This window comes from Lithobates pipiens, unplaced genomic scaffold (assembly GCF_037356315.1).
Source record: "Lithobates pipiens isolate NorthernLeopardFrog02 unplaced genomic scaffold, aLitPip1_a1.2 Scaffold_18, whole genome shotgun sequence".
NCBI lineage: Eukaryota > Metazoa > Chordata > Amphibia > Anura > Ranidae > Lithobates > Lithobates pipiens.
The window spans coordinates 488,320,134-488,392,222 of NW_027507758.1; the positions used below are offsets into that span (position 1 = coordinate 488,320,134).

General features: G+C 46.2%; 1 protein-coding gene and 1 pseudogene across 5 annotated transcripts; one reads left to right on the plus strand and one right to left on the minus strand.

The window, feature by feature from the left end:
* Nucleotides 1–464: 464 nt before the first annotated feature.
* MFF (mitochondrial fission factor) lies at nucleotides 465–46,248 on the minus strand. 5 transcript variants are annotated; one of them, XM_077488529.1, is made up of 9 exons: nucleotides 45,983–46,248; nucleotides 31,745–31,804; nucleotides 22,839–23,053; nucleotides 21,454–21,626; nucleotides 19,149–19,237; nucleotides 5,955–6,113; nucleotides 5,702–5,761; nucleotides 4,840–4,924; nucleotides 465–4,060 (listed from the first exon to the last, which is right to left on the minus strand). In XM_077488529.1, exons 3-9 carry the CDS (start codon nucleotides 23,050–23,052, stop codon nucleotides 3,929–3,931), a joined length of 912 nt encoding a protein of 303 aa, XP_077344655.1. In that variant the 5' UTR covers nucleotide 23,053; nucleotides 31,745–31,804; nucleotides 45,983–46,248; the 3' UTR covers nucleotides 465–3,928. The 5 variants fall into 5 exon arrangements, with proteins under 5 accessions (XP_077344655.1, XP_077344654.1, XP_077344656.1 ...); XM_077488528.1 differs by lacking the exon at nucleotides 31,745–31,804 and having other exon boundaries at nucleotides 45,983–46,247; XM_077488530.1 differs by lacking the exons at nucleotides 5,702–5,761; nucleotides 31,745–31,804 and having other exon boundaries at nucleotides 45,983–46,247.
* A 12,552-nt stretch (nucleotides 46,249–58,800) lies between these two features.
* LOC143990561 (U2 spliceosomal RNA) lies at nucleotides 58,801–58,910 on the plus strand (annotated as a pseudogene).
* Nucleotides 58,911–72,089: the final 13,179 nt, after the last annotated feature.

Sequence of the window (72,089 nt, forward strand, 5' to 3'; positions counted from 1 at the left end):
GCCAAGCTGCTGTGAGCAAAGCAAACAGAATATTGGCATGCATTAAAAAGGGATTAACTCCAGAGATAAAGCGATAATTCTCCCGCTCTACAAGACTCTGGTCCGGCCTCACCTGGAGTATGCTGTCCAGTTCTGGGCACCGGTCCTCAGGAAGGATGTATACAACGCTCCTGTACCGCCCCAAAGATGCTGCTTGCAGGACTTTTCCTGTCCTGCAAGTGCACCGCCCCCGTTTGTGAAAGCACTCTGGCTTTCACATTGGGGCTGCAGAAAAGGCAGTTTACAGGTGCCATTTTTAGCGCAAAAATGCCTGTAAAGCGCCTCAGTGTGAAAGGGGTCCTAAAGTCATAGATTCTAAAACAGCATTCTTAACAGCCCTCGAGACATGCTAACCATTTACCATTATAACAAGTGAAACTACAGTATATATGCACACTGCTCACAGTGAAGTAAGAACGCAAATAAACAGTGTTTTTTACATTTTATTTGACTAGTGTATAGTTACATCAACTTTTGTTGAAGTATATGTACTTTTGACAAGCAGGACATAAAAAAAATGTATTAAAACATATAGAGCACACAATCAAAACAAGAAGATAAATAAGTTATAAAAGTATTGTACACAAAATGCTTCAGGAACTTAAGTACTTCACACCGAAACTAAGACCCAGCGTGCATTGCATTTAATGTGTTGCCTGGTGCATAAACAAAAAAAAAAAAAGGAGACCTCTGAATGTATGTATGGGCATGTCGACATTTTATTCTGGGTTTTGCCATGTTTTCATTTTCATCAAACAGCCTGCAAGACACATTAATATACTATATAATATAATCTACTATCGCTATTTTAAACCTCTAAAAAAAAAAAAAAATCTTCATACTTACAAACCTTCGCTAATCCGTTGTACAGCATTTTTACATGCCTCTAGTGTGTAGTGACCTGAATGAGGCCAAATCTCATGTGATAGGGCTAGTTTGTCACTTACACTATGCGATGTCCAAGGGCGCCTGATAAAATGGGGGACATGATGTGACACCATTTCATAACATGAGTAAACTATCTATGGGACCTCTTCTGACACAGAAAATCATGTGATATAGCTAAATTGGCCTAAATTATGTAGTGTGTTTGGTTACTTGGAGCAAACAAAACACTGAAGATAGATATTATATCTAAACCTATAGGCATTATTATGCCAGTATGTGCGCCCAATTTTTTTTTTTTTTTTTTTTTTTTTCACAATGTTGTCACAAGCACTATCTTGTTTGCTAATTTATTTGCTGGAAAATAAGGGACTTCCTTAAAACCTGTACCGATGCTGAGGACCAAGAGAAGATATTGTTTGTTGCGTTTTTTCCCCCCTAGAATTCAAGTCTCTCACTTCATTCTTAAGCGTAATGGATGCCTGTGCTGAAATTGTAGGCTGCCAATGGTGCCTTCCTCCTCTAAATGCTGTAGGACTGGCTGTCTGAGTTACTAAAACAGAGCAAGCATATACAGTGAGTGAAATTTAATTAAAGTAAGAACTCCGAATCCATATACTTGTTCTAAGTCGGTGCCTAAAAGTATTAAAGCTTATGTCAAAAATTATTTAAAAAAAAAATGCAGAAGTGACAGCTTATGTATTGTCACAGTAGAGGTTTCCTTTCATTAAACCTAGCTTTCAATAAAACACAGTATGGGCAGAAGAACTGAATTAAATTGAGTTTTACTCCTCAGTGTTCACATTTGGTAGCTCGAGCCTTGCGTCTTCTTTGCGTCTTTCGTTGGAATATACACTTTAATTATATTTTTGAAACATAAGTTACAGCACACCACACAGACCATCTAGTGAATGCACAAAAAGGCATTAGGCACAAACATCACTAGTGTACAGTGGTACAAATGTACAAATATAAACACTTTTCCAGTAGATTCTTGCAATGAGTGGTACATATCTCCACAGCTAAGCGGGAAAACTACTGTTCCCTTTCCAGTGTCCGTTCAAACATGTCTATGGAACCAGCTTGTTGTGGCATAAACATTTTCTCTCATTTTATAGTGGCAATATAATTCATGTGAATTTTGAAATCTGAACTAATAAAAGCGGCAAAAGCTAGAAATATTTACATTACAGAGTCCTTTATAAAGATAATTACATTGTACCCAAGCAATTTTTTTTTAAATCAATCCAACCTAAAGTGGTTTGTTTTGTTTTGAATTTGACTGGTTGGAACATATATAAAGTCTTGAAAGGAAATTTTTCAGAAAAAGAAACAAAAAAACGCACCTGCAAGATGCCATTCCATTACTCCCATGCCATGCCATGCCATATATGTCCCATATATTCCAGCCACGTCACTGACCTTAAAACTAGTATTCAAACTAGTGGCCAGGGGCAGCTTCCAGCTGAGCCTCAAGTGTATGTAAAGCCAAAACATTTGGGCATGGTCAGACACCAAGTCAGTTTTTTTGCTGCATGTGTCCTCTTGCAGAGGTCTCCCTTCACTTTTTGTTCCAAAGGCACAGCAGGAAGGAAAAAGGTATCTAGAAACCTACAGGATATCTCATCTAAGACAAAATTCACTGAATATGGTTTCCCCATTCGAATATTATCCCCCGTGGCCTGTTCCAGTTACAACTAAAATATTTTGTACTTTCTATACCTGAGGCAATGGTTTTCAGGACCAATAGGAACACAGATAGCAATACAAAAAAGAAAAAAGAAAAAAAAAGAAGGATAGGGGTACTAACCTTTTTTTTTATACTCTATCCAAAAAAATACTACTTTGAAGATGAACTCCAGGCAACTCACTAAATACCAGCTATAATACACATATGGGAGATGTTTCACTTTCCAAAGGATTTACAATTTTGTCTATGCAGTCCCGAGATTTATGTAGTCCTCCCAGATTGCATTACATTTTTTTACTGCTGTTCAGCAAAACAGCAAGGTTACTTCCCTGCTCCAAGCCTGTATTTGGTCAGTAAAGGAACAAACTGGTGAGCTCTCTATTCTCTCGCACAGTATTTGTGTTCCTTGTCAGAAAAAGTGCATGCAGCAATTCCTGATTAGCTAAGAGTACTGAGTTTGTACCTCTCACAGTCAGAATGTTGCTATACCAATGTTTAAAAAGCCAATATCAAGAAGTTTAAGATGCTTACATTAGTTGCATTTAATAAACATGTGCATTTTAAACAGTGTATATACCTGGAGTTCATATTAAAATATAGATGTTTTAGCTTTGCAACAGATTCCCTATAGTTTTTTAAAGGACTGTGCCAGGGAGATGCTCACTTGGCAGCCATTCTGTCACATGCAGCTTGCTAGGTTCCATAAAGGAACATATGGAGATTCAAGCAGGCAAAAGTAACAGTGCTATTCATTGTAAAGCAAAATTCGAACAGTGCCAGGACTCTGCTAGGGAGAGAGCTCACTTTGCTGGAGTCCTAGAAAACCTCAACAGTCCAAAAGGGTATTGGACCATACCCCAGTAGACCCAAACTGCAGCATTACACTTTAGGTTGAGTTGCTCTACAACGCTAAATGCCCATTTCACTTTTTTTCTTCAGCTTATCACAAAAATCCACAAGACAAGGCCTTTATACTCTTACAGGTCAGGAATGATTGTAGCATGCCATATATAAAAATTAAGTCTTGTTCTCAGTGATGAAACAGACCCTTCTTGAGAATGAATATATGTAGTTTACTTGAATTCTATCACAGTCGGAGTTGCATGCACACTATGCAAGCCAGCTGGGTTTCAGGGAGTTAAACCAGGAGCAAGAATGCAGTGTTTTTAGCTAGATTCCTGCTGCTGGCAAAAAAAATAATTGTGCCACGAACCTGGATCTGCATTATCCAAGACAGTTTTTTTTCAGGTTTGGTAGTTCTCTTTGTGTTTCTCTGTATGGCCAGCTCCTCACAGGTGACAACTAGGGATGTTTTTAACGTCTAAACCAGAACCAACTGTTCAGTAGCCAAAAGGCCACTGTGATGGAGTACATGACCATCTCTCTCCTAACTCGTTCCTTGTTCTCCTCTTCCAAAAGTAGAAGCCGTCTGTTCAGCTTGATAATCTATAGATCAGGAAATTAAATAAAACCTAATTTAAATGTTATGTACAAAAATACAATGCACACATCCCTTGCAAATCAAACATTTCCAATTTTTATTTTAGGTTACCCCGCAAAAAACAAGGAAACTACAACACAAGCCATAATGACATCATTCATCCAGCCAGCCATATGTTTGAACCTCAATATTGGTAGCCTGGTGCTCTCATGCACCTTTTATTCACTGAGTGGAAGCAAATTATAGCACTTGGAAAGTTATTTTTTGTCTTTTCACTTCCCAATTCAAGTGCGAGTCCACATCTAGCAGTTACACAGGACTGTGGTTTTACATAAAGATTCTTACCATGCTGGTCGCCCAAAGCCTTTGGAAACAGGTCTGCCAGTGCCTAGGCAGCACAAAGCCACTGTTTCCACTCTCCTTATCTGCCCGGACACGGATTGGTTGCTTCTGACATAATGTTTATGGATAGGAGGCAGGTGATATTAGAGGTACCTATACTCAGTCAAGGCGGGCAGAGTAACAAAAAAAGTACTCAGTCGGTCACCAGGGCATCTGACGGAGACTTAGCGGAACCAGTACAGTAAGCATGATTATGTGCAAGCCTGGATTAATTCAACTACTAAAAATTCACGATAAATGTGCACTTACGTGTGCCTGCATAGAATAGGAAAGCGATAAAATACAATTTATAATTGAAGATAAGCATTACACTTTACTAAACATTACAAACCAAAGGCAGTGGAAACATGGAAAATGCACCAAAACTATGGTAGGCAAGTACCTGTCTTCTAAGTGAAGCTGCATCCACTAAAGTCAGGTCATCTGGAGTCCCATCCATAGTAGAATCTAATGATGCAACTGCATACCTACAGAAGCGACAGTACACATGGGTATAAGTGACCATTTACAATTCTGCTTTGCATGAAAAGAAACAATATATTGTAGCAGATTAAGATGGCGTGTCACAAAATGATACTGAGTGTAGTAAAACGCATGTATGACATAACACTTACAAAAAACCTACTTGGTGAAACCGATTTTATTTTGTGGGGGAAAACAAGCTGTGGAATCCTGATGCAAGGCAGTTAACTCTAAGCATGTGAAAAATGCAATAGTATCAAGGATATGAAAGGGTCAGTCCAAACAAAAACTTAGATATTAGGCAATAGCAGGTTGGTGGAATCATTGACTAGCTTCTTCTAGATCTTAGATATGCAGGAAAAGACCCCTATTCCTGGCTTCACCTACAGCCACAACAAGGAAGTCTGTTGGAATGTACCATTTATTATACATTACAGAGAACACAGATGTGTACAACTCCCCTTACCACTACAGCATGAGTGAGATTCTTTACAGTTGCGAAAATATAAGAAATAAAAGACAACAGTGAGTCTTTCAGGCTAGCAGAATTTAACAATAACAAAAATATCTGTTTTTGTGAGTGACCCTTCAATACCCCAAAATGCAAAGAAATAATAACTTCGATCAAATCGCCAACTTTTTTAGGTTTGTTTTATGAGGTGATTAAAAAAATGCAAGACAAAAGCAGCACTTAAAATCACAAACAGCAGAATTTTTTGCTGCTAAACAATCCAGATTAAGCTTGTTAGTCAACACACTGGCAGGAATTACACTCAAATTACCTGGTATTATCATGATGGGGAGCAGGAACAGAGGCAGAAGACCCTCCACGCAAGACTGGCCTGGAGTGTTCAGGAAGGGAAACAAAGGACAGAAGAGGAAGGCGTGAAGACAAGAAGGGCTGGAAACATGTAGTCACTCAACGATTGTACATGTATAGGAATCACAAGGGTCTACACTGATATATTAATTATTGCAAGCACTGCATGTTTGGGCAGTAGGGGTATTAGGAGAGAGAAGAGGGGAGACATTCACCTGCGGTTGTCATCCAGCACATCAAGGACCTGCTGATAAGCCCTGCGGGTGGAGGTCTGGATGAGCGACAGAATGCCACGGGCAGAGAAAAGATCTGCTCCATCTGCAGGGGGTGAGGGAGCAGGGCACGGGCGGCCTGTGGGGGCAGGTGGAGTCGGGCTGACCGGAGGAGAGTAGCAAAGAGAAACACAGAGGTCAGACTGTGTGTGACAGTGAGTGGCGGTCACATTAAAAAATCAAAAAGAAAAATCACTATAAGGATAGGCAATAGTGGTGGGTGAGAAGGAAGGATATTATGAAAGAAGTATGGACAGAGAAGAGTAAATAAAAAGTGACAGAGTTATAGAGAGAATAGTAATACAGATAAGTGTGGCTAAAATAAAAAGGAGAGCAAGGCTCACAAAAAAGGAAACAAGGCCACTAAAAACTTAAATATAAGGCATTGAGAGGAGCTGGGCAACACTTAATTCATGCACTCACCAAGGAATACTAAAGCTAGCAGTGCCGTGCAATGGATACAACACAAGGAAAAGGCAGGCAACAAGAGTACTTTGCCAATAATGGTTGTGATCTCCTAAAAGGTCCATGTTTCCACCTAGAATTCCCTAAATTAAAGTCACAGTACAGGTAATGATTAGGAATAGCAATGAGCTAGGTGTGTTCAGACACAAGTCCCTACCCACCTAATTTATCCCGCCAGGAAGCTGTCATAGTCAACAACCTGTCATAAGTGATGGAGGCATTCCCCGCCCCACAGCGGCACGTATACATGGCTGCAGGGCGGGGAATGCCTCCATCACCTATGACAGGTTGTTCACTATGACAGCTTCCTGGCGGGATAGCTTAGGCAGATTTGGACTTGTGTTAAAACAAGCCTGAGCTCTTCCCTAGTAAAAGGAACAGACCTTTGAGGATATCACTTCATAAAAGTTAAGTGCTGCTCAGTTCAACACAAAATATATACATTTATACAGACATAGTCATGGAGCAAAGGGTTAGATTCAACCGTGACCGAGCAGTCAGCTGAACAGGAAATACTGGCCTCGCTGTGCATGCCGAGTGTTTTGGCACTGTGCATACCCACCAAGCCAAGCACGGCAGGCTGGTGCTGGCTCCACCAAGACAACAGGAAAAAAAAAAAATTCACTTACAGCTGAACACCAGGCAACCCTGTTAAATACACAGCAGAGATACATATATGCAAACTATATAGCCTGCCCAAGGTTTTGCAATTTGGTTCTGGCAATCTTGTATTTCCCCCACCCTGCCAGACAGCATAGAAAATAAGGCAATACTATTATTTCCCAATTTAACCTCCAATGTCATCGCTCTTTGCTCAATGAACAATATCATTATGCTGCCGATTTACACCCCAGTTAGGCAAATGATACAGAAAGCCGGAAGGTCGTTTGGTGTGGCAGATAATAAGAAAAGACTAGAACAGAATCACAAATCCTCTGGCAGGTAAAACAGTTCACATGCATGTGTCTGCCTGGAGTTCCATTGTTTTTATGTAGCCCTGAATTTCAGTCTGCTACGTTGTTTAAAGGTTCCTTCCAAACAGAACTGATATTTCAATGTTATGTGGACATTGGCTGGTTGAACAGCTTTGTTATCAACCATGAACCCCCATATTTTGTGTGTTAGCTTATGGTGCTGAGACTCTGGCACATTAATTCTCAGTACAAGTCTCTTGCTACAAAAAAACTAGAAGAAAAACAGAAAGTTTCATATATGTCTCTGATATCTAAGGTATACCAAACTGAAGCAGACAGTAAACTCTTAGCCGAATTCCTAAAATGAGAGAAACACACAAATCTTCTCTGGGTGATCTATGTACATTGCATGGATTTTAAACAAACTACAAACAAACTTTGTAGCAGAGTCCTACCTGTTTCTGTTTTTAAGAAAAAGCTGCATGTTCCCCTAATTTACGGATTCCTTTAAGTAGTATTAAATGTACGGAAAAAAAAAAAAAAAAAAAAAGGGAACAATGCTGACAGGCAGGTTTTTTTTTTTTTTTTTTACGACAGAAGAAAACCTATTAAAAAAAAGTTAAGCAACAGTAGAAATGCTTACTATGGCAGCTTTAAGAAGGATTATAAAATGAAAACCAGTAGGAAAGCCCCATAATACAAAAAGAGAAATCACTAAACCTGTCAAAGCTTTATACAGGTGCCGCTCATAAAATTTGAATATTAAAAAGTTAATTTATTTCAGTAACTCAATTCAAAAAGTGAAATGCATATAATTTATATGGATGCGTTGCACACAAAGTGATATATTTTAAGCATTTCTTTCTGTTAATTTTGATGATTATGGCTTATAGCTAATGAAAACCCAAAATCCAGTATCTCAGAAAATGAGATTATTACATAAGACCAATAAAAAAAAAAAAGAAGATTTTTCATACAGAATTGTTGGCTTACTGAAAAGTGTCCATGTACAGTATAGTATGGACTCAGAACTTGGTTGGGTCTCCTTTTGCATGAATTGCTGCATCCAATGTAGTGTGGCATGGAGGCGATCAGCCTGTGACACTGCTGAGGTATTATGGAAGCCAAGGTTGCTTTGATAGTGGCCTTCAGCTTGTCTGCATTGTTGGGTCTGGTGTCTCATCTTCCTCTTGACAATACCCCACAGGTTCTCTATGGGGTTTAGGTCAGATGAGTTTGCTGGTCAATCAAACACAGCGATACCATGATCAATAAACCAGGTATCGGTACTTTTGGCAGTGTGGGCAGGTGCCAAGTCCTACTGGAAGATGAAATCAGCATCTCCATAAAGCTGGTCTGCAGAGGGAAGCATAAAGTGTTCTAAAATTTCCTGGTAGAGGGCTGCGATGACCTTGGACTTGATAAAACACAGTGGACCAACACCAGCAGATGACATGGCTCCCCAAATAATCACTGACTGTGGAAACGTCACACTGAACCTCATGCAACTTGGATTCTGTGCCTCTCCACTCTTCCTCCAGACTCTGGGACCTTTATTTCCAAATGAAATGCAAGTATTTTCACAGTCAGTGATAATTTGGGGAGCCATGTCATCTGCTGGTGTTGGTCCACTGTGTTTTATCAAGTCCAAGGTCAGCGCAGCCCTCTACCAGGAAATTCTAGAGCACTTCATGCTTCCCTCTACTGACCTTCTTTAATGAGTTGCTGATGTCATTTTCCAGCAGGACTTGGCACCTGTGCACACTGCCAAAATACCAATACCTGGTTTAATGATCATGGTATCACTGTGTTTGATTAGCCAGTAAACTCACCTGACCTAAACCCCATAGAGAATCTGTGGGGTATTGTCAAGAGGAAGATGAGAGACACCAGACCCAACAATACAGACAAGCAGAAGGCTGCTATCAAAGCAACCTTGGCTTCCATTACACCTCAGCAGTGCCACAGGCTGATCGTCTCCATACCACACCACATTGATGCAGTAATTCATGCAAAAGGAGCCCCGGCCAAGTATCGAGTGCATATTATACTGTACATGGACATACTTTTCAGTAAATTAAAAAAATATACAAAAAACACTGCGCTATCTCTAAGAAACCAGCCGCTAACACACTAAAAGTGGAAATTTCTAGTACAATCAATATATAAAGCGCTTTCTAGTACAATCAATATATGTAGCGCGACACTTTCTTTATATACTTTTTCAGTAAGCCAACATTTCTGTATTAAAAATCCTTTTTTTATTGGTCTTATGCAGGGGTTGACAAATTTGCTTGGAATCTAGGAGCCAGCTAAAAAAGTTAGGAGCCAGGTCCGTGACGGCGATCTGGACCTGTCCCTGGCCTGACATGGAGACGAGTGAGGGGAAGATACCCCCAAGCCCCTCACCTGTCTCCAAGTCATTGCCCATAGCTCTTAGAGGGACATTTTATTTTTTTTATTTTTTTCAAATGACAATTTTTTTTTAAATTGCATTTTAGTGTAAATATGAGGCGTGAGGTCTCTCTGACCCCCCGGATCTCATATACAAGAGGACCTGTCATGCTTTTTTCTATTACAAGGGATTTTTACATTCCTTGTAATAGGAATAAAACTGACACAATTTTTTTTTTTTTAAAAGAACAGTGAAAAAAAAAAAATAAAAGTAAAAAAAAAAAATATATATATTTTAAACGCGCCCTGTCCCGCCAAGCTTGCGTGCAGAAGCGAAAGCATATATGAAAGCGGTGTTCAAACCACACATGTGAGGTATCGCTGCGATTGGTAGAGTGAGAGCAATAATTCTAGCCCCAGACCTCCTCTGTAACTTAAAAAGTGCAACCTGTAGAATTTTTTAAACGTCGCCTATGGAGATTTTAAAGGGTAAAAGTTTGTCGCCATTCCATGAGCGGGCACAATTTTGAAGCATGACATGTTGGGTATCGATTTACTCGATGTAACATTATCTTTCACAATATAAAAAAAAATTGGGCTAACTTTACTGTTGTCTTATTTTTTTTTTTATTAAATTCATTTTCCCCAAAAAAGTGCGCTTGTAAGTCCGCTGTGCAAATACGGTGTGACAGACAGTATTGCAACGACCACCATTTTATTCTCTAGGGTGTTAGAATAAAATATATATATAATGTTTAGGGGTTCTGAGTAAAGGGAAGGAAGATAGGCTGGCAGGCAGGGGAATTAGCATTGCATCCATTAGCATTGCTGGTTGTAATTCCAACGGCCACCACAAGAGGGCGCCAGATTCCAGAAGGAACCATAGGATCGTAGAAGGCCTCAAAGCCGGGGGCTAAATTACCGGCCGGCGGCGGCGCGGCCCGACGGGATCGCGCCGGGGGGGTCCGCGGAGACAGCATACCCCCAGCTGTGCTGCCCCAGGCGCCAGGTCGCTAATTCTAGTCGCAAACGCGACCTGGCGCCCGAGTTTTGTCGAGCCCTGGTCTTATGTAATATTCAAATTTTCTGAGATACTACATTTTGAGGTTTAACTAGCTGCAAGCCATAATCATCAAAATTAAAAGAAAGGAATGCCTGAAATATATCACTCTGTGTGTGACGCATCTCCTAAACACCTGCAGCTACTGGATGAGTGTGATATATATATACACACACACACACACACACACACACACATTACACAGTATCTTAAAAAAAAAAAAAAAAAAGTACACCGCTCGCATTTTTGTAAATATTTTATTACAGCTTGTATAACAGTGTAAATTTGCTGCCCCCTCAAAATAACTTGACACACAGCCATTAATGTCTAAACCACTGGCAACAAAAGTGAGTACAACCCTAAAGGAAAATGTCCAAATTGGGCCCAAAGTGTCATTATTTTGTGTGGCCATCATTATTTTCCAGCGCTGCCTTAGCCCTCTTGAGCATGAAGTTCACCAGAGCTTCACAGGTTGCCACTGGAGTCCTCTTCCACTCCTCCATGACATTACAGAGCTGGTGGATGTTAGAGACCTTGTGCTCCTCCACCTTCCACAGATGCTCAATAGGGTTTAGGTCTGGAGACATGCTTGGCCAGTCCATCACCTTTACCCTCAGCTTGTTTAGCAGGGTAGTGGTCATCTTGGAGGTGTGTTTGGGGTCTTTATGTTGGAATACTGCCCTGTAGCCCAGTCTCCGAAGGTCACAGTACATGTTGGCATTCATGGTTCCCTCAATGAACTGTAGCTCCCCAGTGCCGGCAGCACTCATGCAGCCCCAGACCATGACACTTCCACCACCATGCTTGACTGTAGGCAAGACACACTCGTCTTTGTACTCCTCACCTCGTTGCCACCACACAAGCTTGACACCATCTGAACCAAATAAGTTTATCTTGGTCTCATCAGACCACAGGACATGGTTCCAGTAATCCATATCCTTAGTCTGCTTGTCTTCAGGAAATTTTTTGCGGGCTTTCTTGTGCATCTTTAGAAGAGACTTCCTTCTGGGATGACAGCCATGCAGACCAGTTTGATGCAGTATGCAGCGTATGGTCTGAGCACTGACAGGCTGACACCCCCCCCCCCTCCCCTCCATCAGGGGCACACCTAGAGCATTTGGCACCCGGGGCAGATCCTATATCTGGCACAACCCCCCAACTTTTACAGCCCCCCCAGCTCTGGACCCCTGCACATTACACAGCCCCCCTTTAGCTCTGAATCCCTGAACATTACACAGCCCCCCCAGCTCTGGACCCCCGCACATTACACAGCCCCCCCCCCCCAGTTCTGGACCCCTGCACATTACACAGCCTCCCCACAGCTCTGGACACCTGTGCATTACACAGCCAACCAGCTCTGGACCTCTACATATTACACAGCCCCCCCCCAGCTCTGCACACCTGCATTTTACATAACGCCCCACCCCCCCAAGCTCTGCACCCCTGCATATTACAAACTCTGTCCCTCCCCCTAGCTCTGGACCCCTGCATATTACACATATTGCCCTGCCCCCGTGTCTCCCCCCCTGCTCGGGACCAAAGCACATTACCCCTCCACCCAGCTCTGGACTCCTGCACATTACACACAGCCATAAAGATGGCATAGGCTATCTTTATGTAGAGCAACAATTCTTGTTTTCAGATTCTCAGAGAGTTCGTTGCCACGAGGTGCCATGTTGCACTTCCAGTGACCAGTGTGAGCGAGTGAGAGCGATAACACCAAAATTTAACACAACCGCTCCCCATTCACAACTGAGACCTTGTAATACTAACGAGTCACATGATACCGGGGAGGGAAAATTGCCGCACAAAATATTGTCGCTTTGGGCATTTTCACTTAGGGGTGTACTTACTTTTGTTGCCAGTGGTTTAGACATTAATGGCTGTGTGTTGAGTTATTTTGAGGGGACAGCAAATTGACACTGTTATACAAGCTGTACACTCACTACTTTACATTATAGAAAAATGGCATTTCTTCAGTGTTGTCACATGAAAAGATATAATAAAATATTTACGAAAATGTAAGGGGTGTACTCACTTTTGAGAAATACTGTTTCATTATAATATATATATATATATATATATATATATATATATATATATATATATATATATATATATATATATATTATACCACTCACTTTTTGTGAGATACTGTATGTGTGCATTATTATTTCTTTGTGCCCATAGTAGGGTCAAAAAAAAACAATAGTGGATGTTTTTTTTTTTCTTTTAATTGTCCTACCTAAACACACTAAAGCCTAGTACATACTAGTTTTTGCGGGCTCAGCTCCAGTTGGGGCCGCTGTACTAACCATCCAATGTTAGTACAGCAATCTGATATAACAAAATATTTACAAAAATGTGAGGAGTGTACTCACTTTTGAGAAATAATGTTTCATTATAATATATAATTAGTTGATGAAAAAAATGAATACACTGCACAACAAAAACGTCTACATCTACTATTTTGTATGACCTCCATGATTTGCAACGACAGCACCAAGTCTTCTATTCAACAAGTTGGCAACATATTGCAACATATATTTTTGTTCCATTCTTCAAGAATTGCCTCTTTTAGAGCCTGGATGGAGAGTGATGCTCAACTTGTCTCTTCAGAATTCCATTAGTTGTTTGATTGAGTTCAGATCAGGAGACATACTTGGCCACTGAATCACTTTCACCCTGTTCTTCTTCAGAAATGCAACAGTGGCCTTAGATGTGCGTTTTGGACGATTGTCATGTTAGAAAAGTGCACGACGACCGAGGGCACAGAGTGATGGTAGCATCTTCTCTTTCAATATAGAGCAGTGCATCTGCGAATTCATGATACCATCAATGAAATGCAGCTCCCCAACACCAGCAGCATCCATGCAGCCCCACAGAAGGACACTGCCACCACCATGTTTCAATGTAGACAGCATGCATTTTTCTTTGTACTGCTCACCTTTGCGACGCCATCAGTTCTAAAAACATTTATCTTGGTCTCATCACTACAGAGTAGAGTCCCAGTAGTAGTCTTCTTTTTCAGCTTGGGCCCTGGCAAGTTCTAGGCAGGCTTTTTTGTGCTTTAGGAGAGGCTTCCTTTGTGGACGACACACATGCATGCCATTCCTCTGCAGTGTACGCCGTATTGCGTCACGGGAAATCACCCCAGTTAGGCTTTCTACTTCTTTGGCTAACTGCAATGAACTTGCATGGCGATTTTCTTCAGCCCTTCTCATCCTCATCGTTCCTGTTGAGGTGGTAACTTTTGTAGATAGCCTGGATGTCTCTTTGAGATGGTTGCAGTTCCATCTTTGTTAAGGCTGGGTTCACACTGCTGCGGGGGGAGATCCGGATGTGATTCGCACCGCAAATCACATCCGATCTCCGTAGCGATGCGAGTTCAGCCATACAGATAGTATGGCTGAATTCGCATCGCTCCCGCAGCAAACTCGCACGGGACCCTTTTTTTGGTCCGCAACAGAATCGGATCGCATGGGGGTTCACACCATGCGATCCGATTCCTGTGCGAGTCGGCAGATCGCACTGCGATATGCGGACGGATCTGGGGGTGTCATTAACATATCATTGACACTCCCAGCCGTCCGCATAGGGCAGTGTGAACTGCCGGCGGGAGTAATGCGATGCGGGAAAACGCAGCGGATTTGCGGCGTTCCCGCATCGCAGCGGTGTGAACCCGGCCTTAATGTAACAGTATTCTGACTGATAAGTAAAGCTTGCCGATCTTCTTGTAGCCTTGACCTTTCTTGTGTAAAGAATTTATTCTTTTCTTTCTTTGTTAAGTAACACCCTTTTATAATCAACTATCTGCTGGACACCTGTTTAATGAATAATTAGACTCACCTGTAGTTGAATTCTTGCTAATTAAGATTTTTTTTTGTCTAAGGCCCCTTTTACACAGCTGTGACTTAAAAGTCACGCAATTTTGCCACAATTTCAGGGAATGCCTGTGTAAACTTGAGGTCCCTGGACCCCAACTCGCATCAAAGTCAGACCAAAGTAGTACAGGGACTACTTTGAAGTCGCTGCGACTTGAAGTCACACAGATATGAATGGTACTCATTGGAAATCATGGGGTAAGACTTTTCATGCAAGTTTTGCAAGGGGCCTTAAATGTAGCTTTGCTCCCAAGACTTTCATTCATTTTTGCAACATGGTCTTGAATTAATTTGTCAGGAAAAATACTTGTGTGTGTGCAAATTAACAAATATATATATATATATATATATATATACACACATACACACACACACACACACACATATACATACATATATATATATATATATATATATATATAAAATCAATCAGCAACCATGCGTGGCAAACATGGCCTTTCACTATTTTTTTGTAAGCAGTTCTACTGCCAGACTAAACCACACTAACAACATAATCTGGATAAATAATATTTTACAAAAATAATCAGAAATTTAAAATCACTGAATTGCAGAAAAAGAAAAAAAAACACATAACATACCCAAGCTTTAAAGGGACTCTGTCACTTTGCCCATGCAGGGAAAAATGGCAGTGTCATTGCAAAGGGGGCCCAACCCTTTTATACTTACCTTGGCTGTGCTCCCCGATAAAACCTTCCTCCATTGCAAAGGGCAAGGTGACAGTGAAGTTGATTTAGTAAAACTGGTGCACTCAGAATCTGGTCCGGCTGTGCATAGTAATCATGGGTTCATGTTACACCCATATTGAGGGTGTAATATAAAACATGGTCTCATTCCCCAACCTCCACTTCCAAGCCAGCATAGCCCCAGCACACCTGACATGAAAGGGTCCTTAACCAGTTGCAGACTGGCCCCCCGTAATATACTGTGGCAGGGTGGCTGGTCTGCGCTGAATCATGTACCTAGTACGTGATCCAACACTTCTGGGTCTGGGTGCTCATGTGCGCCGCCAGAGACTGGTTTCTGCTGTGATTAGACACAGCTGGAGCCCATCTGCGGGTACCGCAGACTTTATGTCATCCGGTACCCACCGTTCATTAGGCAGAGAGCCAGAACAGCAGTTTGCCTACTTAAATAAGGCAGATCGCCAATTTGTCAGTAGGGAAGGCATTGACCCTGTGTTCCTGCAAAGCAGGAACATGGATCAATACCTTCCCTTAGTAAAAGAACTTCCCAGACTACACTAACACACTAGTTAGGCACACAGTTAACCCTTTGATCGCCCCTGGGGTTTAATCCCTTCCCAGCCAGTGTCATTAGTACAGTGACCATGCATATTTTTAGCACAGATCACTGTATTAGTGTTACTGGTCCCCAAAAAGTGGCAGTGTCCCGACTGTTCTCCACAATATCACAGTCCCGCTATAAGTCTCTGATCGCTGCCATTACTAGTAAAAATAAATAAATAATAATAATAAAAATATCCCAAAGTTTGTAGATGCTATAACTTTTGCGCAAAACCAGCGTGGATATAAATCAATGATTTAAAAAAATGATTTTATTTTAAATCATTTTTTTTTTATTTTTATCAAATTTATTTTAATAAAATGCTAAAGATAATTTTCTATTTAAGATACATTAATAATTTTGTCTATTCAGCATGGAATGGAGCTTCGTTATGTAGCAGGTTATGTAGCCTGTTCTGCAGTTTTTACATTTTTGGTAAACTCATTCAATGAATCCAAGCTCTGAAAGCTGAGATAACATGCACTGCATAGATGCATTCACACAATTCCACAGTAACCATGAGATAAAACAAAAATGTTCAGGAATATACCTTTATCCCATTGTTTTGCAAATCTATGTACATTACAAACTGTGTGATTAAATCGGATTCGATGTCACTGTTTTACTAACCTAACAGCTTATTATTCTAAATAGGAAACCTTAATTTTGTTTGCAAGTATTAAATATTCTAACTACCAGTAAGAATAAGTGCTTACATTTAAAGAGCACTTGTCATTTCAGATCCATCATGGCAGTGCCTGTTAGCGGGCATCCACTCACCTGCTGCCGCCACATCCCTCACCTTGTTGTGTCACTGCCGCATCACCAGTAGGGGTGCTCATCTTCACTGGTCTCACAATTCGATTACGATTATCTGGTCAACGATTCGAATTCGATTCCGCGATGCATCACGATTACTGACATGCTTCCACTTCCACTTGGGCCACCATCACAGGTCCCAGAAGATTGCCCGGCTGTGCAGGACAGCGCAGTGAGACATGCGCACCTGGATGCCCACAGTAGTATAGCCAGCGCCGTGGACAGGCAGGGGAGAGAATGGAGGGTTCGGGTGGCCACATCGCTGGATTGTGGGACAAGTGAGTGTCTTTTTTAAAAGTCAGAAGATATTTTTATTGTTTATTAAAAGTCAACAGCTACAAAAAAAGTACTAGGCGACCCCCTCTCTGCCAGCGATCTTCTGGGACCATTGTCTGGCCAATGGCAGAGCGCAGTGCGCGCCCGGCCGTAAGCTGTCACGGGTGGGTGTCGCTGCCCACAGTAGATGATGGCGCTGAGGAGAGGTGCGATGCTCCATGCGGCCACATCGATGGACCGTGGGACAAGTGAATGCGATTATTAAAAGTCAGCAGCTACACTTTCTAGCTGCTGACTTTTAATAAACTAAAAAACGGGTGGAACTCCGATTTACTGAGTGCAATAATCTGGTGCACTACAGGGTACAGGAATTCACACACACCCGGCTGCTGGGAGGTCAGGAGGGATTAGAATCCAAATCCACAACTGACAAACAGCCCTGTGAAGTTTCCTGTACTGTCTATGTGATGACATTTACTCCCCCCCTCAGTTGTACCTTCCAGCACACTAGGAGTTAACACAGTGGAATGTGCAAACGAGGGGGGGGGGGGGGGGGATATGGCCGGGTAAATGTCATCACAGAGCACATGTAGGAGCCAGTGTATGTAGAGTACAAACATACTTGTACTCTACATACTTCTGCTAAAAAAATACCTGTGTGGTGATATAAATGCAATTATAATCTATTAAGTGCCCACCGCTGTATGTGCATTCTAAAATATATGCAGCTTTTCATACCTCGTTTCTTAGTGTGTGTGTGTGTGTGTAATTGCATAAGCTGCTCATGTGACTGCTCTCTACTCTCCTCGTTCTGGCCCGCCTCTTTTGTCTCTCAGGCTCACGTCTCTCGTCAGGCCAGTAGGAGTTCTCAGCCCCGCCCAAAGACTGTAGCTATCAGATTAGAAGAGAGGCAGGCGGGGCTGACGTCAGGAGAGACGTGAGAGGAGAGGGGCTGGCCGGACTGAGCAGTCACATGAGCGGTGTATACAGTTATATACACACGCTATAAAACGAGGTTTAAAGCTGCATATATTTAAAAAAAAAAAAAAAAAAAACACACACACACACACACACACACACACACACACGTGACCACTTAATGGATGGTCATTGTATTTATAAAAAAAAAAAAAAAAAGGATTTTGATAAAAACGCTTGGATTGCTCTTCCGGGAGGGGCGGGGCAAGTCGGGATGACATCACTCGACATCGATTTTTCGGGTCACATGCATCGATGTCGCATCGGGGACCCCCGAATCGCGATGCATCGATTAAATTCCACACCCCTAATCACCAGCCCCCCCATTAAAGTGAATGGGACTGTCGGTGTGTCAACAGCAGGTCAGAGGAGGAGCCGCTGCGGGACAGAGATGACAATTGCTCTTTAAAAATTAGGATTTAAACAGAGTTGATTTAAATCAAGCCTTTTTACTAGTGATTTAAATCAAAATGCACCCATCGCAAAACCCATCAATATACGCTTATTAGGATTTTTTTTACCAAAAATATGTAGCAGGATACATATTGGCTTAAATTGATGAAGAAATTCGATTTTTTAACTTTTTTTATTGGGTATGTTATATAGCAGAAAGTAAAAAAATTGTGTTTTTTTTTCAAAATTGTCGGTCTTTTTTTGTTTATAGCGCAAAAAATAAAAACCTCAGTGGTGATCAAATACCACCAAAAGAAAGCTTTATTTGTGGGGGAAAAACAGGACATCAATTTTATTTGGGTAAAGCGTTGTATATTTGCCCAATTGTCAGTTAAATTATTGCAGTGCCGTATCGCAAAAAATGACCTGGTCATGAAGGAGTTAAATCTATTGGAGGGCAAGTGGTTAAGCTCCACAGGGTGCCCTTACATGCTTGTGAAAATTAAGCTGCAGGAGAAATGGAAAACAGACAGTATAAGGCTTTCATGATACATAAGGCAAATTAATGATTTCAGGAAGCATGATTAAGATGATGAAAGCACAAAGATAAACATACACACAAGCTGAAGATCCTTCTCGATCTACTTACATTGAGTCATTTCTGACCAACTGCCCATTGTGTCGTATGGTGTTTTCACTAATTGACCTCTCTCTCTTCTGACGCCCCATGTGACGCACCTAGAAATTTAGGAAAAGAATATTGGTAGAAAAGCAATGACACTTTAATATACCTTGCAAGCTTGGTTAATGTTAGCAGTCATCTATAGCAGCTTTTAAAGGAAAAAGGAAATTAGACTAGGAGAATAGGTGTTGGCAAAAAGAGCTTTCCATAAACATGCACAGTGGGTTCATAGCTGATCTATAAAGTAAGGAGTTTGGGATATGCAGTCAAAATTAAAGCCATCCTTAAAGCGAAGTTCCACCAAAAAGTGGAACTTCCGCTTTAAGCACTCCTCGCCCCCTTACATGCCACATTTGGGGGGGTGCTTAGTTTTGAAGGGGGCTACATATCCCACTTCCTGGTTCCGCCTAGGCGACTCCTTCTCTCCTCCTAGGTGGCCCCTCCCTCTAGGAAATCTTCTGGGACACGCGACAGGTCCCAGAAGATTGCCTGTCCACTGGGAGAGTGCAGTGCGATTCGTGCATGCACAGTGTGCGCCCGGCCACGAAGCCGCAAACTTTTACACCCGTGTGCCCACAGCATCAATGGAGGCTCAAAGGAAAGGAAGGGGAGAGGAGCGGGGCTCCATACGGCCATATTGCTGGACCGTGGGACAGGTAAGTGTCTGTTTATTAAAAGTCAGCCGCTAAACATTTTGTAGCGGCTGACTTTTAATGAACAAAAAAAGCCTGGAACTCTGCTTTAGGCCGGGTTCACACTATAGCGATGCGGGAATGCCGCGAATCCGCGGCGTTTACCCGCATCGCACACCTCCCGCCGGCAGTTCACACTGCCCTATGCGGACGGCTGGGAGTGTCAATAATATGTTAATGACACCCCCAGATCCGTCGGCATATCGCAGTGCGATCTGCCGACTCGCACAGGAATCGGATCGCATGGTGTGAACCCCCATGCGATCCGATTCTGTTGCGGACCCAAAAAAGGGTCCCGTGTGAGTTTGCTGCGGGAGCGCTGCGAATTCAGCCATACTATCTGTATGGCTGAACTCGCATCGCTACGGAGATCGGATGTGATTTGCTGTGCGAATCACATCCGGATCTCCCCCCGCAGCGGTGTGAACCGGGCCTTAAGCATCTCTGATGGTAGCCGCAACCTTTAACACAAACAGTTGTTTCATGTGAACATTTGTGATTAGCCTATGCAGAGAGGCAGAAGAGGTATGCTGTAGACAGTTCCTTGGAGGAAAAACAGCTGCAAATGGAAAAGGTTTTCTAAGCAGTCCAATCACTATTTCCCCTGATAAGTCTTGACCAGCAGAGCCTCAAAGATTTCAGATTGTGCTCCAAGCAAGCTGCATTGCCAGATGGTAATTCAATTTTAAAAGACAACTTATGATTTTGGAGGCGGAAAGTGGGAAAGAAGTCATACTTACTTAGAAGATAATCACCACTCAAAAGTTGGTTTCCACCTGTATCACCTCCATCACAAGCTTCACAGTAGAGGAAAACAATCTGGTCAGCTGCACATCCAATAAAATCACCTTTATTTGGACATATTCAAGAAAGACTCTCCACACTACAATAAGGGGAACATAACACTCCCTTGATTGTAATGTGGAGAGTCTTTTTTGAATGTGTCCAAATAAAGGTGATTTTATCGGATGTGCAGCTGACCAGATGATTTTCCTCTACAGTCATACTTATTTATTCTCTAGAAAACTGCTGGGGTGTTTGCTGGTACACACACACACACACACACACACACACACACATGGATGGAAGACTTGGGTCATGGGAATCTGTATACAAGGAGGCATTGTTGAATGGGGAAATCCCTTTGCCAACTTGTCATTCATGAGATGGCATGTTTATAAAGTTCTAACTGACAAACGAATCTGTCATAAGATGGGCCACCACATTTAGAGTACTGATATAATGCAAAATAAATATGCTATAGACAAAAGTGAAAGAAGGTTTGGAAGATCCTTCTAGTGATGGTTAGCCACTTACTGCAAAATGTTACTAGCCTATAAAACAACCTTGATCCCAAAGATTCAGCATACACAATCTTTTTGTCACGAACCTTTATATTTTTTACCAAGTTTTCAGTTTTCATCAGGAAAATATTGCATTTTGATAACTGTATGAGGTTAATAAAATGTAAAAGAGAAAAGAGAATGCTCCCAAGTATTCACCTCCTCAACAAAACAAAGCTACTTATAGTTTGACAGGAGGAACTGGCTTCATGTTTTTACTTGGACAGTGACACTTGCCTCTTCACTCTGTGGAGTGGCCCCTGTGGGTCTTTCCAAGTCCAGGAAGTCTAGTGGCCTTTCACTGAGGGTCAGAACCCGCGGTGGAGTCTTCAGAGACAAGGGCTCGAATGGAGTGGTCTGAATAAGGTCCAGATCTGCAGGCCTTGAGAAAGATCCATCTTCACTTTGACCTGTACAATAGTTTATTTACAGACACCATAAAAGTACATGGACATTTTGTCATTTAAACATAAATAAGTTACCCAATCAACTTCTTATTGAAGTATATGGGGTAGGGTCATTATACAGCATGTATGCTAAAGCAGGTAAAATCTCTTCTCCACCAAGAAAGAAAACGTTGCTGCCAGTACTGACCTTCTGAAAATACTAGTTTTCAGACTTCAACGCTTTCTGAGAAACTGACCTAAAACAAGTCTGCAAATCAAATATGTCTGAGCCTCTAATCTACAAACTTGTTTTAGATCAGTGCTTCAGAAAGTATTGAAGCCATAGGATCAGCATTACACCCCACGCAGGTTTCACTTAAGAATAACTACTTCATGTAACGAATATGAAGTATGTGACAGAAAGGCTCCCTTTAAAGGAGTTCCTTGTCACCTCTGGAATAGCAGCGCAGTGCTTGAAAGCCCATTGTGCTGCTGCCGGGAGGAATAATGTCATGCCAAGCTGCAGATAAGCGTAAGGTATCTATCACATTGTCCCACACTTTCTGTAAGCTAGATTGCAACAGATCCTGTGCTCACACTTGTGGCTTCATAAGTGTGGCTGACAGAGAGCACCAAACATTGTGCATAGGTGTATGTCCTACCCCCAGGTGAGAGTACTTGGGCCTACAGATTGGCTGCCAGGGCCAAGCACTGTCACATGACAGTGGAGGGGGGGGGGGGGGGGGGTGAGGTGACATCACCAGTCCCCCTTGCCTTCAACAACAGGTATTTTGGTGAGAGTTGAGATGGAGAAAATGAGGCTGGAGAGTTTTGGCAAGGTGAGTATCAGGGCAGGAAGGCCCTTACAATTCACTTTCAATTTTTGCCAACCATGAATGGTGACAGTTATCCTTCAAGAAGACACGGACTTGCATTGAAATCCAAAGAGTCTTAAATCATTAGCTCTATATGTCATTTCTAGGACCCAGACGGTTAAGGCTGGGTTCACACATATGTGAATTAGATGGGGGCTTCCCTGCATCCAAATCGCATGACAGGTCCGGGGCGAGTGTGGTCCCCATTGAAAAAGGGTCCTGTGCGTTTTCTGGTACGATTTAGGTGCGAATTCAGGCAAAAATTTGGACCCGATTTGCACCTGAGCTAGTCGCATATGTGAGAACTCGGTCTAAATGTTTTCTATGAAGTGTCATTTAAAACAATATACGTAATACACACCTGTTACCACAATTCTCTCTGGTACTTGCATAATAGAACCAGAATAAGAAATGTCACCATCTGCTTTGGGATCTGATTCAGTGTTGCTTGAAGCAACCTTCAGCTTTTCAGGGACCCGCATTCTCTGACTGATACCCTCTGTGTAGTCAATCTCATATTGCATGCGGTTCATCTCCGCCATCTCTGCTGCAGGTGATGAGAAGTCCCTGTTCATCCTAAAAAGATGGAAGAATGCACAATATACTTCACTACTAAAGAAATTACATCTTAAAAATGTCTCCTCTGCATCATTTGGGGAGACAAGTGTAATCTGTGAGTTTCAAGTCCTATTTGTGTCCTTGGCTTCAAAACGATATAGCAAAATCTTTGCTCTCTGTGCAGTTTAGGGTTCAGTGCTACAGTATGAATTAAAGCAGTCATCCCATTGAAGTGAAGCATGTGGCCAACATTCAAAAAACTCAGGGCAGAGCCCAGCAACCAGAAGTGTGCTGATAGTGGCTGACCTAAAAGGAGAACCTCCCCAAAGTTGGCCTTTCTGTGGAGTCGTTGCTAAAAAACCAATGATCTCTAAGGTCATCATCCTTATAATCACAGCAAGATGAATGTGAAAAGGAGGACATAACATTATGGCAGAGTACACTACAAGTTCTCATAGGGGTTATTCTGATGGGTTTAAAGGGTACTTCTGTTTGTCAATATATTTATAAGGTTTAAAAAAAAGGAAATGACATATACCAGACCTGGAAGTAGTATCCTTAGGGGGTTTATTTATTAATGCCAAGGGGTACTGGTACCAAAAACTGGTGGATATTTGGGAATCACTTTTTTTTTTTTTTTTTGCACATTTTCATACAGGTTGTGCTCATTTACACTTGCTTCAACTTCAAAGCACATTAATGCGCCTACCACAACATGCTTTTTTGATGCTTCAGTGATTCTGTAATGGAGCTTGGCAAATGCCCTGTGTGTGTGTGTTGATTTTCTATTTGTTTTAAATGGGCCCGGTAGAACAACAGCTCAGGAGAACCCCCACTCAGCAGATCCCCAGCTCATTAGAACTTCTGTACAGCAGATCTCCCAGCTCATTGGTACCCCTGTGCAGCAGATCTCCCAGCTCATTGGTACCCCTGTGCAGCAGATCTCCCAGCTCATTGGTACCCCTGTGCAGCAGATCTCCCAGCTCATTGGTACCCCTGTGCAGCAGATCTCCCAGCTCATTGGTACCCCTGTGCAGCAGATCTCCCAGCTCATTGGTACCCCTGTGCAGCAGATCTCCCAGCTCATTGGTACCCCTGTGCAGCAGATCTCCCAGCTCATTGGTACCCCTGTGCAGCAGATCTCCCAGCTCATTGGTACCCCTGTGCAGCAGATCTCCCAGCTCATTGGTACCCCTGTGCAGCAGATCTCCCAGCTCATTGGTACCCCTGTGCAGCAGATCTCCCAGCTCATTGGTACCCATGTGCAGCAGATCTCCCAGCTCATTGGTGCCCATGTGCAGCAGATCTCCCAGCTCATTGGTGCCCATGTGCAGCAGATCTCCCAGCTCATTGGTGCCCATGTGCAGCAGATCTCCCAGCTCATTGGTGCCCATGTGCAGCAGATCTCCCAGCTCATTGGTGCCCATGTGCAGCAGATCTCCCAGCTCATTGGTGCCCATGTGCAGCAGATCTCCCAGCTCATTGGTGCCCATGTGCAGCAGATCTCCCAGCTCATTGGTACCCATGTGCAGCAGATCTCCCAGCTCATTGGTACCCATGTGCAGCAGATCTCCCAGCTCATTGGTACCCATGTGCAGCAGATCTCCCAGCTCATTGGTACCCATGTGCAGCAGATCTCCCAGCTCATTGGTACCCATGTGCAGCAGATCTCCCAGCTCATTGGTACCCATGTGCAGCAGATCTCCCAGCTCATTGGTACCCATGTGCAGCAGATCTCCCAGCTCATTGGTACCCATGTGCAGCAGATCTCCCAGCTCATTGGTACCCATGTGCAGCAGATCTCCCAGCTCATTGGTACCCATGTGCAGCAGATCTCCCAGCTCATTGGTACCTCTGTGCAGCAGATCTCCCAGCTCATTGGTACCTCTGTGCAGCAGATCTCCCAGCTCATTGGTACCTCTGTGCAGCAGATCTCCCAGCTCATTGGTACCTCTGTGCAGCAGATCTCCCAGCTCATTGGTACCTCTGTGCAGCAGATCTCCCAGCTCATTGGTACCCCTGTGCAGCAGATCCATGGCTCATTGGTACCCCTGTGCAGCAGATCCCCGGCTCATTGGTACCCCTGTGCAGCAGATCCCCAGCTCATTAGTACCCCTGTACAGCAGATTCCCCAGCTCCTTGGTACCCTCCTTCAGCAGATCCCCAGCTTATTAGTACCCTTGTTCAGCAGACCCCCTGCTCAGTAGTACTCCTAGCTCTGCTGATGCCCTACTCAGTAGTAACTCCCAGCTCTGCTGATCCTCGTCTCTGGTCCCCGCTCACCTCCCGCTATATTGCTCCCATGCTGTGCACCACATATGACGTTGCTAATTTCTCCTGCTCTGGTCCCCTAGCTCTGCTGATCCTCTGCTGCTCAGTTCTCTCTCTGGTCCCTGTTCACCTTTCGCTACAGCGTTCCCATGTTGCACACCATGTGTGCTGTCTGCTATTTGCTCCAGTCAGGACCCCACTTACCTTCCTGCTACTCCTCTCTACACAACAGATATGATGTCCATGCCAGAAGTGATTGCTAATGACATGTTTCCAGTTTGCTTATTGGTTTCTCAGTGCATCCTGGGATATCTCATACCTGCAATATCTCCAAAACCAAACAAAGCTAAAACTGAATAGAAGCCTCTCAAAAGCTGCAGGTGCTGCTAGTGAGCTTTGTCATAGGATTCTATGAAGGCACTGAAGATGCTTTGAAACACCAAGAAAGCGACAAGGGAAAATTTTGAAATAGAAAACTTCTTGGTCATAGAAATTTTCAGACAGTGTATGTGGTTTTCGTTCAGAAATTACTTTAATTTTAAAACAGAATGTTAAAGGCAAGTGAAAAATTCAAACAACATTCTTTCATTCAGCGAATCTACAAAGATTTTCCAAATGAATATTCTCTTCTGAAAATGTAACCGTGTGCCAAGCATAAGGTTTGGTGTACGCCTATGCAGTTTTCTTTTGATCTGTTTCTGCAGTGCTTTTTGCGCACTTGATTTTGCTGCGATTTGCGTTTTTGTATTTTTTTTTGGCCAATTTGTTGTTAGGCAGATTAAAAAACACAAAATTGCTGCAAAAAGGAACTACATGCCTTTCTGCAGCTTCTCCATTGAAGTATATTGAACCAAAAAAGAAGTTTTGACTTTGACCAAATACGCAGCGGCTGAGAAAAAAAAACCATAGATGTGAATCCCATAAGAAACCAAACCATGTTAAATGAACTGTAGTGCGTTTCTGCAATAAGCACCAAAAAATGCATACGTATAAATCAGGCCTAAGGCGTTTAGTAGCAGCAGCATACTTTTATTTGTATCGCCTGTCATAATGGGGTTAAAAAAATAAATAAACTAAAATTAGCCCTTTATAGTACAAAAAGAGTAGATAATCGCTACTATAAAGGGGTTTATTTTTATATATATATATATATATATAATTTTAATAATAAATACACCAAGAAGTAAGATATATGGGCACTATAACTAGGAGTCAGACATGAAACTATATGAAGAGTGGAAGGGAGTTAGAAATCTTTTATCTTAAAGGGGTTGTAAAGGTAAATTTTTTATTTTCTACATAGGTTCCTTTAAGCTAGTGCATTGTTGGTTCACTTACCTTTTCCTTTGATTTCCCTTCTAAATGTTTTTTTGCTTTGTCTGAATATCTCACTTCCTGTTTCTCCTCAGTAAACTTCTCACCATCATCCGAGCTGGTGGTTAGTCAGCCAGAACAGCTTACTGAACAGCTTACTGGGGTGAAACAGGAAGTGAGAAATTTAGACAAAGAAAACAAAGAAAAAAAACATTTAGAAGGGAAATCGAAGGAAAAGATAAGTGAACCAACAATGCACTAGCTTAGAGGGACCTATGTAGAAAATAAAAAAATTACCTTTACAACCCCTTTAAAGTAGTACTAGAAGCTGAGACTTTTTTTTTTTTTATGGATATAATCATTTTAAATATAATGAGCAATGCTGGTAAAAGTTTACTTTAAATGTATGGACGGTGTACTGAGCTGTATGTGTGCTGCACTGTAATACCTGATATGTAAATAATGCATTCTGTATGCAGGCCAACTAATCGGCTGGCCGATTAATTGATGAAAATAGTAATCGATTAATTTCATAATCTATTAGTTGTCGATTAATCGGTTAGTTGTTTCAGCCCTAGATAGGATACAGAATGTTTAAAAACCATGAGCTCAAAAACGTTCAGCTTTTTAATATAGTTGTAGAGAATGTTTAAAACCCATTAGGTTGTATTCTGTGGCCTGTGTTCCGCCAGAAAGATTTTCCTTAACCTCTATATGGTGGTAGGCATATATGTGGCCTCTCGGCGGGTGGGCCTTAGGCTAGGTTCACACTGGAGCAATGCGGGAACGCCACGAATCCGTGGCGTTTTCCCGCATCGCATGCCTCCCGCCGGCAGTTCACACTGCCCTATGCGGACTGCTGGGAGTGTCCGTGAAATGTTAATGACACCCCCAGATCAGTTTGCATATTGCAGTGCGATCTGCAAACTCGGACAGGAATCGGATCGCATGGTGTGAACACCCATGCGATCCGATTCTGCTGCGGACCAAAAAAAGGGTCCCGTGCGAGTTTGCGGCGGGTGCGATGCGAATTCAGCCATACTATCTGTATGGCTGAACTCGCATCGCACAGAGATCGGATGTGATTTGCACTGCAGTGCGGTACGAATCACATCCGGTTCTCGCTGCCGCAGTGGTGAGAACCCAGCCTAAATGCCGAGAGGCCACATATAGCAGTACCAGAATGTAAACAGGGCTGTGCCGAGAGAGTGTGCCCTGCGCACTTCTGGTACAGTTACTGGTGGCTCTTGATCACTACTTGTGATTGGGAGCTTACCAATCATGGGACTGCTGTGACAGCCAATCACAGCGGTCACATGATCAGAAACCCCGCCCAGCCACCCTGCATCAGAAACCTCTTAAAGGGCTAGGCCTAAACACTACCTATAGTCAAACCTTTTCTTTCGTTTGGATAGAGTGGAGATGGATTAGGACTCCTGTGAGATTTTACTGCAGTCTGAGTCTCCGTTGGAGACATTCCTTCACTTTCCGTCTGGTAAAAAAACAATTGTCCCCAGGACAGGAGGTGATGGGAAATCTCTCCAATGGAGCCCCCAGATAGCAGTACAATCTGACAGGGGTTCCAATCCTCCATTCCATCCAAAAATAAGAAAAAGTTATAGATATAGATAAAATTTGTCTCTCTCTCTCAATACCCAACAGAAAGTAAGATAAGATCTCTCCAAATGAAGGGAAATCTTCTCTTAGGCCTCATGTACACTGTTGCTGCTAAACGGACGTTTAGGAGCAGTTGGGCATTTTTTTCAACTTCTCCTGAACTCTCCTCTGTTATCTTATCAGCACATGTACAAAGGGTCTTTACTAGGCAGTTGAGTTTAGAGTAACTTTTTGGAACGCATGAGGCATTTCAAGCGCCAAATGCTTCTAAAACATGGTTAAACGTAGTAACTCGTGTTTAGCTGTGTTTCGTTTACAGGTGTTTTTCATTTTTGGCTATTTTGAAGAAAAACGCAGCAAAACACTACTTAATGCGGCATGTAAATGCAGCAAAACGGACGGTTTAAACGTGGGTTACTATCTGTCAAGTTAAACCGTTCAGGAGAGGTTGTAAAAACGTCCCGTGTACATGAAGCCTTAGTGGTTACCAAAACAAGTGGCTTTGTTGGAATATTTCCCCTCTATTCTTTTTGCAACTCACACCTTTGGCTTTCCTCTCACTTGGCTCCCAGTGACAATGGTCTCCAAATAGAGAGACCCTTTCACAGTTGTTCTAACACTTTACCTTCTCTATCCAAAACTTAAAAAAAATAAAATGTGGCTTTAGAAACACTACATGAATACCCGAGTCCAAGCGAGCACCCAAGGTCTTAGGATAGAAGGATGTAATATTATATGACGTTATTTACCGAAGGCTCAAAAAAAAAAAAAAGGAATAAAAAGGTTTATTAAACTCTAAATACACTGACTTTTCCATACGTCTGTTTTTAGAGGATTTTATCTGCCACCTCAAAGGAGATCAATGGGTGGGCCGATCGTGTGTGCCTGAAAAACTGACAGGTAGACATGATTGGTACACTGGTGTGACAGGGGACTTCGTGTAAGTGTGAGTGCCAGTGTGTTTTAGGTAAGAAAAAAAAGGTTTTATATTTAGTGTCAGTGCGAGCTTTAAGCCCTGTACACACGGGCCGAATGCCAAGCAACATCAGCCGGTTAAAAAAAAAAAAAAAAAAAAGCCAAGCCTCAGCCCGTGTGCATGACAGCCGGTCCAACAGAAGCCAGGGGAGATTGCTGTACTAACATTGGATGGTTAGTACCGCGGCCCCAATCGGAGCTGAGCCCGAAAAAAACTAGTGTGTACTAGGCTTTAGTGTGTTTAGGTAGGACAATTAAAAAAAAAAAAATGTGCACTATTTTTTGACCCTACTATGGGCACGAAGAAATAATAATGCACACATGCAGTATCTCACAAAAGTGAGTACACCCCCTTACATTTTCCTAAATATTTTATTATATATATCTTTTCATGTGACAACACTGAAGAAATGACACTTTGCTACAATGTAAAGTAGTGAGTGTACAGCTTGTATAACAGTGTCAATTTGCTGTCCCCTCAAAATAACTCAACACACAGCCATTAATGTCTAAACCACTGGCAACAAAAGCGAGTACACCCCTAAGTGAAAATGTCCAACTTGGACCAAAGTGTCAATATTTTGTGTGGCCACTCTTATTTTCCAGCACTGCCTTAATCCTCTTGGGCATGCAGTTCACCAGAGCTTCACAGGTTGCCACTGGAGTCCTCTTCCACTCCTTCATGACCACACCACAGAGTTGGTGGATGTTCGAGACCTTGCGCTCCTCCACCTTCCATTTGAGGATGCCCCACAGATGCTCAATAAGGTTTAGTTCTGGAGACATGCTTGGCCAGTCCATCACCTTTACCCTCAGCTTCTTTAGCAAGCAGTGGTCGTCTTGGAGGTGTGTTTGGAGTCGTTATGTTGGAATACTGCCCTGCAGCCCAGTCTCCGAAGGGAAGGTATCATGCTCTGGTTCAGTATGTCACAGTGGCATTCATGGTTCCCTCAATGAACTGTAGCTCCCCAGTACTGGCAGCACTCATGCAGCCCCAGACCATGACACTCCCACTACCATGTTTAACTGTAGTCAAGACAGAGTTGTCTTTGTACTCCTCACCTGGTTGCCACCACACACACTTGACGCCATCTGAACCAAATACGTTTATCTTGTTCTCATCAGACCACAGGACATGGTTCAGTAATCTATGTCCTTAGTCTGCTTGTCTTCAGCAAACAGTTTGCAGGCTTTCTTGTGCATCATCTTTAGAAGAAGCTTCATTAAGGGACGATAGCCACGCAGACCAATTTGATGCAGTGTGCATCAGTGAGCACATGCACTTAACTTCTTTGGTCAACCATGGCAAGGCAAGTTCTGAGTGGAACCTGTCCTGTTAAACCACTGTATGGTCTTGGCCACTGTGCTGCAGCTCAGTTTTAGGGTCTTGGCAATCTTCCTATAGGCCAGGGATATGCAATTAGCGGACCTCCAGCTGTTGCAGAACTACAAGTCCCATGAGGCATAGCAAGACTCTGATAGCCACAAGCACAACACCCAGAGATGGAGACATGATGGGACTTGTAGTTTTGCAACAGATGGAGGTCCGCTAATTGTATATCCCTGCTATAGGCCATCTTTATGTAGAGCAACAATTCTTTTTTTTCAGATCCTCAGAGAGTTCTTTGCCATGAGGTGCCAAGTTGAACTTCCAGTGATCAGTAAGAGAGAGTGCGAGCGATAACACCAAATTTAATACACCTGCTCCCCATTCACACCTGAGACCTTGTAACACTAACAAGTCACATGACACCAGGGCTAATTGGGCCCAATTTGGACATTTTCACTTTTGTACTCACTTTTTTTTGTCAGCAGTTTAGACATTACTGGCTGCGTGTTGAATTATTTTGAGGGGACAGCAAATTTAAACTGTTATAGAAGCCGTACACATGAAAATATTTAATAAAATATTTATGAAAATGTGAGGGAAGGGGTGTACTCACTTTTGTGATATACTGTATGTGTTATCGCACCAATTGTCAGGAGAGGGAGAATTTAATTTTGCTGTTTTTTTCAGTGGTGGGTTATGGTAAAGGCATTAAAATATACAGCTAAAGTTTACAAAATTATATTTTTTACTATTTTTGGCCAGTTTTCCTTTCATAATAAAACAAAATAAGGAGCTGTTCATAACCATTTACACCAAATGAAAGTCCAATCTGTCCTAAAAAACAAGCTATAATTCACCTGGATACACTAAGTAGTTGCAATAATATGTACAGTTTTACTAACAAATGACAAAATTGCAAAACTAGGTTTGGGTGTTAAGTGAAAGTCCAGTCAAATCCTAACTAAGCTTAAACCTGCTCCCACCCCCATTCTAAGCCCTATACCAATTATCCTGTAGTGCAGTGTTTCTCAACCTTTTTACCTTCGAGGAGCCCCTGGCGACAAGCCTGAGAGCTCGGGAAACCCCAAAATAATTTTCATAGATACAGCTCATGGAACATTGGTGTGATCAGCAAGCTGTAGATAGAACACCAATTATGCTTAGAAATAGCATTAAGCAACAGAATAAATATTAAAACTTACCTCCTTATTGTAAAACGTTTGCTTGCTTTTTTTGCACAGATGCTCAACTCTGGGTCAAACCTAAGATAAGCAGTGTACAGGGGGTCAGCAGGGCAGAGCACATAGGATTCAGGAGGAAACAGTACAGGAGGCGGGAAGGGGGAGAGCACAGTACAGGGGGGCTGAGAAGAGCATATCACAGTACGTGGGAATGGGGAGAAGAGCACAGTATGAGGGGGGGGGGGGGGGGAGAAGAGCACAGTATGGTGGGGGGGAGCAGAGTATGGGGGGGGGAGCAGAGTATGGGGGGGGGAAGAGTATGGGGGGGGGGGGGGGCAGAGTATGGGGGGGGGGAAGAGCACAGTATGGTGAGGGGGGAAGAGCAGAGTATGGGGGGGGAGAGCACAGTATGGGGGGGGGGGGGAGAGCACAGTATGGTGGGGGGGGGGGGGGAGAGCACAGTATGGGGGGGGGGGGGGAGAGCACAGTATGGTGGGGGGGGGGGGGGGAGAGCACAGTATGGTGGGGGGGGGGAGAGCACAGTATGGTGAGGGGGGAAGAGCACAGTATGGTGAGGGGGGAAGAGCAGAGTATGGGGGGGGGAAGAGCACAGTATGGGGGGGGGAAGAGCACAGTATGGGGGGGGGGGAAGAGCACAGTATGGGGGGGGGGGGGGAAGAGCACAGTATGGGGGGGGGGGGGGGGAAGAGCACAGTATGGGGGGGGGGGGAGAGCAAAGTATGGGGGGGGGGGGAGAGCAAAGTATGGGGGGGGGGAGAGCACAGTATGGGGGGGGGGGGAAGAGCACAGTATGGGGGGGGGGGGAAGAGCACAGTATGGGGGGGGGAAGAGCACAGTATGGGGGGGGGGAAGAGCACAGTATGGGGGGGGGGAAGAGCACAGTATGGGGGGGGGGAAGAGCACAGTATGGGGGGGGGGAAGAGCACAGTATGGGGGGGGGAAGAGCACAGTATGGGGGGGGGAAGAGCACAGTATGGGGGGGGAAGAGCACAGTATGGGGGGGGAAGAGCACAGTATGGGGGGGGAAGAGCACAGTATGGGGGGGGGAGAGCACAGTATGGGGGGGGGGGGAGAGCACAGTATGGGGGGGGGGGAAGAGCACAGTATGGGGGGGGGGGAAGAGCACAGTATGGGGGGGGGGGGAAGAGCACAGTATGGGGGGGGGGGGAAGAGCACAGTATGGGGGGGGGGAAGAGCACAGTATGGGGGGGAGAAGAGCACAGTATGGGGGGGGGGGGAAGAGCACAGTATGGGGGGGAGAAGAGCACAGTATGGGGGGGGGGAGAAGAGCACAGTATGGGGGGGGGGAGAAGAGCACAGTATGGGGGGGGGGGGGGAGAAGAGCACAGTATGGGGGGGAGAAGAGCACAGTATGGGGGGGGGGGGAGAAGAGCACAGTATGGGGGGGGGGGGGGGAGAAGAGCACAGTATGGGGGGGGGGAGAAGAGCACAGTATGGGGGGGGGGGGAGAAGAGCACAGTATGGGGGGGGGAGAAGAGCACAGTATGGGGGGGGGGGGAGAAGAGCACAGTATGGGGGGGAGGGGGCCATAAAAGAATAGCACGGGGGGGGGCCAGAACAGAATAGCACGGGGGGGCCAGAACAGAATAGCACGGGGGGGCCAGAACAGAATAGCACGGGGGGGCCAGAACAGAATAGCACGGGGGGGCCAGAACAGAATAGCACGGGGGGGCCAGAACAGAATAGCACGGGGGGGGGGGCCAGAACAGAATAGCACGGGGGGGGGGGCCAGAACAGAATAGCACGGGGGGGGGGCCAGAACAGAATAGCACGGGGGGGGGGGGCCAGAACAGAATAGCACGGGGGGGCCAGAACAGAACAGCATGGGGGGTCAGAATAGCGGGGGGGGGGCCAGAACAGAATAGCACGGGGGGGCCAGAACAGAATAGCACGGGGGGGGCCAGAACAGAATAGCACGGGGGGGGCCAGAACAGAATAGCACGGGGGGGGGGGGGGGGGGGGCAGAATAGCACGGGGGGCCAGAACAGAATAGCACGGGGGGGGGCAGAATAGCACGGGGGGCCAGAACAGAATAGCACGGGGGGGCCAGAACAGAATAGCACGGGGGGGGCCAGAACAGAATAGCACGGGGGGGGGGGCCAGAACAGAATAGCACGGGGGGGGGGCAGAATAGCACGGGGGGGCCAGAACAGAATAGCACGGGGGGGCAGAACAGAATAGCACGGGGGGGGCAGAATAGCACGGGGGTGCCAGAACAGAATAGCACGGGGGGGGGGGGCAGAACAGAATAGCACGGGGGGGGGGCCAGAACAGAATAGCACGGGGGGGGGGGGCCAGAACAGAATAGCACGGGGGGGGGGGGCCAGAACAGAATAGCACGGGGGGGGGGGGGGGGCCAGAACAGAATAGCACGGGGGGGGGGGGGGCCAGAACAGAATAGCACGGGGGGGGGGGGCCAGAACAGAATAGCACGGGGGGGGGGGCCAGAACAGAATAGCACGGGGGGGGGGGGGCCAGAACAGAATAGCACGGGGGGGGGGGGCCAGAACAGAATAGCACGGGGGGGGGGCCAGAACAGAATAGCATGGGAGGGGGGGCCAGAACAGAATAGCACGGGGGGGGGGGGGGCCAGAACAGAATAGCACGGGGGGGGGGCCAGAACAGAATAGCACGGGGGGGGGGGCCAGAACAGAATAGCACGGGGGGGGGGCCCAGAACAGAATAGCACGGGGGGGGGGGCCCAGAACAGAATAGCACGGGGGGGGGGGGGCCCAGAACAGAATAGCACGGGGGGGGGGGCCAGAACAGAATAGCACGGGGGGGGGCCAGAACAGAATAGCACGGGGGGGGGGGCCAGAACAGAATAGCACGGGGGGGGGCCAGAACAGAATAGCACGGGGGGGGGGGGGCCAGAACAGAATAGCACGGGGGGGGGGGGGGCCAGAACAGAATAGCACGGGGGGGGGGGGCCAGAACAGAATAGCACGGGGGGGGGGCAGAATAGCACGGGGGGGGCAGAATAGCACGGGGGGGGGGAGCCAGAACAGAATAGCACGGGGGGGGGGCCAGAACAGAATAGCACGGGGGGGGGGCCAGAACAGAATAGCAGGGGGGGGGGCCAGAACAGAATAGCACGGGGGGGGCCAGAACAGAATAGCACGGGGGGGGCCAGAACAGAATAGCACGGGGGGGAGGCCCAGAACAGAATAGCACGGGGGGGAGGCCCAGAACAGAATAGCACGGGGGGGAGGCCCAGAACAGAATAGCACGGGGGGGAGGCCCAGAACAGAATAGCACGGGGGGGAGGCCCAGAACAGAATAGCACGGGGGGGGGGCAGAATAGCACGGGGGGGGCAGAATAGCACGGGGGGGGGGAGCCAGAACAGAATAGCACGGGGGGGGGGCCAGAACAGAATAGCACGGGGGGGGGGCCAGAACAGAATAGCAGGGGGGGGGGCCAGAACAGAATAGCACGGGGGGGGCCAGAACAGAATAGCACGGGGGGGGCCAGAACAGAATAGCACGGGGGGGAGGCCCAGAACAGAATAGCACGGGGGGGAGGCCCAGAACAGAATAGCACGGGGGGGAGGCCCAGAACAGAATAGCACGGGGGGGAGGCCCAGAACAGAATAGCACGGGGGGGAGGCCCAGAACAGAATAGCACGGGGGGGAGGCCCAGAACAGAATAGCACGGGGGGGGAGGCCCAGAACAGAATAGCACGGGGGGGGAGGCCCAGAACAGAATAGCACGGGGGGGGAGGCCCAGAACAGAATAGCACGGGGGGGGAGGCCCAGAACAGAATAGCACGGGGGGGGAGGCCCAGAACAGAATAGCACGGGGGGGGAGGCCCAGAACAGAATAGCACGGGGGGGGAGGCCCAGAACAGAATAGCACGGGGGGGAGGCCCAGAATAGAATAGCACGGGGGGGGCCAGAACAGAATAGCACGGGGGGGGCCAGAACAGAATAGCACGGGGGGGGGCCAGAACAGAATAGCAGGGGGGGGGGCCAGAACAGAATAGCACGGGGGGGGGGGGCCAGAACAGAATAGCACGGGGGGGGGGGCCAGAACAGAATAGCACGGGGGGGGGGGCCAGAACAGAATAGCACGGGGGGGGGGGGCCAGAACAGAATAGCACGGGGGGGGGGGGCCAGAACAGAATAGCACGGGGGGGGGCAGAACAGAATAGCACGGGGGGGGGGGCCAGAACAGAATAGCACGGGGGGGGGGCAGAACAGAATAGCACGGGGGGGGGGGCCAGAACAGAATAGCACGGGGGGGGGGGCCAGAACAGAATAGCACGGGGGGGGGGGGGGGCCAGAACAGAATAGCACGGGGGGGGGGGCCAGAACAGAATAGCACAGGGGGGGGGGCCAGAACAGAATAGCACAGGGGGGGGGGCCAGAACAGAATAGCACAGGGGGGGGGCCAGAACAGAATAGCACAGGGGGGGGCCAGAACAGAATAGCACAGGGGGGGGGGGCCAGAACAGAATAGCACGGGGGGAGGCCCAGAATAGCACGGGGGGGGCCCAGAACAGAATAGCACGGGGGGGGAGGCCCAGAACAGAATAGCACGGGGGGGGGAGGCCCAGAACAGAATAGCACGGGGGGGGGGAGGCCCAGAACAGAATAGCACGGGGGGGGGGGAGGCCCAGAACAGAATAGCACGGGGGGGGGGAGGCCCAGAACAGAATAGCACGGGGGGGGAGGCCCAGAAGAGAATAGCACGGGGGGGAGGCCCAGAAGAGAATAGTACACGGGGGGGAGGCCCAGAAGAAAAATAGTACACGGGGAGGAGGCCCAGAAGAGAATAGTACACGGGGGAGGCCAAAAGACAACAGTGCACGGGGGGGGGGGGGGGGCAGAAGACAACAGTACACGGGGGGGGGGGGCAGAAGACAACAGTACACGGGGGGGCAGAAGACAACAGTACACGGTGGGGGGGGCAGAAGACAACAGTACACGGGGGGGGCAGAAGACAACAGTACACGGGGTGGGGCAGAAGACAACAGTACACGGGGGGGGGGGACAGAAGACAACAGTACACGGGGGGGGGACAGAAGACAACAGTACACGGGGGGGGGGACAGAAGACAACAGTACACGGGGGGGGGGCAGAAGACAACAGTACACGGGGGGGGGGGGGGCAGAAGACAACAGTACACGGGGGGGGGGGCAGAAGACAACAGTACACGGGGGGGGGGGCAGAAGACAACAGTACACGGGGGGGGGGCAGAAGACAACAGTACACGGGGGGGGGGGCAGAAGACAACAGTACACGGGGGGGGCAGAAGACAATAGTACACGGGGGGGGGCCAGAAGACAATAGTACACTGGGGGGGGGAGAAGACAATAGTACACAGGGGGGGGGCAGAAGACAATAGTACACTGGGGGGGCCAGAAGACAATAGTACACTGGGGGGGGCCAGAAGACAATAGTACACTGGGGGGGGCCAGAAGACAATAGTACACTGGGGGGGGGCAGAAGACAATAGTACACTGGGGGGGGGGGCCAGAAGACAATAGTACACTGGGGGGGGGAGAAGACAATAGTACACAGGGGGGGGGAGAAGACAATAGTACACAGGGGGGGAGAAGACAATAGTACACAGGGGGGGGCAGAAGACAATAGTACACAGGGGGGGGGGCAGAAGACAATAGTACACAGGGGGGGCCAGAAGACAATAGTACACAGGGGGGGGGCCAGAAGACAATAGCACAGAGGGGGGGGGGCAGAAGACAATAGTAAATTCTGATGGTGTACAGGCTCCATCTGACATTTTCCATCCGAATTTCCGACACACAAAATTTGAGCCCTGGATCTCAAAATCTTCCGAAATTCCGATCGTGTGTACACAATTTCGACGCACAAAGTTCTATGCATGCTCGGAATCAAGCAGAAGAGCTGCACTGGCTATTGAACTTCAATTTTCTTGCCTCGTATGTCACCGCGTTCTGGACGTTCGGAATTTCCAACAACATTGTGTGATCGTGTGTAGGCAAGACAAGTTTGAGCCAACATCCGTCGGAAAAAAATCCCATGGATTTTGTTGCCGGAATGTCCGATCGTGTGTACGTGGCATAAGGTTGCTCCAGTTTGGTCATGTGATCCCCCTCAGTGGCCGGCTTCAGGGCACAGGAGAGATTACCGACAATGGCTGCAGAGCCTGGGCAATGACGTCACCCATAGGCTTATATGGGGCATCCGTTGTCAGCTGTCCCCTCCCTACATTGTTGAAACCGTCACTGACCGGACCAGAGAGCTCTTCCATTACATACTGTAAGTAGACATTGTTCCTTTACAGGATAGTATAGAACTTAGGATGGGGGCAGAAGCAGATTTAAGCTTTTTGGGGTTTTGACTGGACTTCTACTTTAACTACTTGCTGACCAGCAACGTGCTGGTATGTTGCTGGATTGGAAGGGTGAGATCTCCATCATTGCTGAAGCAATGATAGAGATATCATTCTTTAGGGTCTGTGATTTTCCATTTAGGCCGGGTTCACATTGCTGCGATGCGGGAACGCCACGAATCCGCGGCGTTTTCCCGCATCGCATACCTCCCGCCGGCAGTTCACACTGCCCTATGCGGACGGCTGGGGGTGTCAATGTTATGTTAATGACACCCCCAGATCCGTCGGCATATCGCAGTGCGATCTGCCGACTCGCACAGGAATCGGATCGCATGGTGTGAACCCCCATGCGATCCGATTCCGTTGCGGACCCAAAAAAGGGTCCCGTGCGAGTTTGCTGCGGGACCGCTGCGAGTTCAGCCATACTATCTGTATGGCTGAACTCGCAGCGCTACGGAGATCGGATGTGATTTGCTGTGCGAATCACATCCGGTTCTCCCCCCGCAGCGGTGTGAACCCAGCCTTAATGTAAAAATAGGATTTTTATAACAGCTTGCCTGTAAAATGCTTTTCTTTTGAAGTACATCACGGGATACAGAGCCATAGTAGTTGCTATGTGGGTTATAGGCCACCTTCAGGTGCTGGACACTGGCACACCCTAAACAGCAAGTTGCCTCCCTATATAACCCCTCACATACCGGGAGTACCTCAGTTTTGTAGCAAAGCAATACACGTGTATACTAGAAAGAGGGACAGGACCTCTGTGTCCCGTACTTCAAAAGAAAAGGATTTTACAGGTAAGTTGTTTTAAAAATCCTATTTTTTTTCATCGTACATCACAGGACACAGAGTCATAGTAGTTACTATGTGGTATGTCCCATAGAAATGCCAACTGAGGGGATGGAGACACAGCAGAATTAGGGCAACATGAGACTAGAGGAGTTATACTGCTGCCTGCAGCACACTACGCCCCAAAGGCGATAGCCTCATGCCTTTTTACATTCACCTGATAGAATATGGTAAATGTATGGATTGAAGACCAAGTTGCAGCCTTGCAGATTTGAACCATGGAGGCTTGGGGATGCACTGCCCACGGAGCACTAACAGCCCTAGAGGAGTGCGTTTTGATTTGAGAGGGTGGAATCTACCTCTTTAAACCATAAGCTTGAACGATTACTTGTTGAATCCATTTAGAAATAGCAGATTTCAATACTGCCTGTCCTCTTTTAGGACCTTCAGGCAATACAAACAAAACATCCGTTTTCTGAATCTGATCAGTCGCCTTTAAGTAGACTTTGACTGCTCTCACCACATCAAGAGAATGCAGCGATTTTTCTTCCATAGAACAGGGTTCTGGAAAAAAATGAAGGTAGAACAATATCCTGGTTTAGATAAAAACCTGATACTACTTTCGGTAAAAAGTTAGGATGAAGATGCAATACTACCTTATCCTTGTGAATAATAATAACATGGCTCTTTACAAGAAAGAGCAGCCAACTCCGATATCCTTCTTGCAGAAGATATGGTTACCAGAAAAACTAGTTTCCTTGTCAAATAAAGGACCAAGGGAATATGTCCTATCGGCTCAAAAAAAGCTGTTTTTGTAATGCTGGCAGAACTAAATTCAAGTCCCAAGGGTTCAGGGGTGACCTAACTGGAGGATTAAGCCGCGTTACTCCCTGAATAAAGCTACGAACCAGAGAATGCAAAGCAAGTGGTAATTGAAAAAAAAAAAATACAGATAAGGCCGAGACCTGTCCTTTGAAAGTACTCAAGGGCAGCTTTATTTCTAACCCAATCTGCAGAAGGTCAAGGATTCTACCTATGACCTATTTCCTGGGGGTGCTAATCCCTGGTTTTATACCAGGAGACAAGGAGCCAGGAGCAGAGGAGAACGGGGGGGATGGGAGGGGGAGCAGAGGAGAACGGGGGAAAAGGGGAGCAAAGGAGGACGGGGGGGGGGGGGAAGCAGGAGGACGACGGGGGGGGGGGAAGCAGGAGGACGACGGGGGGGGGGGAAGCAGGAGGACGACGGGGGGGGGAAGCAGGAGGAGGACGGGGGGGGGAAGCAGGAAAGGAGGGGGTGGAAGGAGGACGGGGGGGAAAGGAGGGGGTGGAAGGAGGACGGGGGGGAAAGGAGGGGGTGGAAGGAGGACGGGGGGGGGAAGCAGGAGGAGGACGGGCGGGGGGGGAAGCAGGAGGAGGACGGGCGGGAGGGGAAGCAGGAGGAGGACGGGCGGGAGGGGAAGCAGGAGGAGGACGGGCGGGAGGGGAAGCAGGAGGAGGACGGGCGGGAGGGGAAGCAGGAGGAGGACGGGCGGGAGGGGAAGCAGGAGGAGGACGGGCGGGAGGGGAAGCAGGAGGAGGACGGGCGGGAGGGGAAGCAGGAGGAGGACGGGCGGGAGGGGAAGCAGGAGGAGGACGGGGGGGGGAAGCAGGAGGAGGACGGGGGGGGAAGCAGGAAAGGAGGGGGTGGAAGGAGGACGGGGGGGAAAGGAGAGGGTGGAAGGAGGACGGGGGGGGGAAGCAGGAGGAGGACGGGCGGGAGGGGAAGCAGGAGGAGGACGGGCGGGAGGGGAAGCAGGAGGAGGACGGGCGGGAGGGGAAGCAGGAGGAGGACGGGCGGGAGGGGAAGCAGGAGGAGGACGGGCGGGAGGGGAAGCAGGAGGAGGACGGGCGGGAGGGGAAGCAGGAGGAGGACGGGCGGGGGGGGAAGCAGGAGGAGGACGGACGGGGGGGGAAGCAGGAGGAGGACGGACGGGGGGGGAAGCAGGAGGAGGACGGACGGGGGGGGAAAGCAGGAGGAGGAGGAGGAGGACGGGGGGGGAAAAGCAGGAGGAGGAGGAGGACGGGGGGGGAAAGCAGGAGGAGGAGGAGGAGGATGGGGGGGGAAAGCAGGAGGAGGAGGACGGGGGGGGAAAGCAGGAGGAGGAGGAGGCCGGGGGGGAAAGCAGGAGAAGGAGGAGGACGGGGGGGAAAGCAGGAGGAGGAGGAGGACGGGGGGGGAAAGCAGGAGGAGGAGGAGGACGGGGGGGGAAAGCAGGAGGAGGAGGAGGACGGGGGGGGAAAGCAGGAGGAGGACGGGGGGGGGGGGGGGGAAAGCAGGAGGAGGACGGGGGGGGGGGAAAGCAGGAGGAGGAGGAGGACGGGGGGGGAAAGCAGGAGGAGGACGGGGGGGGGGGAAAGCAGGAGGAGGAGGAGGACAGGGGGGGGAAAGCAGGAGGAGGAGGAGGACAGGGGGGGGAAAGCAGGAGGAGGAGGAGGAGGACGGGGGGAAAGCAGGAGGAGGAGGAGGACGGGGGGGGGAAAGCAGGAGGAGGAGGAGGAGGACGGGGGGGGAAAGCAGGAGGAGGAGGAGGAGGACGGGGGGGAAAGCAGGAGGAGGAGGAGGAGGACGGGGGGGGGAAGCAGGAGGAGGAGGAGGAGGACGGGGGGGGAAAGCAGGAGGAGGAGGAGGAGGACGGGGGGGGAAAGCAGGAGGAGGAGGAGGAGGACGGGGGGGAAAGCAGGAGGAGGAGGAGGAGGACGGGGGGGGAAAGCAGGAGGAGGAGGAGGAGGACGGGGGGGGAAAGCAGGAGGAGGAGGAGGACGGGGGGGGGAAAGCAGGAGGAGGAGGAGGACGGGGGGGGGAAAGCAGGAGGAGGAGGAGGACGGGGGGGGAAAGCAGGAGGAGGAGGAGGACGGGGGGAAAGCAGGAGGAGGAGGAGGAGGAGGAGGACGGGGGGGGGGAAAGCAGGAGGAGGAGGACGGGGGGGGGGAAAGCAGGAGGAGGAGGAGGAGGACGGGGGGGAAAGCAGGAGGAGGAGGACGGGGGGGAAGCAGGAGGAGGAGGACGGGGGGGGAAGCAGGAGGAGGAGGACGGGGGGGGGGGGAAGCAGGAGGAGGAGGACGGGGGGTGGGGGAAGCAGGAGGAGGAGGACGGGGGGAAGCAGGAGGAGGAGGACGGGGGGTGGGGGAGGAGGAGGAGGAGGACGGGGGGTGGGGGAGGAGGAGGAGGAGGACGGGGGGGGGGGGGGAGGAGGAGGAGGACGGGGGGGGGGGAGGAGGAGGAAGACGGGGGAGAAGCAGGAGGAGGACGGGGGGGCTGGAGGAGCAGATGGAGGGGGAACACGGAGGATGACACAGAGGGGAGCTGGAGGAGGATATAGGGGACAGTCAGGAACGATCTGTGCGGCGTCAGGGGACATTATCACGATCTCCCTGTGTGGCTTTCAATAAAGCAGCTGACCACCACGGAGGGGAGAGGAGGAGAAGCGGCTGTCAGCTGCTTTATTGAAAGCCCCACAGGAAGATCGGTAATTATAACTTCCCCCACCGCCGCACCGATCATCCCTGAGTGTCCAAGTATCGGATTAGGCATCGGGGACATTGGCTGGAGTGCTCCTGCAAATGCTCGGTATCGGCATCGGGACATAAAGGAAGATGGCGGCACAGGACTTGGTGTGTGCCAGCAGAGCACGAGATGACAGCAGGGAAACAATGTATTTGCTGCGCAAGTATGTGTATTGAGGATAAGCGTACAAAACGCTGGAAAAATGCTCAAAGACGCTACGCTCAGGTGTGAATGCAATCTGAAATTGGATATAGCCTGAAGGTACTCCTTGGATGTTGCGCTTCTCTACGTGGCCAGGCTGTGTAAAAGTCTCACGCATGTGGTATCGCCATACTCAGGAGGAGTAGCAGAATGTGTTTTGGGGTGTAGTTACAAGTATGCCTATGCCGTGTGTGAGAAATAACTTAACCACTTAAGGACCGAGCCTCTTTCTGAGATTTGTTGTTTACAAATTAAAAAAATGTTTTTGCTATAAAATTACTCAGAGCCCCCAAACATTATATATATATTTTTTATAACACCCTAGAGAATAAAATGGCGGTCGTTGCAATACTTTCTGTTACACTGTATCTGCGCAGCTGTCTTACAAGCGCACTTTTTTTTGGAAAAAAATACACTTTAATTAAAAAATAAGACACCAGTAAAATTAGCCCAATTTTTTTTCTTCTTATATTGTGAAAGATAATATTACACCAAGTAAATTGATACCCAACATATCACGCTTAAAAATTGCTCCCGCCCGTGGAATGGCTACAAACTTTTCCCCTTACAAATCTCCATAGGCGATTTATTTTTTTAATTCTACAGGTTGCATGTTTTAAGTTACAGAGGAGGTCTAGGGCTAGAATTATTGCTCTCGCTCTACCGATCGTGGCGATACCTCACATGCGTGGTTTTCATCTGGGGGCGCTACTCACATATGCATTCGCTTCTGCACGCGAGCTCGGCAGGATGGAGTGCGTTTAAAAAAAATAAATACATCCCTTGTAATAGAAAAAACCAAGACCGAACCTTAAACCTTAAATATGAGGTCTGGGGTCAAAAAGACCTCAGATCTCATATTTACACTAAAATGCAATAAAAAAATAAAAATAAAATAAAATTTAGTTAAAAAAATAAAGTAAAATCTCTTTAAGAGATATGGGCAGAAGTGACGTTTTGACACTGCTTCCGCCCTGTAATGGTATGGAGTCCCCCTTACTCTTCTCCATACCGAACAGGTAGCAGAACCCAATCGCCTCTGCCACTAGGCACCGGAGCACGGCGTGAGGGGCCCTCTCCCGCCGCCGATAAAAGTGATCTCGCAGGGATTCCGCCCCAGAGACAACTTTTATCTCAAACCAGACTGCCCGCTAAAGAAGGGGATACCGGGCTTATGGTAGCTAGCTGCTGCCAGAACTATATCCCTCTTCAAAGTACCACCGTATAATGACGGCGGTCCATAAGTTGTTAATATGACTTTTGTGTTGGGGAAAAAAAAAAGATGCAATTTCTTAATTTTCCAAAGAATTGTGGGGAAAAAAAATTACAACAACTTCAAAAAAACTTGCCATGCCTCAAACTAAATACCTTGGACTGTCTACTTTCCAAAAATGGGTCATTTGGGGGATGTATGCATTTTCCTGGCTTGGGCCTCAAAAAATTTGATAGGCTGCCAGTGCATCAATTTTCAATGATTGGTACCATAGTTTGTAGACTTTCTTTCACAAAGACCAAATAATATACAATGATCAATGATTCCGGTTATTTCTATCAAATAAGCGTAGCAGTATACATTTTGGTCAAAATTTATGACGAAAAATTACTTCTTTGCAAAATTTTATAACAGAAACTAAGAAAAACGTTTTGTTTTTTTTCCATTCGTAGGGCAAAAAATAAAAAATAAACTCAGTGGTGATTAAAAACCACCAAACGAAAGCTCTGTTCGTGTGAAAAAAGTAAATTTCATTTGGGTCCAGTGTTGCGTGACTGAGTAATTGTCATTCAAAGCACAACAGCACTGAAAGCTGGAAATTGACCTGGGCGGAAAGAGGGCAAAAGTGCCCAGTATTAAAGTGGTTAAAGATATAGTTCACCTTTATCAAAAGCTGCCCCTCAAGATAAGCAGTGTCTGTAGATAAAAAAAACTGTGGAGCTCCGAGCAAAGTAGAATATTGCCCTTGATATAGATGTAGGCTGTTTATATAAAACTTCTAGGACGTTGCTAAGAGATGCCCAGCTATTACTGTTCACCTTCACCATCACAGAGGTCATCAGTGAGCTCTTACTTTGAGTCAAACCCCTTCACGTGTGCTTTCTATTCCATGATGCAGTAGCTCTGAGCTCAGTGTTGGAGTCTATGATGGTTAAAGCGGAGCTCTGCGTTAAAAAAAAAAAAAAAAAAATTTAAAAGCGAGCAGCTACAAATACTGCAGCTGGTGACTTTTAATAATCGGACACTTACCTGTCCCAGGGTCCATTGGCTGGGAAATCATCAGGGACCTGTGACATGTCCCAGACGATAGTAGGGAGGGAGGGGGAGAGGTGAACTTCCTTCCAGCACCGCGGAGCCCCGGGAAGAAGTGGGAGCCTCATTTTAGAGGGTTTCCACCCCCCCAAAGAAAATGGCATGCCAAATGAGGCATGTCAGGGGGTCACCTTCCCGTGGAAGTTACATTTTTGGGTGGAATACCACTTTAAGGTGAAAAGTAATCGCTTGAACTCTCTTAGCAACGTCCTGGAAGTTTTCCAGTCAGGCTTTTTGGAGGTAAATAAACACATAAATGTATGAGGTACACAAGTAGAATTTAACTTTATAGGAAAGGCATTATCCAGAAGCTGCACAGTTTTTTTTTATCTATAGACACCCCTTATCTGCATGGGCAGTTTTGGAGTAGGTGAGCTATGCCTTTAAAGCAGTGGTCTCCAAACTCTGACCCTTTGCTTACTTTTATCCAGCCCTTGGCACAATATTTCATCCTCCGACGCCAACAACGAGCCACAGTTCCTCCCTGTGACACCAATAAAAGTGACACCACTGTGGGGCCACAGCTCCTCCCCGTGACGCCGACAACGGGCCACAGCTCCTCCCCATGACGCCGACAACGGGCCACAGCTCCTCCCTGTGATGCAGACAATGGGCCACAGCTCCTCTCCGTGACGCCGACAACGGGGCATGATTCTGCCCACCCAATGACACCAATGATGGGGCACAATTCTCTCACTGACACCAAAGATGGGGCATTTGTTTACTCCCACTGGGTGCCAGGACATTTTCTCCTCTCACTGGCCCTAGTCCCCCACTCCCCACAGTCTGAAGGACATTAAACTGCCCCTTTGTTTAGAAAGTTTGGAGACCCCGGCTCTAAAGGAAGGAAGGGTTCCGAGTGTAGCCCAGATCCCTTGATACAGGAGGACCCCAGTATACCAATGTACATAACCCTGGAGGGCACAACCCATGGCTGTCAGTGTTGAGGAAGACTCTCCCTCCCCCTCCCGGGTCAGGTCACCATGGGGACAGGGAAGAGTCGGGCCTGTACACAGAACTGTCTCCCCACACACAGTGCTCTATACCCGAATCCCCACTCACAGCTCAGCGCTCGATAGCTCCGCAGATCGCTTGAGATGAACCCGCCCGGCAGCCGTACCCCGGAAGTCGGCCTATCTCCGTCACACGACGCCAGCGGAACAGGAGGACGTTTGAGGTGACGTAGTAGGTGACAGCTGTCAGTGGTGGGGACGGCAAAGGTCATGTGGGAGAGCCCTATGGAGGGAGACCTGTGGGGGACACAGTCAGCGCTGTGCTGAAGAAGGAGAGCGGCGCTGCCTAGGAGAAGACCCTGGTGTTGGTAGACAGAAGTTCCTACGGCTGTCCACTGGGTGGCGCTGCAGGCTCACGTTTCTCCTGAAGGTTGTGTCTGTGTTCAATAAAGTTAGTAAATATCTCCATCCAATGATATTCTCTTTGTTAAAGCACGGTGTGTTGGAAGTAATTGCCTTTTTTTCCAATCAAAAAAAATTGGTATTACTTTTTTTTTTTACATCTTTTGTTGCATCTTAGTCCTGCTGATCTCTTTGCAGCTTCCTTTCTACATGCCTGCATTCCAACTATGCCTGCATGGCCCACTGTTGTCTCCCTTAATGACAGCCTGAGCAATGGCACGCAGGCTGGCGCGTGGCAACCTTGTGGTCTCCTTAAGAAGCCATTGTGATACGGTGACAACATGTGATTGGGAGATGATGGTAGAGCGTTGTCACCCGGCAACAGGAAGTTCACAAACAAGGACCTTCATGGCAGGATCTCCAAGAATTCATTTAATAAAAGGATGCAAATGACTTCTGAATGATATGTACACTATATTGTCAAAAGTATTGGGACACTTGCCTTTACACGAAAATTAACTTTAATGTCATCTTAGTCCGTAAGGTTCAATATTGAATTGGCCTACCCTTTACAGCTGCTTCAACTCTTTAGGGAAGGCTGACCACAAGGTTTAGGAGTGTGTCTATGAGAATGACCATTCTTCCAGAATTTGTAAGGTCAGGCACTGATGTTGGACGAGACGGCCTAGCTCACATTCTCCGCTCTAATTCATCCATCAGGTTGAGGTCAGGGCTCTGTACATGCCAGCCAAGTTCCTTCACCCGCTCATCCATGTCTTTATGGACCTTGCTTTGTGCACTGGTGTGCAGTCATGTTGGAACAGGAAGGGACTAGCCTGAAACTGTTCCCACAAATTTGGGAACATGAAATTGTCCAGAAAGTCTTGGTATGCCTTAAGAGCTCCCTTCACTGGAACCGAGCCCAACCCCTAAAAAACAACCCCACACCATAATCCCCCCTCCACCAAATGACTTGGACTGATACATAAAGCAAGGTCCATAAAGACATGGATATGAAAAAGGGGACTTTAAAGAGGAAGTAAACCCACAGAAAAAAAAAAACCCTGCAAGAGAAAGGCATAATTAGCTAGAATGCATAGCATTATGTATGTGCTAGCTACAGGTAAGCCTTAATATAGGCTTACCTGTAACATAAAGTTGTAGACAAGGGTTTACAACCACTTTAAAGGCAACAACAACACAAGTATAAAGTAAAAAAGCATTTATTATTACACATGAAATTTGATCATACAAGCATGTATTGATCAGTTAAAAACAAGAGATAGCAAAAAACCAAGAGAACAAAAACGTAACAAAATTGCATAGTATTCTATCATAAATACTCTCCGATTATTGAAAATTTCCAGTACCCGACGCGTTTCTGGTTCAAGCTCTTCATCAGGGGTATTGGATAGGATAGTGATGGCGAACCTTGGCACCCCAGATGTTTTCAAACTACATTTCCCATGATGCTCAACTACACTGCAGAGTGGATGAGCATCATGGGAAATGTAGTTCCAAAACATCTGGGGTGCCAAGGTTCGCCATCACTGGGATAGGAGAATATGTAGTCATAGTTTGTCTAATAAAGAAAATTAAAAAAGGTTATCATAGCAATATGACATGGATTATGGCAGCCATAAAAGAAGAGGACAAAAAGTTGTTTGTGGGAAACTTACCATAAGGTAGGTAAAAGCTGATCTGAAGGAGTATACTGTACTATGCGAACAGAAGAAGTTGATAAGACACTGCAGAGGATGGCATCACTGGAAGCCTATTGACACTGTCCAATGGATTCAAACAAGTGTATTGTGGGGGCCATCCATGAACTGATTGGTCACAGATCAAGGTGGTATATGAAGTGTAGCAGAGGTCTTGTTTTTAACTGATGATTACATGCTTGTATGATCAAATTTTATGTGTAATAATAAATGCTTTTTTACTTTATACTTGTGTCTTTGTTGCCTTTAAAGTCGCAAGCAAGGGGGTTTCCTTTTTTCCTATACAACAGGGATGTGGCAATAACAACAATCTCTGACATGGTGAAAACGTATCTATATATAAAGACATGGATGAGCGAGTTTTGGATGGAGGAACTTGACTGGCCTGCACAGATTCCTGATCTCAACCGGATAGAACACCTTTGAGATGAATTAGAGCGGAGACTGTGAGGCAGGTCTTCTCATCCCCATCAGTGCCTGACCTCACAAATGCACTTTTGGAAAAATGGTCAAACGTTCCCATAGACACACTCCTAAATCTTGTGGATAGTCTTCCCAGAAGAGTTGAAGCTGTTATAGCTACAAAGGGTGGGCCAACTCAATATTGAACCCTACAGACTAAAACTGGGATTCCATTAAAGTTCATGTGCATGTAAAGGCAAGCGTCCCGATACTTTTGGTAATAGAGTGTACCTGTGAACGCTTCTGTCTTTAACTATTGGGTTTACATACATTTTGAATTTGGAATAATTTATTTTTATTTATGGTGGATAGGAAATTAACATGTTATATTCACCGGGTGAAGTCAGCACATCTAGCTTTAGGTTAGCTGACTTTATTGCTATCATGTGAATAGCCTATGCTATGAGCAGTAGAAGAAATTACCCACACTGCTGAATAATGCAGAGAAGGGACCCCCTCTTTTTTCTTTTCTTACCTGTCTGCATTTCAGTACCTGACAATAAAATGATCAGCTGGTGCTGGGCTTTCTCTCTAAAAAGTCCAGCTCTGTTCACCTCCAGCCCTATCTGTGACCCAAGAAAAATATCCTCCTAACAATGTAAGCACTGTAGGGCCTACCCCAGCTGGCCTCCCTTCCTTTCCTCTCTACTGTTTATCCCTTTCAGTCCTCTGTATGCTTAGCAGCAGAGCTGGAATGCCCCTAACCATGTTCAGCACTTTGCTTACTGTATACTACCCTATACTACTTATATTGTTCAAAATACTAACAACGTACAAAGCTACCCAGAAATCTGCCCCCAGCTAGATCACCAATCTCAGTCTATCACGCAAACGATGCTCTTCGCTCTTAAGAACTTGCGCTCTGTAGCTCCCTCATAACCAGGCATGTACTGGCCATTGGGACTACCGGTAGTTTCCCGGTGGGCCAATGGCTCAGTGGGCCAGTCAGGTGCAGTCCTGGAGCTGCTCCTCACTGACTGTGAGTGATTGTGATTTCACTCCTGTCAGGAGGAGCAGCTGCCATCACTTGCTGGAGAGAGCATTAAGCTTTATGCTCCCTCCAGCCTGCAGGGGCAGATAGACAGCCGGCAGACGTTCCTTCCTCTCTCCCCTTTATCACTTGTTATCACATGACTGGAGAGTAAGGATGAGCTCAGGCATGTTCGCAAACCACACATGCAGAGCCAGCCAGGAAATCGGCACTGTACAGCGCTAATCAGAAGCAGCGAGACATTGTCCCGATGCGCTACTGCAGAGATCGAGAAATGTCTCACTGCTTGTGATTAGCACTCTGCAGTGCCGATTTCCTGGCAGGCTCTGCAAATATGGCTTGCAAACACACCTGAGCTCATCCTTACTGGAGAGAGGAATGAGAATCTGCCTTCAAAACTGTGAGTAAACGTGGGAGGGGGAGGAGAGGGAGGACACACTGATGTGAAGGAGGCTGCTGATAGGGACACAATGATGTGAATGGGGCTGCTGATGGGCACTCTCTGATGTGAAAGGGGCTGCTGATGGGGACACTCTGATGTGAAGGGGGCTGCTGATGGGCACTCTCTGATGTGAAAGGGGCTGCTAATAGGGACACAATGATGTGAAGAGGGCTGCTGATGGGCACTCTCTGATGTGAAAGGGGCTGCTGATGGGGACACTCTGATGTGAAGGGGCTGCTGATGGGGACACACTGATGTGAAGCGGGCTGCTGCTGGGGACACACTGATGTGAAGGGGCCTGCTGATGGGGACACACTGATGTGAAGGGGGCTGCTGATGGGCACTCTCTGATGAGAAGGGTGCTGCTGATGGGGACAATCTGATGTGAAGGGGGCTGCTGATGGAGACACTCTGATGTGAAGGGGGCTGCTGTTGGGGACACTCTGATGTGAAGGGGCTGCTGATGGGAACACAATGATGTGAGCGGGTTGCTGATGGGGACACTCTGATGTGAAGGGGGCTGCTGATGGGCACTCTCTGATGTGAAGGGGGCTGCTGATGGGGACACACTGATGTGAAGAGGGCTGCTAATGGGGACTCTCTGATGTATAAGGGATGCTGATGGGGACACTGATGTGAAGGGGGCTTCTGATGGGGACACACTTATGTGAAATGGGCTGCTTCAGGGGACACTCTGATGTGAAGGGGCTGCTGGTGGGCACACACTGATGTGAAGGGGGCTGCTGATGGAGATACACTGATGTGAAGAGGGCTGCTCATGGAGACACTCTGATGTGAAGGGGCTGCTGATGGGGACACTCTGATGTGAAGGGAGCTGCTGATGGGGACACACTGATGTGAAGGGAGCTGCTGATGGGGACACACTGATGTGAAAGGGGCTGCTGATGGGGACACACTGATGTGAAGGGGGCTGCTGATGGGCACTCTCTAATGTGAAAGGGGCTGCTGATGGGGACACACTGATGTAAAGGGGGCTGCTGATGGGCACTCTCTGATGTGAAAGGGGCTGCTGATGGGGACACTCTGATGTGAAGGGGGCTGCTGATGGGGACACACTGATATCAAGGGGGCTGCTGATGGGGACACACTGATGTGAAGGGGGTTGCTGATGGGGGACACTCTGATGGGAAGGGGGCTGCTGATGGGGACACTCTGATGGGAAGGGGCTGCTGATGTGGACACACTGATGTGAAGGGGGCTGCTGATGGAGACACACTGATGTGAAGGGTGCTGCTGATGGGGACTCTCTGATGTAAAGGGTGCTGCAGATGGAGACACTCTGATGTGAAGGGGGCTGCTGATGGGGACACACTGATGTGAAGGGGGCTACTGATGGGGGCACACGGATGTGAAGGGGGCTGCTGATGGGGACACACTGATGTGAAGGGGGCTGCTGATGGGGACACTCTGATGTGAAGGGGGCTGCTGATGGGGACACACTGATGTGAAGGGGGCTGCTGATGGGGACTCTCTGATGTATAGGGGTGCTGATGGGGACACTCTGATTTTAAGGGGGCTTCTGATGGGGACACACTGATTTGAAGGGGGCGGCTGCTGGGGACACACTGATGTGAAGGGGCTGCTGATGGGGACACACTGATGTGAAGGGGGCTGCTGATGGGGACTCTCTGATGTGAAGGGTGCTGCTGATAGGGACACTTTGATGTGAAGGAGGCTGCTGATGGAGACACTCTGATGTGAAGGGGGCTACTGATGGGGACACTCTGATGTGAAGGGGGCTGCTGCTGGGGACACACTGATGTAAAGGGGGCTGCTGATGGGGACACACTGATGTGAAGGAGGCTGCTGATGTGTACTCTCTGATGTGAAGGGGGCTGCTGATGGGGACACACTGATGTAAAGGGGGCTACTATTAGGGACACACTGATGTGAAGAAGGCTGCTGATGGGGACACACTGATGTGAAGAGGGCTGCTGATGGGGACACACTGATGTGAAGGGGGCTGCTGATGGGGACACACTGATGTGAAGGGGGCTGCTGATGGGCACACACTGATGTGAAGGGGGCTGCTGATGGGCACACACTGATGTGAAGGGGGCTGCTGATGGGCACACACTGATGTGAAGAGGGCTGCTGATGGGGACACACTGATGTGACGAGGGCTGCTGATGGGGACACACTGATGTGAAGGGAGCTGCTGATGGGGACACTCAAAATTAAAGTGGGCCGGTCATGATGAAGTCCAGGGCCAAATTTTTGTCCCAGTCCAGCCCTGCTCGTAACCTTTTTTTTCTCACCTCCAGGACTTCTCCAGAGCCTCTCCCATCCTCTGGAACTCCTTATCCAAATCTGTTCCACTATCTCATACTTTGTCCACATTTAGGCAATCCCTGATAACTCATCTCTTCAGGGAAGGCTATCCCGCCTCCATATATAAATTGTACTTCTATTTCTTCCATCAGCTGATCTCTCACAGTCATTACCCTTTGTGTCATTAGCTCCTCAATCTAGATTGGAAGCTCTCATGAGCAGGGCACCTCCTAATCTCTTTGGAATTGTATTGTAACTAAGCCCTGCACAAACTTCTGCTATATAAATCCTGCATATTAATACCCTACGGTTACATACAGTATACAGATCAACACCTTATAAAATTGTATCCTCCAGGTTCTAAAAGATTAAAGTAAATACATCTTAAACAAGGGAGAGTCACCAGGGCAATATATACAATATAAATCCTAGTTCTGACTACGATCCCTGTGGGTTATTAACAAAAATCTCATAAAACAAACTAGAAGAGGTTTGGATAATCATATAAAAAACTGTACACAGGGTAGTTTTCCTGCAGAGGTATAGGTACCCATCTGCTGCCAGAGAAAAATTGAGTTAACCTCAGTTATTCACACATTCACAGGAAGTCTTGTATTTTATCAATGAGTGCAAGGCTTCTTCTAATTCGCTGAGATGGAGAGGTGGGCACATGATGTCACATCATATGAGGCCTTGTAGTCATTGAAAAAATATACAAAGCTTCCTGTGAATGGCTGAGAATCATTCAGACTGAATACATTTTGCAAATGAGGCATCCCGTACCGCTAATGAAACAATGCCCTGTATACTGAAAGTAACTGATACTACATACCATTTATACGGTACTGACAGCAGCCTCATTTCTTAGTTATGGAAATGAATGCAAAGTGTTCTCTGATTGGATGAGGTGCAGAGGCGGGTTGGACTATTCACTTCATCATACAGAGAACAGCAAGGATCACTCTATTAGCAGCAGTGGTTCTCTGCTTCAGCAGGGGTTGGCCAGGTATAAAATATGTACATTATACAAACTGGACCATCCTCCAGGTTGAATGACACCAGGCATCATTTAGTCCAATTTTTGTGAGCCCAGACTGTTAATTACACAGCCCCTAGGGTTACGTCATCCCACAGCCTAGGCTGACAATTGACAAACTGTAATGGCTGGAGGTCACATGTCATAACGTGATTGCCGGTCTATGCAGGAGAGATGATTGCCCACCATCGATGATGAAGTGGAAACCCAGCTTGTCACATGACTGCATTGAAGACACCTGGATTGAAGATGTGTATCTTGGGAACTTTTTTAAATATTTTGCGTGTAGGGGTTCAGCAAGTGGGAAGAGGGGCTCTAAATGGAGTTCTTCTTTTATTAAAACTAAGTTAACCCTTTTCCTTCCTAGGCTTGCTCCACAGAAGACCACAGTTATTTTTAGCCCTTCTGAAAAAGATTGCCACAATTGGGGTCCTTATTTTTTTGGGCAAGTAATGACACATTTTTTAAAATTTTTTAGGGGCAGTTAAAGAAAAATGTATTCATTTGATAGGACAGCTGATTTCACTTGTCCCTATCCAAGAGCTATGGCCGCGCATACGCAACCGTGCTATTCAACAAACAGGAAGCGAAACCCAAAGCATCACTTACTACTTCCGGCAGGAGGAACGCATGAACGCCAACCGGAAGTGATGTAAGAGAGACAGGAACAGCACCTGTATCCAACACAAACATCCGGTGAAGGAAATTGACAACCAAGACCGGAAGTGACATCAGTGGAGCGTGTTCCGAACATGTTTGCGTTCCAAAAAACAAGAGTCACTACTTATTCTAAACAACATTTTGATATCAAAAGAATTATGACCAAACACAGGGGGGGTCCTCAAAAACGATAAACTCTTGGGTCCAGTACTTCTGGATCGACCTCAAGTTGTTTTTAGAGGAGTTCCCCCTCTTAAACTTCAGATAGCCCCCAATATTATAGATGCTTCCAATAGAGTGTCATTTTTCAAAAGTCAAAAGGGTATTACCCTTGTCATAATTGTAATGTGTGCACCATCAACAAAGAGAAAAGTAGGAAAATATGCCAGTTCAAATCCCATAACACTAGTAGGGTTTTTGACATTAATACTTTTATCACCTGTACTTCACAGAATGTTGTGTACTTATTAATTTGTCCATGTGGCCTACAGTATGTGGGCCGCACGATACGTGCTATGAATGTAAGGGTTAATGAGCACATTACGAACATAAAAAAGTGATTCCTAAAACAGTGTCTCTAGACACTATTTAGAGTGCCATAATAAAACCCCTAAGCTAAAACCCTTTATAGCTATCGATAGGTTTAATCCACACTGGCGAGGGAGTATGACCAAACGAGAAATATCTAAACTTGAGACCCACTGGATATATCATCTCAAGTGTTACATTCCTTACGGCATGAATGTCGACTGGGATGTAAACGGTTTTATTAATAATTGTGAATTTTAAGGTTTATGTGTTTTTAACACTAGTGGGCAGTGTTTACATATATATGTATATATATATATATATATATATATATATATATATATATTTTTTACCATGTTGCTGGTTCTTATATATATATATATATATTCTACTTTATACCATGTATTCACACAATATAACTTGCAATGTAGTAATTTTATTTTTTAATTGCTATTTGTATTTCTATTGTATTTTTATTGAATTATTTATGTCATTATAACTAGGGCCTCCTTTTTTATCCTCTCTTTAATGTTAATAATTTAAATAACGCTATTTATATTTATTCATCTTACATTTTTTTCATGTAATATGGAATAGATGCATTTTTGGACGCTTTGGTACTGTTCACCATTTTGTCCAAAAGTCTCTTCCTTCTTTGTCGTTCTTTGAAACGCAATCATGTTTGGAACGCGCTCCACTGACGTCACTTCTGGTCTTGGTTGTCAATTTCCTTCACCGGAAGTTTGCGTTGGATACGGGCGCTGCCTGTTCCTGTTTCTCTTACATCACATCCGATTGCTGTTCATGTGTTCTGGCCGCCGAAAATAGTAAGTGTTGCCGTTGGTTTCGCTTCCTGTTTGTTGAATAGCATGGCTGGACTGGGCATGCATGGCCGTAGCTCATGGATAGAGACAAATTAAATCAGGTGTTTTTAATGTCATGCTGCCCTATCATGGGCCAGCATGACGTGGTTATTTGTATTTATATGCAAGTACACTGAGAGCCACGGATTTTTATATGTCATGACGTCCCTTTTTACCTGTATGTAGACTACAATAAAGTTTGTGTGTTTTACCTCTACGGGCTTCACTATTGTTGCTTTTTCCTTCTATTGGGTTAGTATCCCGGTGGTGAATGCACAATATATCCATCTTCTTGTGCGCGTCCTGACATTTTTCTGAGATTGACCTACCTGGATATCTTATGACCTGCCTATTGTTTTTGGAAAGTGCCGTTCGAATACATCATTTACCACCTGCAATATATACCTTGCGTGTTTTTCATATTCTTCTGGTAAGCAGTTTGATTGCACTGGGGTGTGGTGTGCTTTCTTTATGCACATTGAAGTGGCAGAGGCTCTACATCATCAGCTTTATCAAATTTTTACTTATTTATTTGTCACAGATTCTATGAGCCACTAAAGCGCTGCATTTTAGACTTATATTTTTATTGTTTGGTTATCAATGAACTATGCTGGCTGCTGTTCTTTTTTTTTTTCATTTGAGTTAGCGCAGATATTTGTTCACCCCGTTTTCTTAATATATATATATATATATATATATATAATTTTTTTTTTTTTAACTATGCTAAAAAACATAAAAAAAATATATATTTTTTTTCATAAATTTAGATCAAATTGTATTCTACTATATGTCTTTAGTAAAAGAAAAAACCCAATAAGTGCATAAGCCCCCGTACACACGGTCGGACATTCCGACAACAAAATCCGTCTGATTTTTTCCAACGGATTTTGTCCGAAACTGGTGTTGCATACACACAGTCGGACAAAGTTGTCGGAAAATCTGATAGTTCGGAATGTGATGACTTTGTTCGTTGCGACGGGACTACATTGCGGCTAGTAGCCAATAGCTTTGTTCTCGTAATTTAAACTGAGCATGCGTGACACTTTGTTCGATTGGAATTCTCTACAAAAGATCGGAAAAAGTGAGATCGGATTTTGTTGTCGGAAAATTTGAGGTCCTGCTATCAAAATTTTTCCGTCTGAATTTCAGACGGAAAAAGTCCGATAGAGCCCACACATGATTGGATTTTCCGACAATATAATCCGATCGGACCTTTTCCGTCAGAATTTTTGACCGTGTGTACAGGGTATAATATTTGATTTGCGTGAAAGTTTTATAGTGTCTATTAATGATGGTAGATATACTGGAATTTCTATTTATTTCATACTAGTAATGATGGCGATCAGAAAGTTATAGTGGGACTGTGATAGTGCGGTGGAAAATCTGGCACTAACTGACTCTTTGTGGGAACTGCCACTAACTGCCACTAACATCTCCAGTGACACTAATACAGTGATCGGTGCTAATTCTATACACTGTCACTGTTCTAATGACACTGGCTAGGAAGGGGGTTAACATCTAGGGGGTATCAAAGGGTTGATTGCTCCCTCTTTACAGAGCTCTGTGTACGGATATATTTGAGTGGTAGTGTCTGTATATGTGCTTCTCTATGGAACATACAATTCATGATATGGGTGGTTATATATATATATATATATATATATATATATATATACCGTATATATATATATATTTTTTTTTTTTTCAAAATTTTCGGTCTTTTTTCATTTATAGAATAAAGAATAAAAATCCTGGTGGTGAAAAAGAAAGCTCTATTTGTACGAAAAAAATTATATAAATTTAATTTGTGTACAGAGTTGCATGACCAGTTAAAGTAGCATAGTGCCGAATAGAAAAAACTGGGCAGGTCACGAAGGGGGTAAAACCTCCTGGGGCTGAGGTAGTTATAAAAGGCAATTCATCTCCAGAATATGTTCTTTTACATTGCCTCTCTTTTTAGCTCTCTTCGTGCACATATAATAAATAATTATCTCTTCGTGCACATATAATAAATAATTATCCAAACAACCTGGAAAGTTGTATAAAATACTATAGACATCAAAAGGATGATGGAAATCCCCCTGCTTACTGGCCATTAGATGTTTATCCAATTTGCAGTAACAAAGCTGTAATTATATAAGATATAGGCAGAGCCTGCAACTGTTACTAGTCTAAATAATGTGTACACAGCCAGAGTGGTGTCACTGTGGGGGTGCGGGAGATGACCATACCTGGGTCACACCCACCAGAGGGGTGACACCTGCCAGAGGGATGACACCATCAAGGAAACAGTTGAAGCGGGTGGTGTCGAACCCCACACCCCCCCAGTGAAGTGTGCTGCTTTCCTCTGCTCAGTCTGCCAGAGAACTCAGACAGCGGCTCTGTGACAGGAGAGGAAAGCTGCAGGTTGTTAGAATGTTTCGCCCCTCACCCCCTCCCTTTCTCCTGTTAGCAGTGTGGTAGAAGAGAGATTGGCTCTCATCAGGTTCGCTGCCCAACTTCCTGCCCACTCAATTTCCCTCTTCATTGGCCACAGCAGAGGGCCAATCAGAAGAGACTAGGGGAGCATCATGGGACATGTAGTCCTGGAAGATTGGCCATTGCTGTCCACAGCGAGCAGGCTACAGCCTCCAGCATTCACTCTGCTGGGGGGAGAGATAGACCCTGGAACCCAGGAAAAATCTCAAGAAGTGAGTGCTATACTGTAGCAGCTACAGAAGACTGTAAAAAAAGAGGGAATTGTGCTGAGGGAAGCCAGAGAGAGAGAGCCACGCTTCGCAGCCCCACTAGAGAGAGCCACGCTGCCCAGCACCATCAGAGAGAATTACACGTCCCAGAAAGAGGCCATACAACCGACATAAAGACAAGCTTACAGACAGGACAAACACATGGACGAGCATACCGAGGTAATGGGTATCCTCTAGGTCACAAGAAATACCTGCAGATTCATCTCTGTATTCAAACCAGAGACCTTAACCTATATATCCACCATGTTTCTTTCTGTAGTAATATAAGGTTAAAGTCACCTCTTCTTGGAGGACATAGATTCCCTTAATTTTCATGCCATCAACTTTTTTTTCAAAAGTGTTTTGCCAGAAGTTTTCTGAGCTCCCTCAAATGTTCACCTATATGGATCTTTAGAGATCTCTTAGTAACATTTTGGACAGGGGCAGGTAAGCATGTATATCACTCTCATGGTGGAGCAGTTTATCAGGCCCCTTATCTCATAATTCTCCTGACCTACGGCTTCACTGAAAGTGTCAGTTCTGTCAACAAAGGGACATTTCTGAAATCTGTTTCAGGGAAACATTCCCTTTGATCTAAGATACCCTGACTGCCAGTTCGAATTTGGTTCTTTTATGAATTCAGAATGTCTCCCAGATTTCGTGCCCATTGGGCCACCATCTTGGGAGCCAGTCCCACTATGTTAGCTAGTCCAGGATTGTTGGTTGTGAACAATGCCGTCATGGTTGAAACGCGTTAACATCTGCTGTATCTACTTGTCTTTTGTGGAGTATCAATATATTTGAATCCCTTCTCGGCCTTTTGGCTTAGATCAAGTGTAGTATCTGTTCTTATCAGTTTCCAGCGGAGGTACTGTGTTACTCCCCAGTGTGGGGAAGACACATGCAAATCCAATGGTATCATTGAACCAGGAAGGGCGGCTCGGCAGTTCCAGTGTCTGGGCATCCATGCTTGGACAGCGGGGCCGAGTCCAAGCCGTCTGGAAGGGTGCTCCTGATGGAGATAGGTGCTGCATGCGGTCTGACCCAGAGGGTCGGGTCACTGGCCTTCTGGCCTAGATTGGGGTAGCTCTAGCTCCGGTCAGTTTTTCGGGAGAGAACACCGGCTCCACTCTTGATGGGGGGGTAGAGCGCTTAGTATCTCTGAATGTAATTAGGAAGGAGTGATGGGAGCGACGATGGGGCCTGATGGTAAAGGTGTCAGGGCTGGCTTAGCCCTTACTTCTCTGAGCTGGCTGCTCAGCTGTCGGCTAATTGCCAGTTCTCATCTCTCTCCACAGTTACCAGCTGTTCCTGATCCTGCTTGTCTGACCTGCCTACTTAAAGCTGTCCAGCTCACTTCATCTTATTTTATTTATTTATTTATTTCAGGTACTTATATAGCGCTGTCAATTTACGCAGTGCTTTACATATACATTGTACATTCACATCAGCCCCTACCCTCAAGGAGCTTACAATCTAAGGTCCCTAACTCACATTCATACATAACTAGGGACAATTTAGACAGGATCCAATTAACCTACCAACATGTCTTTGGATTGTGGGAGGAAACCGGAGTACTCTGCCTTCGCCTTGGTCACATCTCAAGAAACCATCTCCTGCGGTTCTGTTTAAAGACTGACTTGCTGACATCCCTTCTGGCTCCTTATCCTGCCTGCTGTTGCTCCACTTGGATCCCTGACTTCTGGCCCGGTTGATTACCCGATCTGGTTATTGAACTCTGGCCTAGCTGACTACTCGATCCGATTACTGGACCCTGGCTATGCTTTGACTACGCTTTCTCTATTTACCTTTTTATTTAATAAACGAGTGTGATTTCATGTCTCGGTCTGATTCATGGTTTCTGACAAAAGGGCTCTCACCAAGCTCTCAAAACTTCATGCCTTCCTGGCTGGAGTGGGGGCTGCTGTGGTCTGGGTTGTTGGTCAGGGTTGGTCCTGAAAGCCTATGGTGTATGTGCCCCTGAAGTGGCAGTTCAGGGGTGCCGAAAAATCACTGTGAGCGAGGGTCACTTTGATTTGAAGCACCACAGTCACTGCACCATTACACATTTTTTTAGCACCTGTCTCCTGGGCTGGGCCTTTTGGCTGGGACCGGAGGAATTTTTTTATTCCTGGCCAGAGGGCCTGGCCATTGTATTGCACAATGACCACTTTTTCACTCTCCTCTACTTCCTTCTCCCCCACTTTCTTTTTATTTATTCCCTTTGTTTCTCACATTTTAGTATTTTTATGTTATGTACACTGTTTTGTACATGTGATGAGTAGGGTTGCAGGTCCTTGGGCCTGCCCTTAAAGTGGAGGGCCACCCTAAAAAAAATTTTTTTTTTACCTGGCCAGAAATCCTTGTTGCTAGGCAATCTTCCTAATCTGCCTTCTTCCTGCTCCTCGGTGATCTTCGTCTTCTCCCCTCCTCCGCATTGTCTTCTGGGTAATGGGGCGCGCTATGTTCTGGGAACTGTGTGTTCCCTAACACAGCGGGTCCCATTCAAAATGCGCAGCGCGACTCGCGCATGCGCAGTAGGAAACGGCCAGTGAAGCCGCAAGGCTCCACTGCCTGTTTCCCTTAGTGAGGATGGCAGCGCTGGGACCCGAGAGCAGAGGGACATGTCAGCCTTGGCGGCCAACATCGCGGGCGCCCTGGAAAGGTAAGTCTCCTTATTAAAAGTCAGCAGCTACTTTTGTTTCAGCTGCTGACTTTTACATTTTTTTTTTAGGCCTGAAACACCGCTTTAAAGTCCTGGGAGGGGGTGGACATGGCCTTCTGGCTTAGTTCACCCTCTCTCATTGAGTCTCCCTTCGGGGGAGCCCTACCTAGTACTTGGGTGGGTCTGTTTCGGCAGACCCTCCAGAGAAAGGGGTCTGTCTGGTTTCGGCCAGATGGACCAAGTTTTAAGTACCCTTGTCCCTGTCAGGAGCCTAACGCCCCGGGGGATTCAGGGCAAGGCCCTCTGATTTCAGAGGGCTTGTGTATCGTTGCACTTTTTTGTGTTTCACTCTTTATGTGTGTGCACATTTTTTTGGCACCAGGTGAAGTTTTTGAGTGTGTTTCACACGCCATGGGCTTTTAAAAAAAAATCAATACATTTGAAAAGATTTAAGAGCATGTATGGAGTTGCGGATCATCTTCTATTAGTTATCGTGTTGGCAGCTGAGCGACTGCTTATTCTGCACCCGACAGCTCAGGAGGACTTTCGGATGTGTTGGGGTAGTAGCACCTTTTTCTTTCTCTTTGCTGTTCGTCAAGATCCCCCAATGTCTTTGAAAGACTTTCCATACTGTACTCCGCTGCGCTCCAAATAATGTTATCAGCCTCACAGGTCCAGGTTCACGTTGCTCCTCTTTCCCTATTTTTCATTTAGTTAACAATAGGCTCTCCTTGCTATGGCTCACTGTTCTATGTTTTGCTTTGGGGATTTGTTTGTAGGAGTACCCATGTTCGTGGAACATCCCATAAAGTTCATCTCTCTCCCTTCTATAGTCGCTTGATTTAGGGAAATTCTGCTTGATATGTAGGAACTGACCAACTAAAATCCGATCTTTTATCCACAAAGGGTGGTGACTATCAGCTTGGAGGAGGGAGTTAGCTGTCATCTCTTTACAGAAGGTACGTGTACATAGTTAGCCTTTTTCGATGGTAATCCAGAGGTCAAGAAATCTGTCTATGGTCATATGTGTGTGTAAGGCGTATGTATTAGGGCTAGAGGATAGCAGGTTAGGCAGATCCTAATGGCTCAGACCCTAGGATCAGTAACAGATAGTGGCCAACAGGCCCTCTTACCAGACCCAAAGAAACTGCACTAGTGATCCCTCAGACTGGACGTTCACTCACACTGGGTTGCCCGGGGTGACTCTGGTCAGTAGTGCAGCATGTCAGTACCCTGGCAGTGACTCAGTCTTTCTCTCTCTGGTGGTTCTGGGCAGCGGTGTGGCTCTCTTTCTGGTGGTGATGGGCAGCAGTGTGGCTCTTGCTCTCTCTGGTGGTGATGGGCAGCAGTGTGGCTCTTGGTCTGGTGGTGATGGGCAGCACCATGACGCTCGCTCTGGTGGTGATGGGCAGCAGTGTGGCTCTCTCTCTGGTGGTGATGGCAGCAGCGTGGTTTTCTCTGGTGGGGATTGGCAGCAGCGTGGCTCTCTGGTGGCGATGGGTAGCAGTGTAGCTCTCTCTCTGGTGGTGATGGCAGCCACGTGGCTCTCTCTAGTGGTGCTGAGCAGCGTGACTTTCTCTCTCTGATGGTGCTGGGCAGCATGCCTCTTTCTATGGTGGTGTTCGGCAGCGTAGCACTCTCTCTGGTGGTGATGGCAGCAGTGTGGCTCTCTCTCTCTATGGGGTTGCTGAGCTGCGTGGCTCACTCTATGGTGGTGCTGAGTAGCATGTCTCTCTCTCTATGGTGGTGTTGGGCAGCGTGGCTTTCTCTGGTGGTGCTGGGCAGAATGGCTCTCTCTCTGGTGATCCTGGAAAGTGTGGCTTATTCTCTGGTGATGCTGGGCAGCATGGCTCTCCCTGGTGGTGCTGGGCAGCATGGCTCTCCCTGGTGGTGCTGGGCAGTGTGGCACTCTTTCTGGTGGCGCTGGGCAGCATGGCTCTGTCTCTGCTGGTGCTGGGCAGTATGGCTCTCTCTCTCTGGTGGTGCTGGGAAGCGTGGCTCTCTCTGGTGGTGCTGGGAACCATGTCTCTCTCTAGTGGTGCTGGGTAGAGTGGCACTCTCTCTGGCTTCTGCTAGCGCTATCCTTTCTTTTTTTCCATTCCCCTGTAGCTGATACAGTGTAGCACTCACTCCCTGGACTTTTTTCTGGGTTCCAGGCTCTCTCTCTCCCCCCAGCAGGGTGAATGCAGGAGGCTGTAATATGCTTCCTGTGGATAACAATGCCCTTCCAGGACTACATATCCCAGGATGCTCCCCTAGTCTCTTCTGATTGGCCCTGCACTGTCCCGCATGGCAGACAGGAGGAAGGGAGGGCAAAACACTCCGACAGCCTTCAGCTGGCCTCTCCCCTGTCACAGCACCCCTGCCTGAGTCCTCTGTCTGGCAGACTGAGTAAAAGAGACCACAGTCACCGCTTCACTCATGGGGGGGGGGGGGGGCTCGACAACTGCTTCCTTGATAGTGTCACCCCTATGGCAGATGTCACCCAGGTGCGGTGCGCCCCCCGTCCCCCACACCCCCATATCGACACAACTGGGTGGTAAAGCCCAGCTGCAGCCCAAAATGTTTTTCTTAGTTTTGGATAGGGTAGGGAAGGGAAAAACTCCCTTGTGGGGGCCCATGCAACAATAAACATAATTTCTAAATTCCTACCATAATGTTCAGGAGTTCTAAGTAATCTTCTAGTTGATTGTAACGTGTGGGAAGATTAAAAACTAGCCTGGACACAAAGTGGTAAAATCTACCATGTTAGCTTTTTTTCCTAAGTTAGGGGGTAATTAGCAGAATATGCTTTTATTTATTGTTTCCTAAAAGTGGATGTAAACCCTCACATATTCCCAATGAATTGATTGGCCTCGGGCGATAGATAGAGATGCAACAAATCCTCTAAAATAAATTGTACTTTTCTATCTGCAGTCTTTTCTTCTCTAAATTCGTCCAAAGTGTTGACTTTGTAAAGTTTTCTGAGACTCCGATTAGTTCTGAAACCCTTCACACAGCTCACAGGAACAGAGCTGAGGCTCTCAATCTGTGCGAGCTCCCCCCCCCCCACCCTGCCCCGTCTCCATTTTTCTCTTGATGTCAGGAAAACTTGTCAGAAGTGATTCATGCTGATAGCAGAGAAAAGTGGCACTTAGTGCTCTTAATTGAGTACACACTATAGAGCAGTGGTTCTCAACCGTTCTAGTGCCATGACCCCTTAATAAAATTTCCTAAGTTGTGGGGACCCCTAACAGTAAAATTATTTTCATAGCGTGGGTTGTCAGCACCCAAGGCAAGACAAGTAATTTGCGCCCCTAACCCATGGACATTTGGTGCTCCCTGAGTCCCTTCCACTCCTACAGTATTAAAACCCCTTATGGTACATTTTAGGATGTACCACTCTCTCTCTCTTTGTTCTCCTTTTATCTCTCTCTATCCTAATTTCTTGTTTTTTTTCCCCCATCCCTCTCTCTAGTTGTCTTTGTTCTTTCTCTTATTCTTTCCTCTCCCTTTTTCTTTGTTCCTCCCCCTCTTTTCCTCTCCCTTCGATTGTATTCTCTATTTTTATTCCTTCTCTTACTCCTTCGTGGGGAGGGGAAGGAATGGGATGAGTGGAAGTGCTGGCGGGAAGTTGGGATCAGTGGCAGTGCTGACGGGCATTTATGAGCATTGTCAGTGCTGCTGGGGGGGGGGGGGGTCCTGATCAGCCAACTTAGGTGCTCTTGATCAAAGTCATCTGCTGATCTGAGAGCTGTAGTGGGGACTTTTAATGGTAGCTAATCACAGGTAGTTTTACTCACTGTGTCTCCAACTTTGTGGTGTCTCATAGCTGTGACACCTATGCCGAAAACAGGAGACAGGGTCTGGAGACAGCTCCAGCCCCTCCCACTTCACATTCCTCACCAGTCAGCTGACCTCTAGTCTCTGCCCCCCCCCCCCCCAGCCATGCCGTGAACTGAATGGACGGCTGTGAAGAGGCTGAGTGGGTGGCCACGGGCTCCAGCAGTGCGGGCTTCAAAAACAGGACAGGATTTGGAGACCCCTGGCAAATCGTCATTCGACCCCCGAGGGGGTCCCAACCCCCAGGTTGAGAACCACTGCTATAGAGGGATATGCCTTTGTCATATTTCATGTCTGAGTTTCACAACCACTTTAACTATTCCTATAAAATCAAACAGGTTTTGATATAATTTTACTTCAGATAAACAGCCTCATCCTTTACAAAAAAAAAAAAAACAGAAACAAAATCATATCACACATAAAATGAAAGTTATATGCTTAAACTGAGGATGGTTGGTCAATATGTTGTTACTATGGGTCATGGAACAGTGGACATTTCGCCTTGTTTTTGAACAGATTACATTTGTTTTGTTTCTTTTTGTTTTCCTCTGGAACAGCAAAAGGATATCATCAAACAGTGGAGGATTGTGAAATGCAAGAGAACTCCAGCCAAAACATTTTTTGCTGATTTTGGATACAGCGGGGAAAAGCTAAAACGTAAATCAGGGGTTTATCTTTGTATTTGTAATATATTTATCCTCATTTTTGGGACTGTGACTGGTGTCCACAATGGTAAAATCTACAACAGGATCACCAGGTCAGGAATATCACCACGGTAGGTACATCACCAGGTCAGGAACATCACCAGAGTACTTGTATCACCAGGTCAGGAACACCACCAGGGTAGGTATATCACTAGCCCAGGAACATCACCAGGGTAGATATATCACTAGGTCAGGAACATCACCAGGGTAGTTATAGCACTAGGTCAGGAACATCACCAGGGTAGTTATAGCACTAGGTCAGGAACATCCCCAGGGTAGGTATATCACTAGGTCAGGAACATCACCAGGGTAGGTATATCACTAGGTCAGAAACATCACCAGGGTAGGTATATCATTACGTCAGGAACATAACCAGGGTAGGTAGATCACTAAATCAGGAACACCACAAAGGGGGTATTTCACTAGGTCAGGAACATCACCGAGTTAGTTATACCACTACAAAATATAAAAGTCTTGTGAGCTACCTATGAGAGTAAAAGTTATATGGACATCTGCTGACACTAATCATGTCCCATATAGCCGTGTAGTAGCATAAAAAACAAAGAAATTTGTGCCGCGCTATCTACCTATTGTACTGCTATAATAGCAGTGATAAAATAAAGTGTCAATAGTGCTACAATATGATACAATATGCAAAAATCACATACATCACATTCATAGCACAGCTAAAATAATAAATTAAAGATAAAGATAATATAGTGATATATTCTTGTGATATATAAATTAAAACCCTTCAAGATCTCACAAATCAAACTAATATAATAAAATTAATAAAACCAGGTTCATTAAGGTAAATCCTGAATAAATAAAATTGGAAAAAAAGTTGAAAAATAAAGTGCTATAGTGCATACAAACTGTGATGTCCTGACCATATGTCACATGGATAAGTATAACATAAAAAGTCCTTATCAAACATAAATATGCGAATCCATTGATTGAAGTGATCAAAAACCCATGTTGCAGTGTCCACATTCTGGTGCTCCCCACCCTTAGGTAATAAATAGCCACTCACCTCTAAGCGCGTGACCTCACATTTAAGCTTGGTCAGAACATATATATGAATCACCTCTGGATTCTATGAGAACTGCGGGATCCTGGGCTGCTCCGTAGCGCTTTCTGCTCATATGTAAACAGTAGGAAAAAAGGCTTGATAGTGTGATATCGTTTTATAAAAATTTATTATAAAAAAAAGCCCCAGTTCAGGGTACTCACATGGGTCTGGAGCGTCAGCGCAGCGCTCTATTCAAAGCTTAAAAAGCTGGGAATTTGTTGAGGTCGTAGGTTCCTCCACTGTGAGACAGACCAGCTGCCTCACAGAGGACAGTTGTAGATGCAAATATACAGTATATTTGAAACCAAATCTTTATTATTTTTTGGCAATAACATGGCGTGGGCGGATTTCTGCCAATCACAGGCTGTGTCACGCCTTTCCAGCCTGTGTCTTAGAATAAGAGGGAGGTGAAGCCTCAAGTAATCTACAATTAATATTCTGCTCCCATTGTTTAGCTGCTTAGTGGGCATTGAAGAGGAGGGAGGGAGTGGGCTGTCATTTACCACTGCGTGTAAATCCACATGTGTGACTCTATAGTCACATGGGCTGCTCAATTGCGATAGGGAGGAAATGCTCAGCATAGAAATTCAGTGAAAACAGAGCATTAGCAGAGTTGCCACAACAGCTGCAAAATCCCTAGCTGCATTGGGGACATGAACAGAAGGGGGAGATAGAGAGCAGCAAGATCAAACAGTTTTTTTGTGGAATACAGAAAACAAATCTCACAGTGACTGAGTGAGTATGAACAGCATGTAATACACCAGTTATTGATAGTTTTCTTTGTTATGATGTGAGTTTAGTGACACTATAAAGGTAGTATTAAGCCCACAATGTTTTTTGGCTTAACACATTGAGCACAATAAAATAGACATTCCCCAGTAAATTATTTGTTAACATTCTTATGCCAGCACTTAGTTTACAACTTCCAATAGTACTGGCTCCTGCCCTCTCAGGTCCGGTTCACACTGAGGCAGCACGACTTACAGCGTGACTGCCTCAGGCAACCCAGACGCGACCGCTGCGGCGACTTGCAAAACGGCTTCTGTATAGAAGTGAATGCAAGCCACCTCAAGTCATACGTGAACCTTTTTCTAAGTCGGAGGGACTTGTGTCGCTCCGATTAGAACGGTTCCATTGTACAGAATGGGACGCTACTTGTCATTGCATGAATCTATCTATGGCCGCCGCTGCCACCCCCTATTCAGGCGCCAAGCCCCTTTTCGTTCAGGGCACCTGAATTACAGCGGTGGGGGGGGGGTTGAAGCACCTGATTAAACGTCAGGCGCTGTGATTGGATGCCAGGCGTCCAATAATAGCAGAGGATGGGAAGAGAGGATAGGAGAAGAGGAGCTGTCCCACCGAGGCAGGTAAGTGCAGATGGCAGGCCAGCGGGGGGCACACTGGCAGCATTTGATATGGCACAGTGGCTGCATTTTCTGGGGCACAGTGGGAGCAATTTGTGGGCACAGTGGTGGAAATTGATGGGCACAGTGGTGGCAATTGATGGGCACAGTGGGAGAAATTGATGGGCACAGTTGGAGCAATTGATGGACACAGTGGCGGCAATTGATGGGCACAGTGGTGGCAATTGCTGGGCACACTGGTTGCGTTTTATGGGGCACAGTGGCTGCGTTTGATGGCAGTGGCTGCGTTTGATTGCCACAGTGGCTGCATTTGATGGCACATTGGCTACGTTCGATGGCACAGTGGCTACGTTTGATGAGCACAGTGGCTGGTTTTGATGAGCACAGTGGCTGAGTTTCATGGCACAGTGGCTGCGTTTGATGGCAGTGGCTGCGTTTGATTGGCTCAGTGGCTGCATTTGATGGCACAGTGGCTACATTTGATGGCACAGTGGCTACGTTTGATGAGCACAGTGGCAGCGTTTGATGAGCACAGTGGCTGCGTTTGATGGCTCAGTGGCTGCGTTTGATGAGCACAGTGGCTGCGATTGATGGCACAGTGGCTGCGATTGATGGTACAGTGAGGCTGCAATTGATGGGGTTTTTTTCAGAATTTTTCAGTTTGTTTGCGCCCCCCAAAAAATTTTGGGCACCAGCCGCCACTGAAATCTGGAGCAGTTTAAACTGGAACATATTACTTTCACCACTGATCTCCGAGAGACATAAGCTTCTAGGAATGTATATGTACGGTATATATTTTAGGAATGTTACATGAAGCATAGTTCTGCATTTCAGACACTGAGGATTTTGTTTTTTTTCTTCCCTGTACAGCATAGTATTTGGAAAACAAATATTTTTGCTGTTACAAACTATTAGTCATTCAGCTCTCTATGCAGCAAAATATAGAAATGTTAAAATATTGCACAACATTTGGCTTCACTTCAGACTTGTTCAGCTCATGTATGATTGGAGCCAGCCAGACGTTCTGTGTCTGCTCCGTCTTAATCTTGGAGCTCAGCAGCTTCACAAAATTAGGACAGTATGTATCAAAACAGGCTGAGGCCACCTGTGGATTTTTTACTGCCTTTGAACTATGACTCATTGCATGTCATTTCTAATACAATGTCTTTTATAATAGGTGATGGCCATCACCCCCTAAATTTCAGATCAGACTGCCATCCTTTATGCCGGCCATAAACACCCAATGTAAATCACTTGTCAACAACGGAACAGAACAAGAGAATCTTCCACCAACAGTTTGAAATATTTTATATTTTTTAATAGAGACTAATAATGGATGTTACATTGATTGTTTTGGTCATTTTTATGAAAGTTGGTTTTACTGTAGACTGAAATCACCATCTTATGGACAGCAGAATGCAAACTGCTCTTGGCAATTTAGTTCCGTTCAGTCAGATTCAAACCACATATGTTTCCTGTTTTTTTTCCCCCAAGTCATTTAATTGCTAGAAACTAGGAAACAATTGTAAAAGCAAAAAACTGAAAGTTTATGCAACTCGGAAGCCGGACATCTGAATCACATTCTGGGTGCCAGACCAGACTTACCATATCCTTGACATACAGATAAATGTTTGTGGATTTCTTTATCTATAAGAACAATTGCGGATAAAATCGGACTGAAAGTCATTAAAGGCCAGCTTTATTAGGGTACTTCTAGACCCTTGAGGGCCACATGTGGCCCATTGGTACTTACGGTGCAGCAGTAAGGTCCTAACAGTCACTACTCCAAAGAAATGCTGGTAGGTTAGGTGGCTTCTGTCCAAACTGGCCCCAGTATGTACACATGTAAGATAGACTGTAAATTCCTTGAGGGCAGGGACCAGAGGCGGCTCTAGGATTTGTGAAGCCTTAGGCAAAACTAAGACATGAGGCACAACTCATGCCCATAATGTGAAAAATAATGAATGTGATCGATAAAAATAAACTGTATTAGTAGGGTACAGTATAGGGGGATTGTAGGTGGACAGTACAGGGAGCAGGAGGATACAGTACATGGGGGGAGCAGGAAGGCACAGTACAAGTAAGTGGACACAGTACAGGGGCAGTAATGAATGTTACAGATATGGTCTCCTTAAGCAGAGCTGCGCAGGGAAGCTGCTCTCACAGATCCCACCTATTCTGGCAGGCTGTCACTGGGCTAAATCTACACTGGAATGACAACTCCCCTCTACCTTCCCCTCCAGAGTTTTTTGCTCTCTTGTGGCACTTTGCAAGGGTTAAGGAAGGACCCTGAGGTGGAACATCTTATTACTGCTGCTGCTTGTGTGGGTGGGGTGTGTACTGCGTCAATCACATGGGATGAATAGGTGAGGAGGGTCAGCAGGGATTGGTACAGCACACATCCCACCCACACAAGCAGCAGCAATAGTAAGATGCTCTGCCTTGGGGTTCACTCTTAGCCCCTGAAAAAATGGGAGTGGATGGGGCTAGGAACCATGGGGTAGGGGATTAGGAGGAGGATTGAAAAAGGAGGGAGTGGGTGGGAGATGGGGATTGGGTAAAGGAGAACTGGAGTGGTCAGGGGAAAAAGAAAGAAAGATGGAAGGAAGGAAAGAAAGGAATAAAAAAATAAACTAAATGAAAGAAAGAAAGAAGGAGGCTGAAGGGAGAAAGAAAGAAACAAATATGAAGGGATAAAGAGAGAAAAAAAAGATGAAGAAAGAAAGAAGAATTAAGGGAGAAGAAAGAAAGAAGGATGAAAGGAAAAAATAAAAAAAGAGAGAAAGAAAGAAAAAAGAGAAAGAAAGAAAGATGAAGGGAGAAAAAGAAAGAAGGATGAAGGGAGAAAATAAAAAAAGAGAGAAGGAAAGAAAAAAGAGAAAGAAAGAAAGATGAAGGGAGAAAAAAGAAAGAAGGATGAAGGGAGAAAGGAAAAGGAGAAAGAAAGAAAGAAAGAAATATAGATAGATAAAGGGAGAAAGAAAAAAAGATAGATAGATAGATAGATAGATAGATAGATAGATAGATAGATAGATAGATAGATAATTGTTAACAGATAGATATAGATAGACAATAGATAGATAATAAATAGATAATAGATGGATGGATGGATAGATAATAGATAGATATATAGATAAAAGGGATAGAGAAAGAAAGAAGAGTGAAGAGAGAGAAGGGAAGGAAGGACACCCCTACATCAGTGTACAGTGTACTCACTTGGAGGCAGGAGGGACTGGATAGATGGATGGATGGATCAGACTCCATATTTCCTTTCTGTTTGCTGGGCTTGAATCTTCCCGCCCACATCCCTTAGGCAGCAGAACAGTGTCTGTTGGGGAGAGTGGGCGTGGCATACACAAGAGGAGAGGAGGGGAGGAGGGGGAGGAGTAGAAGCAGCTACTCTCCTCTGTCTGGCTGTGCGGGAAGCAGGGGGAGGGGAGAAGTGTCAGAGCTGGTTGTGATATGCCCAGCTCATATCTCTCTATCTGGAGCTCTCAGTGAGCTCCGATCCCCCTGCTGATCTGTCCCGCTCGTGGACGGTTTTCTCTGTGTCACTGGGAGGACTCGGTGCTGTGCTGGTGGCGGAGATCTCTGCTACTAGAAGAGGCGACTCTGCTATAAGGTAAACTAGGCGGCCGCAAGGCCCCTCTGATATAGGGGCCCAAGGCGACCGCCTAATTTGCCTAATTAGAGAGCCTCTGGCAGGGAGAGTGATTCAGTGATCTCTTATGTCATATATGTCTAATTTCTTATGTAAATGTGTACTTTTTGCACCGGTTCACAAAGGATTGACATGAAAACTGATGTGGCTGGCAAAATGCTCACCCTGTGGAAAGGTTCTGCTCTATATTCTCCTTTGTGAAATAATATTTACATCTATTTCATATCATATATATCTTATGTTTATATATACAGTGGTGTGAAAAAGTGTTTGCCCCCTTCCTCATTTCCTGTTCCTTTGCATGTTTGTCACACTTAAGTGTTTCGGAACATCAAACCAATTTAAACAATAGTCAAGGACAACACAAGTAAACACAAAATGCAATTTGTAAATGAAGGTGTTTATTATTAAAGGTGAAAAAAAATCCAAACCATCATGGCCATGTGTGAAAAAGTGATTGCCCCCCTTGTTAAAACATACTATAACTGTGGTTGTCCACACCTGAGTTCAATTTCTCTAGCCACACCCAGGCCTGATTATTGCCACACCTGTTCACAATCAAGGCATCACTTAAATAGGAGCTGCTTGACACAGTAAGGTCCACCAGAAGATCCTTAAAAGCTACACATCATGCCGAGACCCAAAGAAATTCAGGAACAATTGAGAAAGAAAGTAATTGAGATCTATCAGTCTGGAAAGGGTTATAAAGCCATTTCCAAAGCTTTGGGAATCCAGCGAACCACAGTGAGAGCCATTATCCACAAATGGCGAAGACATGGAACAGTGGTGAACCTTCCCAGGAGTG

Coding starts and splice junctions, on each gene's coding strand:
- MFF (XM_077488529.1), bottom strand. CDS start 23,052: ATGAACAGGGACTTCTCATCACCTGCAGCAGAGATGGCGGAGATGAAC. Junction 5,762..5,954: donor GTGCTGGATGACAACCGCAG/GTGAATGTCTCC, acceptor TGAACACTCCAG/GCCAGTCTTGCGTGGAGGGT. Junction 4,925..5,701: donor CCCCATCATGATAATACCAG/GTAATTTGAGTG, acceptor TCGCTTCTGTAG/GTATGCAGTTGCATCATTAG.